This window comes from Gymnoscopelus microlampas (assembly GCF_963454915.1).
Source record: "Gymnoscopelus microlampas genome assembly, chromosome: 16".
In the NCBI taxonomy this organism is placed as follows: Eukaryota; Metazoa; Chordata; class Actinopteri; order Myctophiformes; family Myctophidae; genus Gymnoscopelus; species Gymnoscopelus microlampas.
Window position 1 is genome coordinate 24,897,136 of NC_139953.1, and position 71,359 is coordinate 24,968,494.

The 71,359-nt window shown below is 40.4% G+C and overlaps 5 protein-coding genes across 7 annotated transcripts; 3 read left to right on the plus strand and 2 right to left on the minus strand.

The window, feature by feature from the left end:
- The first annotated feature begins 9,076 nt into the window (after positions 1–9,076).
- On the plus strand, positions 9,077–28,834 carry mia3 (MIA SH3 domain ER export factor 3). 2 transcript variants are annotated; one of them, XM_084083122.1, is made up of 28 exons: positions 9,077–9,464; positions 10,899–11,032; positions 11,132–11,218; positions 11,366–13,727; positions 13,945–14,274; positions 14,962–15,095; positions 18,484–18,615; positions 18,910–18,931; positions 19,055–19,143; positions 19,224–19,301; positions 19,421–19,531; positions 20,221–20,292; positions 20,399–20,503; positions 21,358–21,480; positions 21,583–21,667; positions 21,764–21,816; positions 21,939–22,029; positions 22,159–22,297; positions 22,620–22,782; positions 22,989–23,024; positions 23,118–23,185; positions 23,480–23,565; positions 24,767–24,880; positions 25,624–25,686; positions 25,799–25,845; positions 25,974–26,030; positions 26,916–27,318; positions 27,501–28,834. In XM_084083122.1, exons 1-28 carry the CDS (start codon positions 9,341–9,343, stop codon positions 27,764–27,766), a joined length of 5,574 nt encoding a protein of 1,857 aa, XP_083939248.1. In that variant the 5' UTR covers positions 9,077–9,340; the 3' UTR covers positions 27,767–28,834. The 2 variants fall into 2 exon arrangements, with proteins under 2 accessions (XP_083939248.1, XP_083939249.1); XM_084083123.1 differs by lacking the exon at positions 25,974–26,030.
- Positions 28,835–29,369: 535 nt separating this feature from the next.
- Positions 29,370–35,222, minus strand: aida (axin interactor, dorsalization associated). Its single transcript, XM_084082896.1, has 10 exons — positions 34,895–35,222; positions 34,115–34,181; positions 33,963–34,016; positions 33,583–33,637; positions 33,410–33,473; positions 33,192–33,295; positions 32,216–32,338; positions 31,504–31,626; positions 31,197–31,314; positions 29,370–31,094 (listed from the first exon to the last, which is right to left on the minus strand). Exons 1-10 carry the CDS (start codon positions 34,999–35,001, stop codon positions 30,995–30,997), a joined length of 915 nt encoding a protein of 304 aa, XP_083939022.1. The 5' UTR covers positions 35,002–35,222; the 3' UTR covers positions 29,370–30,994.
- A 1,675-nt stretch (positions 35,223–36,897) lies between these two features.
- rnf8 (ring finger protein 8, E3 ubiquitin protein ligase) lies at positions 36,898–49,223 on the plus strand. 2 transcript variants are annotated; one of them, XM_084082483.1, is made up of 9 exons: positions 36,898–37,170; positions 37,315–37,443; positions 37,531–37,973; positions 38,604–38,811; positions 39,806–39,871; positions 41,232–41,342; positions 43,599–43,697; positions 46,926–47,130; positions 48,444–49,223. In XM_084082483.1, exons 1-9 carry the CDS (start codon positions 37,045–37,047, stop codon positions 48,647–48,649), a joined length of 1,593 nt encoding a protein of 530 aa, XP_083938609.1. In that variant the 5' UTR covers positions 36,898–37,044; the 3' UTR covers positions 48,650–49,223. The 2 variants fall into 2 exon arrangements, with proteins under 2 accessions (XP_083938609.1, XP_083938610.1); XM_084082484.1 differs by having other exon boundaries at positions 46,926–47,137; positions 48,444–48,575.
- A 3,536-nt stretch (positions 49,224–52,759) lies between these two features.
- drc5 (dynein regulatory complex subunit 5) lies at positions 52,760–56,817 on the plus strand. Its single transcript, XM_084082970.1, has 6 exons — positions 52,760–52,808; positions 53,058–53,082; positions 53,236–53,397; positions 53,502–54,070; positions 54,708–55,157; positions 56,611–56,817. Exons 3-6 carry the CDS (start codon positions 53,256–53,258, stop codon positions 56,779–56,781), a joined length of 1,332 nt encoding a protein of 443 aa, XP_083939096.1. The 5' UTR covers positions 52,760–52,808; positions 53,058–53,082; positions 53,236–53,255; the 3' UTR covers positions 56,782–56,817.
- A 5,515-nt stretch (positions 56,818–62,332) lies between these two features.
- tmem151ba (transmembrane protein 151Ba) lies at positions 62,333–69,415 on the minus strand (the record flags this gene model as incomplete). Its single annotated transcript, XM_084083098.1, has 2 exons — positions 62,333–63,775; positions 69,341–69,415. 2 exons carry the CDS (start codon positions 69,413–69,415, stop codon positions 62,333–62,335), a joined length of 1,518 nt encoding a protein of 505 aa, XP_083939224.1.
- Between the last annotated feature and the right edge of the window lie 1,944 nt (positions 69,416–71,359).

Here is a 71,359-nt window from a genome sequence, read left to right on the forward strand (position 1 = left end):
TATCTCATTCTGTTCATTAGAACAATGGTGTTACTGAAACCATTCTGTTCATTAGAACAGTGGTGTTATAATGAACTTAGGCTGCATCTTGTAAAATAAGGGGGAATATTATCATGACTTGTTGCTTTGGTAATCAGTACATCTTCATTGGACACTTTAAAGAAGATGCCTCAGGACTCCTTTCTGTTGGTAAAAAGACAAATTACTCGCTTCTTGCTTGTGATCCGTCTTGTTTGTACATGTACATGTAACCTACAGTAGAGTGTCATAATGCTGCACCTCAGGCAACCCAAGGGCAAAGAAATCATTGTCTCTGTACATTTCTACAGAAACATTTAACATCAATGTTTCTGGACCCCAAAAATGTTACATTTTAAGTCAATGTTTAGGTTTATGGCTAGGTTTATGGTTAAGATTAGTTTAAGGTTAGGTTAGGCATTGTTTTTGTGAGGTTAAGGTTAGGTTTAGGGTTCTTTAGTAGGCTAGGCTACTGTATACGTAAAATGAAGGATTGACTGGACCATGTCGTTGCAGGTTCACACGCAACGACTGTTGTCACGCAACGTGACAACGTGACTGCCTATGAATATATGTTGTTGTTGTTGTGAATAAATGGCTGACAAAATTGTGCAGTTAATAAGAGCAATTGTTACAATGTATTATTTATGTTTAGCATGGCATGTTTTTCACACATGATTTTTTTTTATGATCAACACTTTATTTGAGTTTTACCTTTAGCAGAACAAATAGTAAAACAAATGTACAAATAGACGTGTAATAAAAAGAAATATTCAAAGAAAATCAAAGTAAGAAAATTTACAAAAATTGTAAGTGGGTGCTGGGGGCGTGTTCTCTCCTCCGCGTCATCCGTGCCCATACCCTAGGTGGGGTTGGCGAAAGGGCCTGTGTGGAGTTTGCATGTTCTCCCTGTGTTCCCTAGGGTCGATACCCTCACAAAAACATGCAGTAATCCTGGTCACTATACTGCCTCCCCCTGGCCAGCCAGGGCGCCTGATGGAGGGGAAAGGAACTGGTTGGAATAACGTGTTCCTTCCACGCGCTACGTCCAACCAGGGAAACTCTCCCCTGTTAGGTGACAAGAAGGTCAGTAGGCTCTCATGCATTGAAGGAGGTATGAGCTCGGCCCTGGCCTCCCTAGGTTGGCAGAGGGAAGGTAGTGCCCAGGATTACATAGACAATTGGCACTGGGTGTAAAAAATAGGGTTACAAAAATCGTGGGATTAAAAAAAACAAAAAAAAACAACAACAACATACAAATATAATGCATATTATATGAGAGCACAAAAATATTTAAAAAAGAAAAAAGAAAATAAAAATTGACAAGATAAAAAAAGAAACTATACAGTTTTCACGACCAATAATGCAGCATCATCTACCATATCATAACAGCGAACAATCAAAAGGCATTATAGATAACATCAAGGGCCTACAATATGACTAAGGGTGCGTTAGGATATGCGCACCAAGAGCGGGAGCAGTGCCTTATATCCGAACACACTCTAAGATACACATTCCACTTCAAATCATATTTGTCCACCTGGTTATTCATCCTAAAAGATAACTTCTCTAAAGCAGCCACACTTTAAAGAACAATGTATCCCTCGTTTGCGATGAATTTATGCGTCATTTGGATTTGGCCTAATGACGCATAAGATTAAAGTGGCTACAACACTGGGATGCCAGGGTGTGCCTGTCAAAATATTTCACTTAGCAATGTGTGAGGTAGAAATGTTAAAAATAAAACAGAATCATGCTCTGGGCTCGTCTTTGGCGCGTGCCATACCTTGGCTCCAAAAAAGAAAAAAAGAAATCATATATAGTAACCTAATGCAGGTGTAAGACCATTGTGTTTGGGGTATAATGCATAGTTTTCGATTTCGGGGGTTTTGGGGGGTTTGACCCCCAAAAAAGCTTTCGGCTTCGCCGCGGCCCAGGATAGGTGTCCCTTATCCCTCTCTCTCTCTATCTCTCTCTCTCTCTCTCTCTCTTCTCTCTCTCTCTTCTCTCTCTCTCCTTCTCTCTCTCTCTCTCTCTCTCTCTCTCTCTCTCTCTCTCTCTCTCTCTCTCTCTCTATATATATATATATATGTATATAGTATCGATATCGAAATTATTTTGAACGATGTACTCAGCCCTACTGAGCTGAAGGAAGTCCAAGTAGGGATATCCCCTCATAGTTGAATAATCGATTAAATGGTCATTTTGGTCATAGTCTACCAAGATTTTGTTAGTTGATTGCTCGCTATTTTGTGTTTTTTCATGCTCAAGGATTATTTCTTGGGAAATGATGAGCACAATCTTGTAAACTCTATGTAGCTGTTCCAGAGTTTTTGAATTTTGTGGTATTTGATTTTATTATTTTTCTGAAAATATGAAAATTGAATATTGTTTATTTTGGGTAATATCATATATGCTATTCTGTATTGTATGTGTATGGTGATGTATTGATGGTGATGCATTGTGGCCTGCTGTAGCAGATATCACGTGACACCAATCAAGGCAGCATTGGGTTCACCTTTGAGAGCTTAGGTGCTGGTAATCAGAACAAACAGGGTTTCAGAGCTGTGAGGAGCTCTGTGTATGCCAAGAAGAAAATATATAAAATGATAAAAAGTACTAACACTCCTGAGCATATCTGGGCAGAAGGCGCACACGGTATGTCACTTGTTTATTTTGTTGGTCTGTACAATGATTGTTATTGTTATTTTGTTGTGTGTTTATGCAACTAAAGATGGACATTTCATTTGTTATGTGGACATTTCATGGACATTTAAAAAGAATACAGCATGGCTGTCAACAAGGACATAATTCATGTTTATAATTCATTGTGGTTAAAAAATATTATTTGTTATGTCATTTCATTTACAGTTTTTCACGTTGTCTCATCTTGGGAGAAATAAAAGCCATAGTGAACATCAGTTGGAGCGTGGTTTACTCTGCCTCAGAAAAAGACAGTTTAGGAGCAGTTATACTCTAATTCTACCAGTCTATCCACCTGTTTCCTAGGCTTGTGTTTTCCACTTCCTGTCGGATTTCATTGGATATCATTAGTCATCTGACCGGTTTCATTGGATTTCATTGGATCAAAAGACAGGAAGTGGAACACAGTGAAAAGCCTAGGAAACAGGTGGATAGGCCAATAGCCAGTATTGTAACCTCACCAATCTATAAAGGCTGGTCTCGGTACACATTAATACAATTTTACAGATTTGTCATGAAATCAACTATAGCAGTTAGTCAACAAATTCCTATAACTATTAGTCGACTAATTATTTATTTAGTCAAGGATAGCCCTATCCAAGGATTGTCCATTTGTCTGCTCATTTTTTTTGTTTTGTCACTTCCAATTTCACTTGTTTATCCTGTATCCTGAGGACAAGGATAGAGCTAATATTGAGGTACTATAACCCAAAGTCTGTTTAGTAAGTCATTTTGGGGGGGAAATACATTACAGTCCATTGAGCAGAGATACATCTAGGCTAGAGTTCGGGCCAATATACGTGGCCCTCACACCTACATCCCACCAACCATCCGACCAATATGTCTGAGTTATAGTATGTCTGAGTCATAGTGTCGGGAACTTAGTCAGAGTACCCGTTGTACCCGTCTGTCTGTGTCCCTTTGTGCCCATATATGGAGATCTTTGTATCTGCCTGTCCTTGTCCCTTTTATGCCCATATGGACATCCCTGATGTCATCAGTATACCGGTATTATGCCCATAATCCCATATCTCTGCTGTCCGTCAGCAACCAGCTAACTCCAAAATATGTGGAAGCCACATATTCAATACATCAAAGGTAAATTAGCCAAATCTGTTGGCATTCTGTACAAAACAAGGGAGCTGTTGAATCAAAAATGTTTGCATATATTGTATTTCTCACTTGTAGTGCCATATATGTCATACTGTGTTGAGGTCTGGGGGAATGTATACAAAACAAATATAGATTCTATTATTAAAATACAGAAAAGAGCTATTAGAACAATAAACAGAGCAAGTTACCTTGAACCAACAAATCCATTATTCATAAAGTCCAGCACATTAAAATTTGTAGATATGGTGTATATAAAAACCTTGGAAATTGTTTTTCGTGCTAAGTGTAAAAGTCTACCAGTTTGTATTCAATGTCTTTTTGAACCAAGAAAAGGAAAGTATAATTTAAGAGGTTTATGTATTTTTAAAACGCGTAAAAAAGCAAGAACTAATGTTAAAGCTAGATGTGTTTCAATGTTGGGAGTTAAACTATGGAATAGCCTTCGTGATGGGTTTAAGTTGTGTACATCTCAGGGGAAATTTAAAAAAGCCTTAAAAAGTCTAATTATTCAGGAGTACAGTTTTGAGTAAAACGTATTCATTATATATTTTTTTTGCAGTATATTTTAAGATTGTTTTAATATTAAAATATATTTTGTTTTTAAGTATTGTAAAGGATAGGCAATGAATAAGCATTTTGCTTCAGCCTATTCCTTTTTCGGTCATTGATTTTGGATTTTGTGTGCGAGCTGACTTTAATTTTTTCTTTTGTTTTGTTTTGTTTATGTTTTTTTTTGTAAAGTCCACACAATTGTTTTGATCTGTTGTGAAAGAAAAAGACCGAAATAAACCATTCATTCATTCATTCATTCAAAACCATTCATTCAAAATGTTCATTTTTCAGGAGTCAGAAATGGGTGTTCAATGGCCCTGATTTATGGAAATAAAATGCAAAAGCGGAAAAATGGAGTTAGCTGGTTCCTGCCGGACAGCAACGATTATGGGTATTCCCCTTTTGTGCAGTTGACTTTGTGGAGCTGACTGATTTGTTTTCACCTGATGCCATGACAACACATTGAGGTTAGACAACACACTCCATATTTGGGCGTAGCTGCATTAGAAACTCCTTATATGGTTATAGCTGAGTCATAGTGACATGAGTGAATGTGACGTCTGATAGTCGTCAGTGGACAATAGTGTTTTAATCCAGTTCAGTGAAACATGACATGAGGGAAACTGTTGGGGAGCTTTCAGTCAAAGTTGCCTCATGTAGGCCTGCTCACAGGAAATTTAGCAATATGAATTTAAATCAAACTAATAACCAAATAAGCAATAATTAACTCACTGTGGTAAATCTCTCCTGGATAATTAAATACTGAAGGCTAAAATATATATATACATGATATGGGTGGATTTGTGTGCACTCCTGCAACCTAGTGGCCAACCACATTGTCACTATTATCTTTGTGTAGTAAATTCCATGCTCAGAACCTCCTTATGTTTTCCTACATGAGATTCACTTGTTATGTCTTTCCTCCCAATTAGTCGATTGTGACCATTGTGTCTATATGGTACTGACCATTGTGTCATATTTGTGTCTATATGGTTCCATATATGGACCCGAAAATGGGCGTGTTGGAAGTTGGAACACCCGGCCAAGTTGGATGCACCGCAGAGGATTTGAACTATAGGCTCCACATTGGTGGGCAGAATGTTATCCCATGTGCCACCAGAGCAGTGTACCTTCTTGAACTGAATAATGTTTGGGTTCCTCCAAAACATTCCATAAATCTACTCCAGATTGAAATGCACATGCTCTTCATAGAGGCATGAACACAAAGTTTCTTTAAAACAAACTTTCCTCTCAATTCATAACCCCACAATTTTATTGCATATTATTGTAATATTGTTATATTCTACTTCAAGATCCATGAACTTCAAGGCATGTGACTTTAAAAACAGAGTTGATGTGCTTGCAATATCCTATGTTAACTATCCTTCTGGATCTTTTTTGTATATGCATAGGCTGTATGCTACTTTTGTAGCATACGGTGTCATATCTTTACATCTGTAAACCTGTGATGTGACAATAAAGTCGATTCTGATTCATTCATACCTCCACACATAATACATACACTGCAGTACAAGTTAACAGTACAATGCTTTATGATCCAGAATGTGTCTTGTTTATCCCAGGAATGCAATGCTCCTTGCCAGATTGGTTCGCACATGTGTTAAATGAGATTTCCAGCTGATTTTGTGGTCTAATATTGCACTAAAGAATTTATTTTCATAAATGATTTCCTATATTCATATTGTCTTTCATCACGGTTGCTGAGTGTTTATTTAACAATTTCCCCAAAAACATAATCTTTGTTGGATGTGATCACATCCAAAACCTGCAGTAAATGATCCCAGAACAGAAATAATGGTGTCCTCCACAAATAAAACAAATTTCAATATTTTTGACACTCTGCAAGTATGCATACTGTATATCATGTATGTACAGAATTAAACATTTTGGGCCTAATAACCCCCATGGGAAATAACTTTTTTTTTGCTCTAAAATTGCAGTACACGGTAGCAGACTACCTGTCCATTGTGTTCTAAACTGATAAGCTGAGGACTTGGTGAACACAGTGTGGTCAGTGTGGTCATAGAATCTGTCAAAGGCAGACCTAAGACCTGAGCTACTCAGAGAGGACAGGCTGTGGTTCAGAGCTGCACTTACTTCTGTTCTGTTAGAATGTCAGAAACGAGCCTTGGCGATTAGGTTGCAGAAATCCATACTTACCCAACGTCCCCAAAATATGTAAGTTTGACCAACATACAAATTGCTCAAATATGAAAAAGAACAACAAAAAAAACACATACTTGGACAAAAACTTTTGTGTGTTGAGTTATAACTGCAATTTGTTCTTGTTCACTGACGACTCAGCACTCCTGGTCTCGAGGACGAGGACAAAATGCAAGTTGAGGAAGCCCTCAGTTTTGAACTCAGCAAAACTGTCATTACACCTTGGTAAAACAGAATCCATTCTTTTGGGGTCCAAACATAAGTAATGTAAATGTAAATGATTTCAAGGTCAGAGTTGACGATAGTAATCTCAAGCAAAGAGAAGGTTACCTATTTGGGCTGTATTCTTGACAACAAACGGCCAACGGGTGACAAAATTGCATCAAAACCTCTTGATTCTCCAACATCTCAATGTCACTAAAAACTAAGCTTCAGACCTCCCAAACCAAACCGATTCAGCTAAAGCTCATGACCCAACTAATTCCAACACACTTTGCTAGTCTGGGTAGCAATGGAAACAAGTCAGGCCACCATAAATAACTTATATTTAACTAATCATTCTCGAGAGAGAGAGAGAGAGAGAGAGAGAGAGAGAGAGAGAGAGAGAGAGAGAGAGAGAGAGAGAGAGAGAGAGAGAGAGAGAGAGAGAGAGAGAGAGAGAGAGAGAGAGAGAGAGAGAGAGAGAGAGAGAGAGAGAGAGAGAGAGAGAGAGAGAGAGAGAGAGAGAGAGAGAGAGAGAGAGAGAGAGAGAGAGAGAGAGAGAGAGAGAGAGAGAGAGAGAGAGAGAGAGAGAGAGAGAGAGAGAGAGAGAGAGAGAGAGAGAGAGAGAGAGAGGTGGAGACATGTCCATGAGGTGGAGACAAAGTACATTTTTTATTACATGACCAATACAAAGAAACTGATAAAAAAAAAATTATTTGGGTTTACCTGTTTTCCTGTGGAAAACAGGTAAACCCTGTTTTCCACAAAATCGCAGAAGGTAAACAAAACAAACAAAGTGTGCAATGTTTGTACACAATGACTGAATGAATAACACATCATAGTGTTGATATATAATATATCAAACTTTATGAAACCTATTATTCCGAGGGCATGAGATTTTGTTCTCGCCACTGTCCGTTTGTCTGTTTGATTGTGAGCAGCTAATCCCGGACACCGCTGGCTTGATCGGGGTGACATTTTGTACGCACACTCCGAGTAGGCCAAGGAATAATCTCCACCCCAAATATTTCGAATCGGCTTCATGGCGGCACTATATAACAGGCCCGTCAGGCCACTTCACATTTTGGCCTATAACTCTTGAACCACAAGTTGTACAATCACCAAAGGTTTTCTTCAGACTAAATAAGACAGACAGAGTTAACATCTTAACCTTATATTTTATTTTATCCTGCCCTGGTGGGACATTGGATGGGGTATGGGTGTTGGGAGGGTTGTGGGTATAGTGGTATGGGGGTTGGTAGGGTTTATGTGTAGTAGACCTTACAAATCCTTTTGGGGAAATTCGGTTTCAGCTTCACCCAGCTGATGGCTGCTCAGATGGTTGTTTTGAGCCCTCGTGGAGCAGTGAGGGATTATTAGTGTTTTGCTCATGGACACATCGACACATAGCTGGGGCCAGGACCTGGCAGTAACTTTATTCTGCCTTTTGGCCAGTTCACTGTTCACACTTGAAAAAAAGAACTTTTGTGTCTTTTTACTTACTTTAGTGTATTTTTACTGGCTAAATAAAGGTTTAGCGGATTATTTGTATTTAGTCCATACTTATTTTCAATAAAGTGTTTTAATCCCGTCTGTGGTTGATTCTGTCGGAAGTTCCCAATGGGCGTCAGTGACGGAGCGCTTCCGGTGAAGGCCGGAATTACACTCAATGTAAATAGGAAGTAAACGAGGCGTTCGGCCACAGACGGGATTAAAACACTTCTTTATTTAAGAATATAGACTAATACATTGCACAAATACTCCGGACACCTAGCTAACATTTGGGGCAAGCGGTTAAGCACCTTGTATTTAGCACTCGTACATGTTTGAAGAAATACAAGCTTTAAAAAGTCAGACTCGATAAAATACATCTACGATAATAGTCTTGATCTAAGGCTATGGTAGACCTACCAGAGAAGCCTAGGCTAGAGCCGATGCATCAGCCTCAGATTTCCGGATTAAAAAATCCTGTGCCTCCTCCTCAATCCGGTTTTTTTTTTTTTTTTTTCTTGGGATCCGTATTGCTGTTTGGCATAAAACGCTCGCCCCAAAACACAGTCGCCCGGGGGCAAATCCGGCGGTATTCACCTGGTATTCCTAAACGTAACCTCATTGAACTATGCCTAAACAACCTAACTTTATTCCCAATCTTAACGTCAGTCAAACTATGCCTAACCCTAAACGTATTTCTAACCTTATCCTCCTCAGTAAAACAAATACAAGAATACCAGAACCGCTGGTCCGCGAAAGAAAATGGGGGCGAGCGTGTTTTGGGGTGAGTCTTTCGGTTACACTACACAGTACCACTGCCCTAAAAGTGCATTAATAAGTGCACGTCCTGAACGGGTTCTGCTATATGGAGAGAGAAAAAACAACAACTATATCTCAGATATTGCCTCGATCGTGTTTATCTAAGCTTTGCTTGAAACTGTTTACATTCTCAGGCTCAAACCAGAAGTGTATTCAGTAAAAGAACACCCTCAGGCCGGATCTGCTGACGTGTCGGCTTCATCTCAGTCAGTGCTCATGCTCAAGCAGCCGAACCTAGCCAGGCAACACAACTGCCAGCATGGCAGCAAAGAAGGACTTTTACCGAAAAGGCCTTATATTAATACTATTTAGTCTTATTTCAGCTGCAGCTTTGGAGAGACGGTTCTCTGAACTTAAAAGATGTGCCGATGAGGAGTGTAGCAGTAAGTATGTTTTATTGGCTCATCATCATCGTTCAGTGATGCTTTGCTCCTGCCAGCCTGTGTGTGACGAGATATTGGACTGTAATACAAGCTGTAAACTGCGTTATCTTTGACCTGTTGACCCGTTCGTTTGTAAACTAAAGTGGATAACAACCTCGCAGGGTTGTTGCACTGTTGTGTATATTATGTCACCTGAAAATCCCGTCGAGATAGCGTTAGCCACCATTAGCAGCTAATATTAGTTACGCCGGGGCCGGTTTGGCGAAATTCACAACAAACCCCTCTGACTGCACCTCAATGGATCAGTAGCATTTATTTACAGTGTTTGCATGTTACGCGTATTATATATATAATATCGTGTCGTTATATTTGAATGTTTCATACTGGATCAGCTGCAGTTTGCTTGGTTCGATGTTTGTAAATGGCTTTTATACTGTAGATAACTTTTCAACGGAAAGCAATCGTCCCCAGCTGTGACCCTGTGACCCCCCCGTCGGATGGGGGAGGTGGGTCACTGATGGGGCTAGTCGTCCCCTAGCTCCCTAGTCCTGATCTTAGTTTACATATTAGCAGTTTAATATATCATAGTGTTACATCACATGCATGTATTTTCTACCTACCAGAATAGGTCTAAAACTCTACATTATTACACACACCCAGCCGGGCCAGCCCACCATGATCACAATCACAATCTTGTGTTTCGACCAGTGTAATAGATAACACGTAAGGTAAACGATCTAGTCAGGCTTAGTGTCATGCATAGTTAGTCACCCCCCAAAGGCCCATTCTGAGAATTAGTTTTCAGGCAGATATAAATATTTAAAATGAACTAGAAATGAGCATATTAAGCTAATATTTCTAAATGTACTCCATAGGAAGTGTGCGGCAACAGATCCTGCCACAACTAGTAGGGGGATCTGTTTTTGATTGATTGAATTTGATTGAATATTTTATTAGGCAAAACATGTAAAACAGCACAGTTACATTTAAAATACTTTGTCTAAAAGGTCCGTTCATAAAAGTCCTTGCGGTCTTGTTTCCAATGTTAATCTGTTGTTGTTTTTCTATCCACACAATGTTCACGCCTTTAAAAAAAAAAAGTTGTTTACCCCTTAGGCCTACCTGTTTACATTCCTCAAAGGAGATTGTTTTGTAGCTGCAGGGAGCAAGGACGTTCATAATCAAATGGGTATATCGGGTACTGATGCTGTAGAGGGACAACAAAGCCTAAAATGTAGTACAGGGATGATTTTACAATTTATCGGTTTGTGATAAAGGTAAAATCATTTGCCCATCATTCACAATTTGACAAAATGTTGAGTGTAGAATGGTTGCTGCTAGATTCTTGAATTTCTTTTCATAAGCTGTATGAAAAAAATGAAAATTTAGTAAGGCTTGCCTCTTAACCAAAATGGTTATGTTTTGTATTCACAGTGCTCCTATGTAGAGGGAAAGCTGTGAGTGATTTCTCAGGACCAGACTGTCGGTTTCTGTCCTTCAAGAAATCAGAAACTATCTATGTATACTACAAACTATCAGGCAGAAGGACAGACATATGGGCGGGGAGTGTAAGTTGACTATCTTTACTTTTAACTTTATTGGAAGCAATATACTATAGCTACATGCTTATAATGTTTCATATAATGTCTCCTTATTTCTGTCAATAGGTTGGTAGTCATTTTGGCTATTTCCCTAAGGACTTTCTTGCAGTAAATCATATATATACCAAAAAAGAATTGGAGGCCCCAGCTCAGGTATGAGAACACATTCATTTTATTAACACAATGAATTAGCTTTAACACTATTTGAATTATATAGTCCTTAAATTCAACAAGCTCTGTGGTTGTTTTCTTATCTGTTGTGTTGCAATAAAGTGCAATATACTTGTGTTCTTTTTTCAGGAAACAGATTTTGTCTGTTTTGACACCGGATATGATAGGTTTGACAACTATGATATTGATTCATTGCTGGGGACCTCTATGCCGATGGGGCATATTAATGTAAATAATGGCACATCTGACCAAAGAAAACCATCACTGGTTACAGAAGAAGAAAAAGAGATATCTGGAGAAGAAGTAAAGGGTACTGAAAACATGGATGACAATAACGATGATGCTCAGGATCTTGATGTAGTTCCAAGTGATGAAAGTGCACCTTTGCCTAAGCAAGATATAATGACGGAATCACCCAATAAAGAGTTAGAGGAGTCTGGTGCGAGAACTGTGTCTGGGGTGACTGAGAGTGTCATAGAGGACATGGAGCAAGAGCAGTCTACCACAGAAGACGATGTTTTGAAAAAAGAAGCCAAAGATGAGCCAACAAACACTGAGCTCAAATCTTTGCCCGGAGATGATACTACTGCATTAGAAAAAAGACCTGTCCCCGTTTCTGAAGGGAAACCTATCCCTGAGTTAGAAACCACTCTTGGAACAACCTTTGATGCTGTGACAACTGACGACGAAGACACTTGGAAGGTCACGGCAAATGATATTGTTGATGATTTTGATTCAAAACTTGTATCTGACTCTGTTTCTGAAGGAAAGCCCATCCCTGAGTTAAAAACTACACTTGGAACAACATTCGATGCCGTCACAACTGACGATGAAGACACTTGGAAGGTCACACCATATGAAGAGGAAGAAAGTGAAGAATTGGCAGATGGTTATGAAGATTCCAGTGATACTGAAAAGGGAACTCCATTACTGGCAGCAGACGCTCCTGAATCTGAACATCCAGCGAAGGAGGAAAGTCCAACAGTACGTGATGATGATGATCAACAGACTTCAGAGAAGAAAAAAGCAGAGAAGAAGAATGTGTGGACATCACTAGGGGATAAAGTTTTTGCACTTGTCACTGGTGGAGAAACGACGGCACACATTTCAAGTTCAGAGGAAGATGAGGATGATGAAGATGAGGAAGAAAGTGCCCCCAAACCCCCTCCTAACTCTGAAAAGGCAAAGCAAGATGACATCCAACTGCTGTCAGCAGAACCACTGAAAGAGTCTGAAGATCTCCTCACCTCTAATCCTGAAAACACTGTGGAGATGGAAACCAACGATGATTCTGAGCAATCGTTATATGATGAGGAGGAGGGTGAAGTTGCGGAGGAGGAAGAGGAGGATGAAGTTGGGGAGGAAGAAGAAGTTGCAGAGCATGAAAATGAACAAGATGAAACCACGCTTCCCACTGATGAGCAGCAGGCCTCCCACAAAAACATGGAGGAGAGCACTACAGCAGAGAATCCTTTGTCAACAGGACACGACTCAGTGGAACCCCACCCTCACAAACCACAAAGTGAGACACTACTCAGACCCACTAAGGTGGAGGAGGAAGGGGAGGCAGAAGTGGGGCTGGAGATTGAGATGCCAGAGGTCCAAGCCGATGTAGATATACAGGACAATAACACTTCTAAGCATCACCGTGAGGATCTCAGCACTGAATTAGAAGACGAGAACACAGAAGAAGACATTGTAGTTGCAGAGGAGGACACAGAAGAAGACATTGTAGTTGCAGAGGAGGACACAGAAGAAGACATCGTAGTTGCAGAGGAGGAAACAAAGGAGCCAGAAGATGATCACAAAGAGGAGTATCTATCTGACCAATATCAAGAACATAATGCAATAGATTTAGAAAAGAATAAGCATGAGCGCATTCACCCAGAATTATCAGAGGAAGCAGGCATTCCTACTGAGGAAGTTGAGGTGGAGCAGGGGGGTGAGAAGGAAGGACTCCTTGAAGATGAAAATGCAATTTCCTCCACACAGTCACACCCATCACGGCCAGAAGATGCTGAACCACTGCTTGAATCAAGTCTGCCTGCTCCGACAACCTCAGAGCCAGAATACAGTGACGATGTTCTGAGACTGACTCTGCTACGAAACCACTTCAACGAGGAGTATATGGAGCGCTTCCAAAAGATATTGGGTCTCAAGAACCTCTTCAGGGTGGAGGCTATGTTCTCTGACCTGGACTTGGAGCTCCAGGCTACCCGTCAGTCACATACGGGCACCTTGGACGACAGTGAAAAGGCACTTGAGGCCATATTGGAAGCCTCTGAGAACCCGATCCTGGATGAGATTGAAAAGATGCTAGACGGCAGGGACTTGAAGAGTGACTCGCAGCAAAAGGAAACAAGCGCGTTTGATGAGGAATCTCAAATACTGGATGATTTCCAGGAGCTTGCATTCAGCCTACGACAGAAATATTCAGTGGCTAGTGACAGCACACCGCTGTCAACAGACACAGCATCACATCTCGATAAAGGTTGTTATTTTTCTATTGTTTAATATTTTAAATGTAGTTTGAAATATTTTCCTGGCTGGTAGGAAGACTTGGCAAGACATGATCCATTGAATGAACCAATGTTAATATTTATGAACTAAACATAAAGATCAATAACAATATATGATATAAGGATAAAGCAGAAATTGCGAGAAAGTCATGTCCCTTATTAACTTTTTAATCCTGTGTTTTTCAACAGATAAACGCATACCAAATATTGAGGAAAGTGAGACGCTCCCTCATACAGAAGAAACACACGACAACCACACAGAGGCCGAGAGGGATGACGGCCTCACTGCACCAGAGGTGGAGGAAAGGCTGCCAGAGAAGGAAGATGAGCAGGTCATTTTGACCGAAGCACACAGAGGGTCGGATATTGCTGTAAAGAAAGATGGAGGTCACTTTAATAAAAACAAAGACAATCAGCCAACCTTCGATCCAGCAGAGGAAATGCAGAAGGTTCCACAAACAATCCTGGAAAAGCCATTTGACATTGGCCTAGGTGTTGAGATGGAACACTCAACCTCAGGTTGGCAGTTTAGAGGCTTCGTAAAACATAGCCCTATTGTCGCTATTATATCGTCGCTGTCAGGCTGAAACCTTGTATGTCCAAAACGGTTACTTTTCAGGAAATGGGGAAAAAATTACCTGTGTTCCAATGGATCCAATGTTATTATTTGGTCACAATATTTTGTTAATACTTTGCATTGGTTCAATATTTATAAAAACCAGGGATACTTTTAAAATGTTTCTAAAATTAAAAATATAAAAAGAAAGCAGCAAATCTAAGCTCACAATGTGTTGTAGATTGGCCGTTTTAGTTACTTTTGTGTGACACTTGTACGACAAATTGGGGCATTAATGTTTGTATGGAGATATAAAAAGTTGAAATATAGAGATACAAGGTTTCAGCCCAACAACAGCATCGATATGTAGTTTTCACTTCTGTCAAAGCAGTCTTAAAAAGTTAATTCTTCCTTTTAGAAGGTTACAAGTTTTTGTTTCCTTTATTATTATTATTATTATTATTATTATTATTATTGTCATAATATAACACACAAAAAAGTGTATCAATCAAACCCCAAATTCAGCCTGGCCGGAATGAATTGTTCCCTTTCCATATTTATCAAATTGTTTCAATTCAAATAATGTGGGAAATGGCTGATATTGCTTCTAACTATATGTGGTGTGAAATGTGCTTGTTTTCTAACTTCAGGATCTGTGGACTCAATCGAACCTGTTTCTGACTTTTACGAGGAAGAGGAATTGGGGTTTATGTCAAAAGGATTTTTGTATGCGGGCTGTGTCCTTGATTTGATCAAGACAAAAATTGGAGAGTGGGTCATTCTGGTAAGTCTTAAGACCATGCTATTAATAGTCATGTAACCTTAATCCTTTTGGATGCCTGTTTAGTGCACGTTAAGAGTTGTGCTTAAAATGCAGCACATCTAAATGTCAGAATGGAAAATGCCAGCAGCATTTACGTTTTTCATTCTGCAATCTAGATCTGCTGTTCTAGATTGCACCTTAATTGTTGTGGTACAGCATTAGGAAAAATTGTATTGCCTGTTGCAGCCAGGAGCCTGCAACAAGAACTTTTACACTGAATATAACAATCAAATATCTTAATGATAAACAGCCTCTATCCAAAGTGACAAAAAACTTAGTAGAGGCTGCTTAAACTATATTCCTATGATTGACTTTAGAGTTGGAATCTTTACAGTTTTCATCTTATGTTCTTGAGGATATTTCAAGAAATAGTTACACAGGCAGGCAATCAATCATATCCTACAAATTATGCCTTTTCATCAAAATATTCAAACTAACAATGTTTTTGTGACTATCTTGTACATAGTTTCACGGCATTGTTTAGCTATATACTTGTAGGTCATTATGCAACAACCAAAAAAATCAACTAACAGGGTAACATTCATTCTTGAGATACCCAGCTCTTTGCAAATTAATGTTTGGCATCTTTAATCTTTTTTGATCGATTCGAGACTGATCTATTTATCTTGAATGCACTTGATACTTAACCTCGGTCCCAGCCTCACTTATCTGCGAAAAGAAGATGCTTGATACTCCCCAAAGATACTCCCCTTTCTGTTGCATATGGTACTTGTAAGTCATAATCACATGTAACAAGGCACATTGGCATGTGAACGATTAATGTCTAATTTAAAAGAATGTCACATCCAGCTTGAGGACGTGTACTCTGATATCAGAGCCCCGGTTGGTGTATTTTAACTGTTAAACTATAAGAATTAAGTTAAAACCTGGATTATTTATGACCGCTTCATGGGAGAAATTAGTGGACCTGCCTGCCTTACATAGAGGCGAAAAACTACTCTATGCATGTTCTGTTGACGTGTTTCTACCAGTGTTGCCATGTCGGCTTATTATAAGCGACTTTGGGCTTGTTTTCCTGTAAAGTTGCTTGTAAATATTGGTGGTTGCGTTTTTTTGGGCTTGTTTGTAAAGTGTAGTTGCTTATTTGGGCTTACTAATGTTGTTTAAACCAGCGTTTTTCAAACATGTTCATGTCAAGAACGAACCCCCAAATTAATATGTATTTGTCTGCGGACCCCCATCTGATAACATTGTATACCATATATACAAGATTTGTGTTGTTAAAACGTCAAATTGTTTTAAAGATTTTTTTGAAAATGGCTTGCGACGCGTTGTGAGCTTGTAGATCTGCTATTTTCAAATGGCCAACGTATTATGTTTAAAGGGTGAAGGGCTCGCTTCTTTTGGTCTTGTTTTCATATACCTGGTTGCTTGTTTCTCTCTCAAAACCTGACAACACTAGTTTCTACCCTGCGGTGTTGTAGATTGAAGTTCACCCATTGACTAACGGTAGCGGCGACGCCGGCGAGCTGTTAGTCTGCTGGATGGGCCTGAGCCAGGGAAATAACTACTATATCCACTACTAACGTCGTTAGTTAACCTGCGTACTGAACCTTTACTTGCTAATAGTAACAAAGCCGGCCAAGGCTCTACTCAAGCTCTATTGTTGATTGTGAACGGGGTCGACTTAAGTTAAGCCATACTACAACCTTAGTAATGATTGCTTAATCGTTTGCAATCTAACGTCTTTTTTGTATTTCCCTCTCGTTGACGGGGCTGTTGGACAGCTTCTATTTTGTTGAACGTCTCTCTGGATAACGTTAAGACTCGGTAGTTAAAGTGTTAGCCAACCATCTGTCAAACTAGCATCGCTATAGGTCCGTTCTTGTTTATTTTATGTGCTGCGATTTGTCATGGACAGCGATACGTTCCCTCGACCTGCTATGATGGACTCTGATCAGCTGTACATGTTTTTTCTAAGGGAGATGCAGTATGTAAGTAGAACATGAGTCTGTTGTCTTCTCTTGACAGCTTGAGCTGTTGAGTTGCTAAAGCTAATCTGGCCTCCTCATTAGCATAATGGAGGAAGCTGTGTTGTTGATGTGAGTTTCATTCACCAGGCTTTTTAAGGTTTGGGTTCAAGATGTATTGTATTTGTCCCCAATTGACAATTTAGTTTGCAACAGCAGTAATAGTACAAAGTGAATACATACAGTGAGTATATGCATACAATCTAGACATAAATACATACTTGCATAATCACTGGTACATAGTTAAAGCCAACTTCACTGTTGTCAATGTTACTTGTCACCAGAACAAATTATGTGGTGCACCATCTCACATCCACAGAAATGCACTGCCCCGTTGAGTTTAACAAGCCAATCGCTGATGGAATAAAAGACCCCCTGTATCATTGGTGTCAACTCAAGGGTGGTGAAATCTCCACATGAGGGGAGCAAAATAAACTCTCCTTGTTAAAGGGCAAGACCACTTTGGTAGAGGTTTGGGTTGTGTATTTACCTTGCCATGATGTAACTCCAAAGGTGGACAAGAAATCAAAAATAATTGCTCCATTGATTAGAAATCGATAATTCTAAATTTGCTCCTCATTGACTTACATTGTACGGTAAAACAGCTCTCAAAGTCACTCTATAAGCACATAAACGAACACGAACAAAGCTGATTCAGACAATATAGAACATCACCAAACCCAGTACTGTTTATTTTTTAAATAAAAATGTTAACTTCCTGCTGATTTTACTATTTGAAGATCCGGATCCGCGAATCCAGTCCAGGTTTTCTTCTTAATAAAAATAGCAAAATCAACAGGAAGTTAACATTTTTATAATAAAAAAAAAACAGTACTGGGTTTGGTGATGTTCTATATTGTCTGAATCAACTTTGTTTGCGTTTGTTTATGTGCTAAAAGAGTGACTTTGAGAGCTGTTTTACCGTACAATGTAAGTCAATGAGGAGCATATTTTGAATTATCAATTTCTAATCAATGGAGCAATTATTTTTGATTTCTTGTCCACCTTTGGAGTTACATCATGGCAAGGTAAATACACATCCCCATATCTTAACCTTAATTCTTATATTTGAGTGTACTAATTAGTACTAAAAAATAATAACATTAAACTCCAAGTTTTATTCTTCAAATTCTTATTTGTGATGATCAGTGTCCTTTAGTTGTAAATGTAATACTTTTTCTTCTATCGATATAAATATCTATACAAGTTCTTCAGTGTAATGCACCAAACCTCATGAGACAACTTCTTTGTATGTGCAAACATTGTTGGCTATAACACTTTTGTGTTTTTCCACTTTCCACGTTTGTTTTTGTAATCCTGACCACATCGCACAATAACGTCTGTATTTGTGTCCTCAGGTGATTTCCCGTCTACCAGAAGAATGGAAGCCGGGGGAAAGCTTGTATGGATGCCCATGGCAAGCAGTCGTCATCACAGCATTGGTTGGAGTGATCAGCTTCACGCTTTTCTTCTGGAAGACAGTGTTGGCTGTAAGCATTGTTTTATCATGGTCTAACACTATTGTAGAAACCGTTTATGTATGAAATTATAACTGATAGAACCAAACGTAATACATTTAGTACAGTATAGCATTCTTCGCCTGAAACTATATTGCACGCAGCAGTCTGTAAAATATGCCAAGGCTAACGTGGGAAAGCTAACAAGCTTTCTTTTCCTATTGTGACTTCTGCTGTGACTCTGGTTGAACTAGCCTTTTTTAAATCATGTTGATAAATAAAAACAGTTTGTGATTATTTAATGTGATTCATCTGTCTGCTCTTTAGGTGAAGAAGCGTGAATACCTTGGTAAGTTTTCACCTTCTTCCTAGTTCCTTTTTAATAATTACGTATGTGAAGAAAATCTATTTCTATCCATGAATAACTGTAGAAATGTCAACTAATTGTTGCCGGTGTTTGGTATGTTATAAGTGGATGAAAAGGGGCTCAATGACCGAATCAACTCCCTCAAAAAAGAAAAGGATGGTGCCTTCTCAAAGATTTCAGACCTCCAGAAGCAGGTAGGTTACAAATTTGATCAGTCTTACATCTATGCATCAGTTATGTCCTGCAATGAATGTAATGGTTTCTCTTTTCTTAGACTGAAGAACTGAAAGAAAAGCAAAAGATGTCGGCGGTAACGAACAGCAGTGCCCTGCAAAGGAACCAAGAGCTGGAGGTGAGCACAGAGAAAAATATATTGATCTATTTTTGTTCTGTGTTAATATTGGATGTGCACACTTGATTTCTTGGAGCGTTTAGCACGGCCTTTCATTATCTTCATACTTATCTATATAGGGCATGGTTCTGCAGGCCAAAACACGAAATGATCAGATCGCTGGAGAAAGGAACAAATATGCAAGGCTTCTTGAAGAAGAGAGGGCAAATTCTCTGAATAATGAGAGCCGGGTGAGTTTTAATTCCTTTGATGTATCTAAACGTTGCAGATGTGTGTGTGTGTGTGTGTGTGTGTGTGTGTGTGTGTATATATATATATATATATATATATATATATATATATATATAAAAAATAAATAGCTGCGTTTGTTTATTCTCTATAGGTGAATGAGTGAGCTCTTGATAGAAGGACTAACACTATAGACGTTAGATAATTAAGCACAAAGATACAAGAGAGGGAGTGCTTTATCATGGTTATTGGCACGGCTGTGCTGCGGCACAACGCAAAGCGATGTGCTTTCACCCTGAACAGCTGTTGCAATAACTACGATAAAGCACAACCTCAAATATATTATTGCTTTTATTCACGTTCACGTTATATGTTGTTCAATCTGGTGATCCACTTCTTTTTAGAAGTATATACTGTGTATATATATATGGGTTATTAGTGTTTAATTTCTATTAAAAAAAAAATCCCTCCGAAATAGTTACCCATCATTTACTGTTGCTATAGGCAACTTAGCGCCTGGCGATCTAGCCAACAACCGGTGATTTACCCGTTGGTGTATTATGGTTTTTGGCACGACTCCGTATATGCTATTGGAACCAGCTGTTGTATACATTATTTATGTTAAATGATCTGTGTATATATGTTATATTGTCCTCTTAGCCTCATGATGTTGTTTGCTGAATTATTTCAGATTGAAAAATTGGAGAAGTCAAATGGAAAGTTGCAGCTCAGTAGAAAGAAGACTCAGGAAGCACTCGCTAAGGTAGATGTTACGCCCAACTTGCACAATGTTTATAAATTCTCAATACACACATTTTGCATTATTGTTTCAGTATCTCTTAATGATATCCTGATTATTTATCCCATAGATCACTATTCTCCTGGATGAGGCCAAGATTCGTGAAGAAGCCCGGACCGTTCAACACAAATGCCTTGAGCGGGATCACACTGCAATAAAAGAAGAGAACAAAACGGTAAGGCGGACACAATATTGTTTGAGCATTTTGTTGGTAAGGTCCACTTCTTGACAGAAGTCTAATGTGGTGTTTTTTTTAGGAACTACGATTTGGCAAACTAAAGATTTTCGCTTAAAATCCATAAAGCAGAGTTCAATCTACAGTCCAAAGGGCAGCTTTTCTGCAGACAAATGACTTTGATTGCAACTGAAATGTAACGCAGCTACACTGCCAAATTTAGTTTGTAGTAGCTGAAATCAGAGAAACGGCATCTATGGACCACAATGGAAACGAGCTCCGCCTTTGTTGTTTAATCCATTTTGGTGCTTTTAATTGGTGATACTGTGCTTTTAATTGTTGCCAATAAAGTATTCTATTCTATCTACTAAAAGTTGAGAGAGTTATTCTCTCAGGGCTGGATTAAATGCAACATTGACACAATTCTTGTATCTCTGCAAGAGTAATTGCAAGATTGAAGGTTAATTGAAGTGGGATAACACTTTCATCAAACCTTAAAGCAGTGTTTCTCAAATGAGGGTACGTGTACCCCTATGGGTTTCTCCGGAACTACAGGGGGTACGTGAGAGAAAGTGGAAACATTTATTGTTCTGTTAAGTTTAATGATAAAACAGACAAACTATGTGTGAACCTGCTGATCTGTAAAGTGTTAAACCAAATTTAAAAATAATTAAAACTTGACTAGCTCAACTGTTCTTAAATAGAAAGCAATACATATTATTTGACATGTCTTGTTACAGATTTGTATGTTGATCTGAGTACTGGATTCAGAAATCAGGGAAAGGGTACTGAAGCGAAAAAGGTTTTAGAACAACTGCCTTAAAAGCACCCCCTGATTTCACTGTTTCTTACAGCTCAAGGCTACTATTAAAGGATGGGAGGTCAAGCACAAGGAGCTGAGTGAGCAGATCAAGGTTTACCAGAAGTCTCAGAAAGAACTGGAGGACTCTGTGGTTCTTAAAGATCACAATGTGGAGGTAAGAAGTGTTTTGGGTTTTCTTTTTAGTTCGCAGTGAGTGTATATATTTTTGCATGTAAGGGTTGCTTCATGTCACCATATCACACTTGTTCCATTGCAGGTGCTGTCTGATCTGTTGGCTGACCTAGATGCCTGTGATTTGCAAAAAAGTGACAAAGTTTTACCCAATGGTGAAGTAGCCATTGGTAAGTTGAGCCTATATTTAAAAGCCATAGGAAATTCACAGGAATGGGCCAAGTAGATGAGCAATTACTAAATTGAGTATCACTGTTATTTTACAGACAAGAAGACTTCCATAAAGAACAGGATTAAACAGATGATGGATGTGTCTCGAGTGAGTTGCAAATCAAATGTCTAAAGCTCCCCTTTGCATGTGAAAATACAAAGTATCATCTTTGTCCTTGAGTTGAGTTTTGGGCTCTAATAATGAGTCACTCACTACTGGTTTGTTCCCAGATCCAGACCACTCTAACAGTGGTAGAAGAGGAGCGAGACAGATTCATGACCAAGCTGCTAAATGAGGAAAAATCTAGAAACACAATGGAAGGTATGATCACATTGGTGCTCATGCAAATGAGCACAACATTACTTTGCTGTCAGGTGGAAACCTTGTATGTCCAAAACGGTTGTTGTTAAGAAGCCTCTCTTAATCACACAATTGTATTTTGTTATATAGAACAACACCAGGAGCTTGAGCATGCCATCGGAGCCCTTAAGAGTGAGAAGAGCCACATTGAAAATCAATACAAGATCCTCCAGCAGAAAAATGAAATCATGACTGAGATGTACCAACAGAAGGAGAATGCCTTGCAGCAGTAAGTGGCTTAAAAATGTTTTTTTTAAAGTCCCAACTCAAAGATACACAAAATGCACACAGTCCCTGCATGTCATTGTAAAGTGGTTGTCCTTTCCCACACATTGTGTTATTGTTGCTGTTAAGAATAATCCTCAGCTACAATGCAAACATTATCGAACCTAGTGAAGATTGGATCAACTGACAAAGCAAGATGTTTAACCACATAACCCTCTATACTTAGTAAACTAGACCTGAGTTGACTCTGTACTACTGTCATGATCATGACATTTAATTGTCATACAAACCCTCAAAGTGGTCAAACTGTTTCTGTGGCCTCATAGGAGACTGACCAAAGAGGAGCTGGACCGTCGTAGCAAGGAGTCTATGCTGTCTGAGGTGGGCGGTAAGGCTGTGGAGGCTGAGGAGCAGGTCCGAGTCTTAAGACAACGCATCGGTGAAATGGAGGAGCAGATGAAGAAGACAGAGGGGGTGTATAAGGAGCAGGTCGGAGCATTTTGAGTTATTTTGTTTTAATTGGTCGAAGTTGGCTTAATGCTGTTAACCTTGAGGCTCGCTCATACTTAAATTATCCGTAATGAAATGGTGTATTTTATACTTCAGTCACAAATACATCCTTTTTTTCGTATAAGCATACATTACGCTTCATATCCTGACTGATGTTAATATCTTTGTTTCCTTTTTTTTTGTAGATAAAAGAGCAGGAAAACAAAACTCATTCAAATTGGGTATGTTGTGCATACCGAAAAATAAGCTTAATGCTTGTACCACATTCGATTCCTAATTGAGGTCATATATAAATGATGATATGTCTCTTCCAGGTGAATGCGCGAAACGCAGAGCGAGCTCTGAATCAAGAGAAGCTTGAAACATCCAAGATGCGTGAAAAGTGAGTGCACTAGGTGCCTGTAGTGAAGGAACATAATGGTGTTTCGGCCATATGAACGAATATTTCATTGCTGTCAGGCAGAAACTTGTATCTCCATATTATGTTTTTTCGTAAGTTGATGCCCTACTTCATCATACTTGTAGATCGGCTATTTTCACCATTTTAAAATGTTTTTACACTAATAGTAAGAAGAACGGTTTTGGACATACAAGGTTTCCACCCGACAGCAAAAAAATCCTACAGCTACTGTTGGGTCTTAATAATAACGGGGATATGTTATGTACTCCTGTCCAGATTGGCTGTGCTCACCTCCCAGCTGAATGAGCGCCGTGCTCCTCTCTTCCGGCCCAACTCTGGACAGAACACAGGACCCCGTCAAGGTAACATCAGTCTCCACATTCTACATGATATTATGTGCCTATGGGGACAGCTACCCATCCTGTAGACTAGAGCATTTAGCTATGGATCGCACTGTGGTCCACTCAACACCTGGCCATAAACAACCATGGTGTTAAGATACCATTTAGCAGTGTTTAATTTAGGTACAACTGGCAAACTGGCATCAAAATGTATCCACAGTACATGATTTGATTTTGTGCTTCCTTCCATGTCAAATGCATATTGTAGTTCTCCACGTTAATAAAATGTTCTCTTTCTATGTGCCTAAGGAGAGACTAAATTCCCCATTTTAGCTTTTCCTCTGCTCATATTGGGTGCACTTGGGAACACCCAGTCACTTGAAGGGGTGGAGAACAGCAAAGGTTGCAGTAATGTTGCAGTAATCATGTGTCCAAGTCTGTGCAATGGCAAAACCTCTGCTTAGCTGTTTGTTTGGTCCTCCGCCATGACCTATTGTTTTTATTGAGAAGGCTAGTGATTCAGAGCCTTTATCACCAGGAACCCATTAGAGCTCGAGAGCAACCTCCACCCAGCTGGTCTGTCAGTGCCTGCCTGGGACCCCTTAAACAAGTTCACCCATCAACAGCCAACACAGAATGATGTTGGACTGTACTGCAACCCATAGAGGGCAGTGTTGCCTTTTATTGCAGTGAACACCAAATTGGGACCAACGTCAATTTCCAGCATTAACACATTAAGACCTGGAACTGTGCCATTTTTAGATTTGAGCTAAAAAGCATTATTTTACACTTTGGGCTATTCAAAAATAGCGGTGCCGCGCTACGAGCTTGTAGATCTGCTATTTTTGAAAAATCGTGAATGTGTGCAAATCTTTGAATATATATATTTTTAAAGCGAACATTTTTTACTCAAATTGTTGCTTCTGGGGGATCCCTGGAACAAAATATTTTGATGGGGGTCCGCGGCCAAATACATATAATTTTGGGGGTCCTTGACATGAAAAGATTGAGCACCACTGATATAGAAACATACGTTTTTCAGAAAACTGTTGGGATTTAGGAGACATGTAGAATCAGCTTCAGGTCTTAATGGGTTAATGAAGTGACCCTATACATAATTTACTAACAAAAAAAAGTGGTGTAAGTGTTAGGTTTCTCTTTAATTGTAGGCTGCTAATTTGCCAGCTGTTTCTTGATAAAATGGCTGGTTTGATCAAAACAGGTGATTCGTACGGGCCCTCGCCTGTGAGCGGGGGTGCCCCATCCCCCCCTCCAATGATTGAAGGACCTCGGCGTCCCCCTTCTGCTCCTGTAGGGAGGAAGATTGATCCGTATGGTGAGTCCCAGTGGACAACTTTCCTCCACTGATTTCGCAGAGCCATTTCACACCAGCCTTTTCTTCAACCTTCCCGCGCCCAAATCTCGCTCCTCTTGCATGTGTCATTTTATCATGATCCCTTTTAGCTTCTTTCACAGCCTTCATTTACTTCCCTATGCTTTTTTCCCCCTCATCCTGACTCTCCCTTGTGTTTTCCTTCCTCAATTCTGCATTTCCTGCTGCTATTGGTGTCTTCCTCTTCAGTAAAATCCTGATCCTGAGTCTGTTTCTTTTTGTTGGAACATCAGACTGGTTCACCTGTTGCTTTTCCAGAATGTTTCCCTCTTTTGATTGTTCTCCCCTTGGAATAGATCTAACCAGCTTTTCCTTCCATAGCCTTTCCTCTCTGTTCTTTGTTTTGCATGATGATGATGTGTTCATTAGCAACAGCATCAAAACAGTGTCATAGGAACTGGCCTGTGCATTATGTAAATAGTTCTGATGAAGAAAATAAGCAGAACAATGTGTAATGTGTTTTTATTTATTTTTTCTTCCAAAGAAACGTTTGCTGTCTTTGTTCTGGACCTTGATGCTTTTACATTATTAGTTATAGTTCTGAAACCCAGAAGCAAGTTAGCAGTTAGTTCCCTTATCATGTTTCCAATGCTCCGTACCACTGAGTTTTGGATTTATGCAGAAAATAATGTACATATTTCAACTTGTGTTTTAAAAAAAAGAACTTTTTTCGTCTGCCCCTGTAGGTCCACGACCTCCATCAGACCCTCACGGTCGTTACCTTGACAACAAACTCACCTCTGGGATTGGTATGACTATTTATCTACAGTATCTATCCATCCATCTATCCACCCATCCATGGCTTGGAACCTTTGCTTTTCTCACCAGGTCTTAACTGTGTGCTGTTTTCTTCTCTTCTAGACATGATGGCCCCACGTACCTCATCGCCTGCCAACATGGACACCTCTGTAAGTCTCTCGTTAATCAGACTCTTAAATGGTTAAAAACCCGTAGCCTCTCTCGTTCCACGTGTAAGCCTAGAACTCCTGTCTTCATGTTACTTGTCTTCATGATCCATGTGTGTGTCCTTGCTCAGACTCCACCGATAGATTCAGAGACACAGGCTGAGGCCTCCACTGAGAGTCCAGAGCCAGTGAGTATAGAGTGGCCAGAGGGTTACGGTGCCCGGCCTAGGTGTGAGGGCCTTCTTCCCTAAAGCCGCATGTAGACTTTGGGAGTGATCCATGACTGTTTGCTTTACTGTGTTGAGTAAACGTGATGATAGGGCTGGGCGATGACTTCAAATCAATATCACGATTATTTCAATATTTTGCCTCCATTATGATAAATGAACGATACATTTAAAAAATAAAAGTGCAAATAGCAGATCTACAAGCTCTGCTATTTTAGTACGCCACAATAAAGTATAATGTGTTACGACCCTTTGTCTAGGGTAAAGGAGTAACACTGTGTTAAGTGGTCAATCAATTAATCGATTATAAAATATCTATTAGAATTATTTTTTTTCATGGCGATTCTTTGATGCAGTATATAAGAGGAAAAACATGATAAAAAAAAACTAAACGTTGCTTCTCAATCAATTGGTTCTAAATATCTGTTTCAATATATTTCCAGTTAGTTGCCCAGCCCTGATGTACAGTTTTGACCTGCTCTCACAGCACTGAATGAAGGGGTGACTGTGTGTGTAATGTCTGGACTCCAGCATCACATTGTGGATGGAAATACTCACCTCTTTGAAATTGTGATGTCAGTGGTATTTGTGACGGTTGTCCTGTTTTCTGGTCCGTAAAATCACAGTGTTTGGTTAATGGTCACATGATTGATTGTTGGCTCGCTGTACGTTTGGTTTGGGTGAAAATACAGTGTTTTTCTTTGATCACTACTTGGCTTAATGCATCTGAAGTTGCTTGAAGAGGAATATTAAATTAAATTTCACTAGTAACTAACAGCATATGAGCTATGTCAGAAACGTTGCTCTCCCTGACTGTTACCTTTTGTCTTCTTCTCTGTTGCTCAGGGCCCTGGATCCTTCATAGCCTCTCCAATCCGGGACTCGCCTGCATCTGGACCCCAGGGCCCCCCAGTAGCCCTTGGACCCCATGACCCTATGCTGCCTCCTGGACCCCATGGTCGATTCCCACCTCCTGGGCCCCACAGATCTGTACGACCCCTCGGCCCCCACTACCACCCTGGGCCTGGGCCCGGGCACCACATCCCTCCTCACGGGCCTCCACTACCAGCCAACGGACACCCAGGTATGCCTATGCCACCACTTGGATCCATGGGGGGAGAATTTGCACCTCGCCCGTCCAACGGGCACGCATTCCGACCCAGACCTGGCCCTGACCCTCGAGGTCCACCACCTCCACTCTTCCGTCCACCTCCGCCTCATCATTTCCCCCCGATGCTCCCACCACCGGGTATGTGAACTGGTTAAAACGCACTGTTTTTTCCTCACTGTGATGATAAGCTGTGTAGATGTACCGATTTTACCCCCACACTGTGATGATATTGATAAGCTGTGTAGATGTACCGATTTTACCCCCACACACTTGACCCTATGTCACGTCTCATCATTTGCTTTTTCAACCATTCTGTCCAGGTGTCCGAGGCCCAATGTTACCACGTCCACCCTTTCCTCCTGACATGCGCTTCCCAGGACCACGTGACCACGGATACCCGCCTGCACACCTCCCACCAGGAGGTATGCCAGTCCATCATCACAGTGACGCTTTTGCTCGGGGTCCTCCTGAGGGACCCCAAAATGCCGTTGGGCCCCATACTGTCACTGGACAGGGGCAGGACTTGGCCATGAAGCCCAACGCAACCCCTCAGGACTCAGACAGGTCAGCCATGGCAGAGCCTTAAAAACAACACCCCAAACCATGGCCGAGAACAAACCCTGACCAAAACTCGCCACATTAACAACCCAGCTGTGACCTAACCATTTTCATGATTTTATTTTTGTGTTTTTTTACTTCATATTTCAACTAAGGAAGAACTGTCCAATAAAGGTTTATGAAAACATACTCTCATTATAAAAAATATACACTTCCATTAAAGCTTCAGAAAATCAACTGTGTCCAAAATTGATAACTTGAAGAGTAGTAAGGATGGTCACTTTGTGACACAGCTTATTGTGCAATAACATTTCTATTGTATGCCTGAGTATTTTCAATTATTTTAAGTTTAAGTTTTGACAAATGGCATTGACTTGTAGGGGGGATTTTTTTATGTCATTTCCTGTGGAAATTATTTTAAAACGGAGGAAACTTTGGATTCTATCATTTCAGGAATACTACCATCACCGTTCTCCCAAAGCTATTGCTTTAGAATGAACTGTAAAGGAAATGTGTAATTTGATGGCCAGATGTATAACTTATTTTACTATGTTCTTAGAAATTTTATTAATAAAGATTGTAAAAGCTATTGCTGTTGGCCATTGCTTCCAGATAAACTTGCATAGTTTGAGGTTCAGATCCATATCTGTTGTAAATATTCATACTTATTTTTATATAAAATTATGATGTGGCTCTGCAGGAGGCTAGCCATCTATAAGAGGGTTAGTCTGTGTGTCCTGGGCTAATATTGAAAACCACTGGACTGATCAGAGACAAAGTTCTTGTGCACACTGCCAGTAACGGCATGGTACCACCTCCACAAATCTTTTCCACATTTTATACTTTTTGAAATATTACAATTTTATAATGGAAGTCAAAGGGGCTTAGATCAAGCTGAAACCTTGGGCATACATCATAGATATGTCAATAGATGACTGACGACATGAAGTCGCAGTTCCCAACCCACGTGGATCCACATGATGTATTCTCTGATGTGTGTATATTCTCCTATTGTGTGTGCAATGGCTATTTCAGAAATCTATGTGAAAGCATACAAAATGGCAATGTAAAAAAAATAATAAAGGTAATGTCTTTAGTCAGGCACATGAAAAATGTAAAAAGACGGACACTCTGGGCTCACATTCTGTCTCGGTACGAGTTCCCAATAGTTGCTGAACTGGCATGAGTTACGACTTTGAACGTTAGCACGGTGTGTAAAACTGTCACATATACTGTAGTCTATTTCAATAAATGGCCTCGGAGCGAACTCCATCAGGCCTATCCAGTAGTTAATTATCATGCTTGCAGTGTTGCGCAAGTTCACAAGCTTGTAGATTGGCTAGTTTCAGTACTACGCAACAAAATCCGCCTTACATTTCACTATCTCACAGACTTATTTAAGGTACCTGATATTTCAGTACAGTGATGCTCCAAATCCTTGAATAAGATTCATAAAGACTTGCCTCCTGGGTTGAGTTGCCCTTGTCCCATCTTGCTGTAGAGTGCCACCCAGTGTTTGCTGGTTTGTCCTGTTGTTACAAAAGGTATTCTAACCATTCCAAAATGTATGTGAAATGGGCTATTGTATCAGAATGGGTCTAGCTATAGATCAAGTGACGAGCCTTGTCAGCAACCATTTGTAGTTTATTAGAAATGAAAGCAGTGTAAATATCTGAAACATTTTTTTTTCCTCAATGTGACACAAATCAAAATACTGTTCCCATAGCCAATTCTCAGTCCATATCCTGTCACGCACATACAGTACATACATAGTTATAGACATCAGTTAGTGTTTCTTCAGAATTAATTTACACACTTTGATATCCTGACATTACAAAAATAAAATATAAAACAAAAGAAATCAAATATTACAATGCAGAGAATAGTTTAGGAAATAAAAAGAAATCTGCAGGGTATGACTGTAAACATGTTTAAAATGCAACCTAATTTTCTTTTTTAAAAGCCCTTATAACAGGATGACATTTCAAAACAAAATATCACATTTCTCAGAGAGAACGGCAAACCGTTAAGACATTCATTCCATTAATACACTTCTGGCTGTGTTTGACTGCAAATTCTCAACATGCTATCCACATAACCATTGATCTAGTGTTATTGGAAACACTGCTGTTCCAAAATGTCTTATTTTGATGCAGACAGAAATTAAGTTTAAAAACATCTGTAGCAATCCTTTATGGCCATTTTGTTGTGTAACCAAATGCGCACACTGCAAACAATACGAGTATCTACAGTGTGCTGACCACCATGTTGCAATTGTTGCATACATGTTAGTACCCACACATTCATAGGCAAACTAATTTCATACCAAAGTCAATACATAGTGATCGTTCCAATCGTATAAATATGGGCAATTTATTGTTCCTGTATCATGTAATATTTGCTGAAACAAATATTAACTAGGACACAAACTGACATTTAAAGGATTCTCAGTCGATAGTATTGAACCAGAATCTTTTATAAACATGAAAAAGCGTGCTCATCGGGTAGTATGTAGAAACATTTGATCATGTCAGGGCACTGTGTGTTGTAAATTTGGCACAAAGACAGAATGATACCACTTACACTTACGAACCCATTGCTAAATCCAATGCTGCGACTACTACAGTTGTCATTGGGTCTCTCTGACCAAAGATTGGATCTTGGATCCAAGGAAATGCTTGGCTGAGCATGCATGCTTTCTCTCAGCCCCACTTTGTATCCCATTCTTATAATTATGTACATTCACGCCTGGGAGTTAGCTAGTAGAGTGACTGAACAGCTCCACTCAAATCAACCGGGGCTTAAGAGTCAGTTCCCCAATGTCTATAACCCAGACTCGACTGAAATGATACAGCTGCAGTAACTTCAAAAAACACTTTGCTAGTTGCTTTCCCTTCGTTTCCAAAACCACAGCTAAGGAAGACTAGAGATCAAGTGGTTTGCCAGTGGTTTAATCATATTTCATGAAGACCAATATAAAACTTCATGTAAAAAAAAAAGGTTAAAAGAGATTTTCTGCAACAGCACCAACGTGTTGTACTTAAAAAATGGCCAACCCAATTGCAAAATAGTGTGCTAGTCTGAGATGATGTGCTGATGATAGGCTTAAATCCTCTCTTCTTTTAATTCTTGTAGTTTACTATTGCAGACTGAGTCGAGGTGGGATGACTTTGCTGGATGATAAAGCGGGCAACAGTTACAGCTATTGAAGGAGGCGCTTTAATGGTCATGACCTGCTCCATCCATGTGACTATCTTTAGCAGTCCCTGTGCAAAGTCTGGTGAAGATGGAGAAAAAGTGGTTTCTTGGTCAGCAGCTGCAGTTTCTTCCTCTTAAAGTCAGTGGGCTTCTTGTACCTGATGTTCAAGAATGAAGATTCACAAAGTTTCACAATTGCAATGGCCCAACTGAACCCAATGAAATATTCAGACTGAGATGCATTTTAATGACTGACTTACAGCTCAATTACAATGGGACCAGGTTTGATCTCATCCATTTCCATGAAGGCAAAACATTTTGTGCTGGTAAACCTCTTCTTGGGTTTGTAGTGCTTGAATTCAAAGAAGATAGCTGCCCCTGGAAGTTGATTTCATTGAATAAATAGCTTTTTGTACTGCTGACTGAAAACTTTAACATGACATGGCTATGAAAATTCTCTTGAATTATGTCATTTGTAATGTTGGCACTTACCCTATATGTGTCTGTTAAGAGTATTTATGTGTAAATGTTATGATACACTACTGTATGTTACAGGGCTTATAGTACCTTTAGGTAGTCTCTCCACATGTCTTTGGATCTCCACATCCATGCTGAAGTGAATGTAGGTGTCTTCCTTTCTGCTGGCCACGGGAGTGTCCTGCACTGGGTCCACATCTACACCATTCAAGTCTGAGAGGACAGAAAATAGACACACAGTTTCTGTACAAAAGATATTTTTGGTAAGAACAACTCTGTAATGCACAATACTGTAAAACCTGTGTGTGTGTGTGTGTGTGTGTGTGTGGGGGGGGGGGGGCATAGCTGAGTGGGTAGAGACTCAGGCCATCTGTGGACCGGAAGGTTGACAGTTTGCCCCCGGCCTGCGTCGAAGTGTCTCTGAGCAAGATACTGTACTTACTGCTCCCCGGGCACTGCATCAATAGTGCCCACTGCTCCTCCTACATTCGCCAGAAATAGCCGATCCACAAGCTCACAACGTGTTGCGAAATAGCTTGAATATCAGCTATTTATGTCAAAAGGATTTGATGAAGGAAACAAGCCGAAGTACAGAGCCAACTCAGGTATGTTTTACTAAGGGTTTAAGTGGTTAACCATTACACCATTTCAGGGATCATCAAACATTAACTAAGATATTCTTGTACAATCCTTTTGACAAGTGTCATTCATTAGCATCAACAGCAACCGTTTTTCGATGAAGTACACATTAACCTAAACATTACATACTGTATGTGCAAAGTGCAGAGAGTGAAAACAGTACCTTTCACACTAATGGTTATGTAAGGATCGATGCATTGCCCAGCATCCTTCAACCCAATTTTCTCAATCTTTATTGTGAGTAGTGTCATCCCAGGCTCTGAAGGTAGTCGAGGCAATAATGTACCTGTAGAGGACAGAGATTAAAGACAACCCATAAACATCCTTGAAAATGACAACCTAATAATGTGTGCATAGCAGAACACATTCCTTAGACATTGTAAATTACAGTTATTTGGATTATCAACAAATATCAGACACTTAAAAATATATATATTCATAACTGCTATTAAACTTTTTTTAAACTTTGTCTGTTCTGCAAGCTAGAGTTCATACTGTATATTTCTATTGTGATTGTGATTCTAAAGCTACAAAACCCAAATCATATCATGAAACGGCAGACTAATGGTAGACGTTGCTCAGAGAAAAGCCATACCTTGCAAAGCTGTAAATGAAGCAGGCGGAGGTAAGTGATGAAGCCATGCACAGCACCGACACCGACAAAGAGAACAAAGGAGACACAGACACGCATAACAATCAAACACAAACAGCCCTCCAAAACAACAACGTGGAGAAAAAAAACATCCAATAAAGAGTTGGTTCTCTCTTGGCTCTTTTCAGCTACAAAGTGTAACCCTGAACCTTCCATAATACGAACTTTCCAGAACCCGTGAAGTTCTGTGATGGTTCCTTGTTTATGTTTCCATAATAACCAGAACCACCAACCAGCAAAAATATCAGATCTACAAGTTCACAGCGTGTTGCACTGTGACGCGTTGCAAGCTACTATTTTCGCTATTTTAGAACTAGTATAAATTCTGACTTCCTGGATCTCAGGGTTAATACCACCCCCTGAGCCGTTTCTGAGAACCTCATCTGAAACCGAGCCGTAGTGTATGGAAATACTCAGTTTGCTCAGTTCTTTGTAGTGGAAAAGAGCCATCTGATGGTCTGTGTTGGGCAGAAATGCAGCGCAGTACCCGGCACTCTGGAGGGGAATGCTTCCGGAGACCCTGCTCCTCCTGCAGCATCCTCCTCCTCTTCCAGCTCAAGGTTCTCCTCCTCCCCTGGAGCGAGGATTTTCCTGACAAAAGGGGATGACAGGCTTTATTCACATCACACCTAAAAGTAGCTTTGTGCTCAACAGAGACAGACAAGATTATGCAGTCAGCTATAATGGAAATGAGTTGCCCGTTACCTCAATGGCACTGGTTGGACATCAAAAGGAAAGTCTTTGTTGTAGGTCTGTATATTTTGAATAACTATTGGCAAAAGGAGACAACCCTTAGCAAATAAAATGGATGGACATAAAGTACAATGGTGATGGAGGTATTAATATTGTGAGAGTTTAGTCTTATCCAGTATACTTACTGGGTTCCAGTTTCTTCAGGTCTTCTAGCTTGAACTCCTCATTTGACTGTGTGCACTGTGAAGGAGGAGACAAAGGACACAATAAATAGCCTACATCTTTGGACAAAAACAAGTCAATTCAAAGACCTCAAACCTGTGCATTTGGACAAGAGCTATCCAATGTAATCAAAGTCACCAAAAACAAACTTGCTGAATATTCAAAGTGAGGCATATGATAAACAACCGTTTATAATGTCTATTTTCTATCGTTTACTTTAGTTTATACAGATCTAATGAGACAGTAAAGGGCTATTTATTTTCACTATACTGTAACAATCCACCACAGCAGTGTGCCATTGGTTGACTGGTTGGGTTAAAAGGGAATACTGTGACATACAAACCTGCAAACTTGCACTTCTTAACTCCAAGCATGTTGCAAACTTCCCTAATGTTTTCTAAAAGAGGCAAATAAACCAGTGCTTAGAATATGAAAAATACACAAGTATCTACGTGTTCTGTTTTAATGACATGTCACTTAAGGTAATGTAGTTACCTTTTGATCCTCAGTGAAGTCAGATGAATTTGTTGACTGGACCTCTTTCTGTAAATGTCGAGCTAGTCTAGGTGAAGCAGAGTTAAAGGTACATGGTTAGAAAGTACAACGCAAGTCCTATTATTAAAAGCTTGGGAATCTGACGTGGGGTGACAATGTACTTTGACGCCCTCTCCCGTTCACAGTGAGCAGGCACAGGGCTCAACATTGTAGACATTGTTTTGGCATTTGTGTTAACAGAGGAGCTAGTTAGTTAGACAGTTAGTTGGCACACTAGATCACTGCTTGGTTGTGTATGTATAGTTACTACTTTATCTGACTGCAAGACATTCTTCACTAGAGAGATGTAGACCCCACCCATAACAATGAGAGGGTGTGGCTCGCTATTTCTCAATATTCAGAAAATGTGGCCTATTCGTGTACTGCATGACTCCTGATGGCACTAGACTAGACATATTTTCCAAAACAGGCCATGTTGTCCATTGAGAACTCCACTGGAAGTACACGACTGTGAATGAAGTTGACCGGTACACAGGGTACTTGCATTGTGTGGGTATCATCACCCCCCTGCCACATAAGCCATGGGTGGGTAAGGTTCATTATTTATTAACTGACTAGAAGACAACTTGGTGAAAATGATCATCATGCATTATCTGTTTCCTTACTGGCCATTTGCCTGCACAATTCAACGGGTATCCATAGATAAACAGAAGCACCATCATGCCTATAATACCAGTTGCAGAGAGTGTTATGATACACATCATGTTGATTGCAACTTACATTTGGTACTCATCTATAGCCTCCACTAACTGTCCCCAGGAGTCAAAGTCAGTGCCTTTTCTAAAACTCGCATGCCATTTCTGGATGGTCTTGTTGACATCGGACATTTTCACACACAGGGCGGTGACAGCAACAGGCGGCTCCCTCTCTCTCTCTCTATCTCTCTCACTGTCTCTCTCTCTCAGGTAAGCATCGCCGGTGGATCTCTGGTTCTACAGCCACCGCTGCATCGTCGGTACTCAGGTAGTAGCTACTGTCTGTCTGATCAACCGGTGAATGTGACGATGATGTGATCACCCCCCCCCCCTACCAAGCCCTTCTATTCTGCCTGCTTGCTCACCAGTGTTGCCAGGTTTTGCGAGAGAAACAAGCCCAAAAGAAGCCACATGAGCAATTTAGTTCTGCTGTTTTGTTTGTTTGTTTGTTTGTTTTGTTTTGTTATTTGTGCCCTGTCATCTGTCTTGTTTGTTTACTTGTTTTGTCATATTTGATATTATTTGGTTGATTTGGTTGCTATTTTGTTGAAAATGTGTGTATACATTGTATCATGTGTCAGCATGCAAGGACCCCCTCGAAAACGAGATGCTACATCTCAAGGGGTTATTCCTGATAAGGAATGTATTTTAATTTAAAAAAAATACATTTTAGCAACACAAATCTCCCAAATCAAATCAAGCCCCTGGTATAAAATATGTTCAGATGGGGGTCTGCAGACAAACACATACACATATTAATTTGGGGGTCCTTGACAACCACTGGTTTAAACAACATTATAGGAAGCAAGCCCCAAATAAGCAACTACACTTTTTAGAAACAAGTCCAACAAACCGCAACCCGCGCGGCGCAACTACCAATATTTACAAGCAACTTTACAGAAAAACAACCCCAAATTCGCTTATAATAAGTGGACATGGCACCCCTGTTGCTCACCCGAATGACGTATCCGGCAGAAGAAAGGAAGTCCCGCCTACTATCTACAGGTTGCGAACGTTTTCCATAAAGGCGTCGTCCGGATGGACGGGGCACGGACATTTTTGGGTCACGGACTCAAAAACATTTATTTCCCCCAAAAGATTTTTAAAAATGTATCTCTCAGATATGACAATAATAATGTCCATAAATAAAGTGACAAGCTTGTAGACTGGCTATTTTCACTATTTGTAGATTTCCAGGGGAGGATACTACTGGGATCAATTCACTTTGCAGGTTGGAGATCCGGCCCAGAACGGATAGGGAAACGGTCTATGTGGCTGCCTGCGTTGTGTACTAATGAGCAGATATAGTAGGCGGGCTCTTGACCGGATCTGAGCACTGATGCGAGGTTATGGCGCGATTACTTTGTAAGTAAATTAGTTTACCCCCACCCTGTCTTACTGTCTATGTCGAATGTTGTGTGTATAAGTAATATTTAATGTCAAATACATTTATATAATACAACCCTTTGCATTTATGTTGGTCATTTGAATGTAAAATGTTAATTCTCCATTTGTAAAGAACCATACTTCTAGCGCCTCAACTGAGAAACTCAATCAATAGCGCCCAAACGACATTCTCGCGAGACAAACAGCATAACTAACAACCAGTGTTGCCATGTCAGCTTATTATAAGCGACTTTGGGCTTCTTCTGTAAAGTTGCTTGTAAACAATGGTAGTTGCGGGTTGCGGTGTTTGGGGCTTTTTTTCTAAAGTGTACTTGCTTATTTAGGTTTGCTTCAAATGTTTTAATTATTTTTTCAAATACTCAAATATGAAAATGAAAATGTTTAGTGCCCTATGGAGAATTTGTGTCGTTAGAATGTTTCAAATATATTCCACATTTTATTTAAAGAGTTTTTAAAAACAGTAGATCTACAAGCTGCTATTTGTGTTGATAGGCTATTTTCAAATCCGTTTATAAGCCACGTTTAAACTGCTCATGTTGCCTAAATTGCTTCTTTTGGGCTTGTTTTCCTAGACCTGGTTGCTTATTTCTCTCACAACATGTGGCAATACACTGCAAACAACATGGCAGTCGTTCTACCAAACATCAACCAGAGCGTATCATCACAACTTAGCTGAGCGTGTTTACTGTTAGCGTTAGCAGTATTAGCTGAAAACACTCTTTAACAATAAACAATTTCTCTAATAGTTAGTTATAGAATGAGGTAAAAATGGACGTCGTGGCGTCTAATTCCTCTGTGGCCGATGAGGATGAGAACTGTGAACGTGAAGAAGTGTGGTGTCTGAAACGAGTCGGAGGAGATTTTGATTGGCTTTGCTTGTTCGACAACACAGAGGTATCAATACCACAGCTTGCTTTCGTTAAATTAATGTTTATATTACTTTGCCGCGTATTTTGTTTTATAGTTCTTATAACTGTAAGGCATGGTTTAAGTGGTTAAGTGGCACCATTTATTTATTTGCTTTTTGTTATTGGACAGATAACTGTTGGACGTGGTCTGAATGTCACCTACCAACTTCTATCTCCAACCAACCCCCTGATGATCTCCAGACTGCACTGCGTTTTCAAACAGAGGGAAGATGGGCAATGGACAGTGACTGACCGGAAGGTATCTCATTTAGTGTTTGCTCAACTTAATAGCAGACCCTATCAAGTGCACCCATTAAATTAATGCAATGTTGCTTACTTTCCCCAGAGTCTTAATGGTGTTTGGGTGAATGGAAAGCGCATACCTGCTGAGAAACCACATCACCTACAGATTGGGGACACACTACAACTTGGTGTTCCAATAAATGACACCATCGACTATGAGTACATTCTTAGTTGTCTCCCAAAGAAAGACGTTACACCATACCTTGCAAAGGTATCCAGTGAGAATGCACCCTCCATACTCAAGAGGACTAAGAGAAAATTCAATAACATTATAGATGAAACTGAGCCTTCCACCTCATCTAAGCCCAAGCACTATCGACGCTCTACCCCAGACAATTCACCTGACCAGTCTTGCGTAGTAGTGGAAGACCAAGCGAGGGCCAGAACAAAACAACCAGAGGTCTCTTGCTCAAGCACACATGTTCACAGAGTAGATGTACGCTCGGAAGGCACGAGCGATCCTTGTGGTTTGGACAGTTTGCAGAGGTATATCAAACTTTCTAATTCTCTCATAAATATTGGACCTGGCAGTAGGGTTGCTTAACCCATTTAAACCTGAGGCCGATTCTAAAAACGCCTTCTAAATCCTGACCTAAGTTTTCTGAAAAACTTCAAATATTTATTCAAAAATTAACATTAACAACATTTGTAACTCAAATCTTTGCTTCTGGGGGTCCCTGGGGAAAAAAAAATCAGATGGGGGTCCGCGGCCAAATACATAATTTTGGGAGTCCTTGACATGCAAAAGTTTTAGAACCACTGATATATATATTTTGTTTCAGGGACCCTTCAGAAGCAAAGATTTGAGTAAAAATGTTTGCTTTTAAAAACATATATTGAAAGAATTGCATACATTTTCACGATTCAAAAAATAAATAGCAGATCTACAAGCTCATAGCACACAAGCTTGTAGATCTGCTATTTTTCAATAGCCAAATAAATCTTAAATGACAGATGCGTTCACGGTCTTAAAGAGTTAATTCATTGTAACCGCTGAAAGGCGGAGCCAAGCTTGCAAAATGTCACACGTATACATTTTATTGACCCTTTATTAATTTCCTCACACCTTATATCTTATATGGGCGTGTTAGTGGAACTCATAATGTCTGATTGTAGGTTCAGCAAGAACATCCTGATGCTGCGGGAGCAGGTCGGTGACACCCAGAAGCAGGTAGCATCACTGAAGGGAGAGCCACAGCAAGGTGACCCAGTCAGAGAGGAGCAGTTCAGGGTGCTGCAGAAGAAGTTACAGACACTCACAACCAAGATGCGCAAGATGGAGACGTTGGAGAGGTCGTTCAGTGAGACAACAAAACAGATGGAGGTGAGGCTTTATCTCCGTTCCTGTTGTTGTTTGTGTTACAAACATGCCACATTCAACTGGCCAAAACTATGCAACAGATTACCACGACCGGACATTCTACGACCGATTCTACGAGGCCCCCGTGTGTGTAATGAGGCTACGGCGATCACAGAAAATATTCCATGATTTGTTTTTTGTAAAATCACTCGAAAATCGCTGGCAGTGGCGTGGCAAACGATGTGTTATTTGTGGCAGTCAAAAAGTTAACTCTTTAACTGCCAGAGTTAAAACATTGTCTATAGCTACCCTTGCCAGCGATTTAGAGCGTTTTTACTAACCGTCTGATTTGAATCTCTTTACTTTTTTGCAGAATGTATGTCACACGCTTTGTACGCTATGTATGCTTAGAGTGATATCTGTTTAAAAAAAATCCTTTTGAATCCAGAACTGTCATCCAAGTAAATGGGGGAACGTTCTTTACAGAGTCTGAATGTGTGAATGGTCTTAAAGGAGGAGTTTACCCCAAAAATTACTTATTTTCTATCAATTACACACCCCATGAAGCCTTGATTTCATGGATTTATTTTTGTTTTTGTGGCATTCCTAAGACAATAATTTGATGACTGTGTGTATTTCCGGTAGGAGACACAAATAATCTACTTTGTGTCGATACATTAGCCGGTAGGAAACGGGAATCAAATTATTAGCTTAGGAATGCGACAAAAACAAAAATAATCCATGGATTCAAGGCTTCATAGGGTGTTCAATTGATAGAAAATAAGTCATTTTTTGGGTGAACTCCTTCTTTAATGGCTGTTGTTTATTCATCTGGATCCTTGTGGATTTGTGTCTTATATTTTGCCTTAAACATAAGAAAACAATGCACACGTAGCATTTCATTTCCACAGTGAAACCATTATAACCCATATCAGTGTGGCATGTTTTATATCCAGTAGACATTACATTTATATCCAGTAGACATTAAATGTACTTTAATTTGTATTTTTGTTCACAGGCAAAGGAGAAAACACAACAGGAAGAGGACGTTATGAAAAAAAAGCTAGAAGATGCCTTGCGGGAGGTAAACTGAAAATAGCATACATGTTGTACTGTGTTGATTTTCATCTTATTAGATAACTTAAACGTACAGAGTTGGTTGGTTCACCATGTCATTGCTGTGCATCCTAGCATATCTGCTTCAGTTGATGTAGATGACTGAAGTATTATCTTATACAGAGGCAAGATGTGCATAGTTGAGCTGTGGTTCATTGACAGATGACTTTGTCCTCAGTGTCCTTGAGACAAGATTTCAAATGCAATAGTCTCATATTTATACAATAAATAGTTAAGAAGGTATTTTTGGCAATGCGCTAATCAATAATTCACCTTGTTTTCTGTGACAATTGCAATGTTGTCAGATATTGAGTTAGTGATCTAATATATGACACTACACTAGAGCTCTTCACGAGTCACCCGATTCCGAAAATACCCGACAGGACCCAAGACCCGTACAGGTCGGATCCATATTTGATCAAAATCACTCGGTATCGGTTCTATTACCTCGGAACTCGGGTCTGTGTATCATTATGTGTCATACCCGAGTGGGTACGAGAAGACCCGTACTACTGTGTGACTGTGGGTGCGGCACGCTGCACTGACCAGGAGAGAAACGCAATGAAGTGCTGTTCAACTTGTGCGATGTTTTAGGCTGGTTTAGGATCAGATTACTGCAGCGCAACAAAAAAAAGTTGAGCTACGCAATGCATGCGTACCATACTGCAAGCCAGCCGCCAGGCTGATTTGAAAACACCAGCGTACAATCCTCTGACACTGTTGTCCTCAACGAGCTGAAAGCAAAGCTTTAATCATAAAATGGTCATTGGTCAATAGGTCTGCTATTATTTCATAAAGTCCACATTTATATACAAAGAAAACTTTTTGTCACACATTTGAAATGAATAGCCTACCATTCTGTGCATAGCCTATTTATGTATTTATGTTTGTATTTGTTTCATATGCGCCTTTTTTGAAGGGGTGACTGTGTCGGGGGGAAAAAACGAATCGGAACTAATTGGATCTCGGGAAAAAAATCACGGGTCCAATTAGGGGTCGGTTCCATAAGAAAAGAAAGAAAGTCGGAATCTGACCAAATGGTCACAGGTCCACTAGGGCTCGGTGCCGTTTATTTGAGAAAAATCCTGTAACTGCTAGAAATCTTACCAAATTTCAGGAGTCCATTTCGGTTAGGGTCAGTTTTTTTGGACCCGTGAAGAGCTCTAATCTACACCCAATAGTTTGTAATGTTTTAAATGCTATTTGAATTGTGCCAAATGTTGTATGTAACCTTTATGTAGAATCTGTGTACTGTACATACATACTGTGTGTCCATGTTTGGTTTGATCGTATTTGAAATCTTTTCCATCTGTTCGCAATGTCGATAGCAAAAGAAAGTGATGGAAGAGTTGGCCCTCTCTCGACAAGGCTTTGAGAAAGTTCTGCTGGCCAAAGACAAGGACCTCCTGGCCAAAGATAAGGAGCTACAAATGACAAAGGTATGCATCTGTAGTCTATATATTTATGGGGCCAGGCTTCCAGCATGGACCCATATTGTTATTGGCATTATTCCGTTTCTTCTTCTTCTGCCACTTTTGGCAGTTCTGGCTGAACCGTGCAGTCGCTTTTTATGAAACTCGGCCATATGATAGATGGTCATGAAAAACGATCAAGAAATAATTCTCACAATCTTTCGTCAAAAGGTGGCGCTATAGCACTCAATTGAAAAATGCCAACTTTGATCAGGTACAACTCATGCCCTGTTTCACCTACAGCCATGAAACTTCGATGCACACATGCGTCTCCTCATGCTGAACAACTTTCACACTCTGACTTTTGACCTCTGACCTTTAGATCTCCCGCCATTTTGAATTATATGAAAAACAGTTAAAACCTATCTCCTCCTGGGATTTTTGAGTAATCTGCACGAAACTTTTTACACATGAACTTTGGACCTATACCAAAAAACGTTTGCAAAATATCTTCCATAAGTGAAAAAATGAAGCTTTAATGAGCCAATGAATATTGCAGTTTTATGACAATTATTCATCTGCCCCTAACTCATACATGCAGACTTACCATTCTTTGAAACTTTGCAGAAATGTAAAGGGCCATTCCAAATATCACTGAAACCAATCTTACTCCAATTGGTCAAACGGGGGCGCTATAGCAATTTTTTGAAAATTGAAACTTTAAACAGGCAAAAGTCATGCCTCGTTTGGCCGACAGCCATTAGACCTGCTTACACATGTGCCTTGACTAATGAGGAACACATCTATCACGTTGACCAGTAAGCACCGCCCTTAGGTTGTCCGCAATCTTGAGCAGTTTGAAAAACACTTAAACCCAGGATTTTTCAGCTATTTGCGTGAAACTGTATGATCAGTGTGATCTCTTTTTTCAGAGGTTTGTCTCTTGGTCCAATAGCGTCCCGCTTAAGTGTATGTCTCACAACCTCAAGGTCACAGGTTCAAGCCTCACTTGGTGCAGACTTCATCTAAGTTGCATTTCACACAACATGACTATCAATGAATACATTTGCAATTGTTAAAGATAACATGAAATACTTAATTGAGTGTTTTTTACATACTTCATTGTGAAAATAGCTGATCTACAATCTCACAACTTTTCAGATAGCAATGAGAGTATGTTTTTTCAATGTATAACATACTTCATTGTGAAAATAGCCGATGTACAATCTGACAACTTTTAATGGTTTGTGAGCTTGTAGATCGGCTACTTTCACAGGGGCTTGGGTCATGACAGAAGGCAAGAGTTTGTGATCCTCAACAGACGATATCAGCCTGGACAAAGCTATAGCACTATAGGTAGTGTTGCAGCTACCTAAGAGTGCCTCATGATCGCAAGGTTGCCGGTTCAAGCCTCACTTGATGCAGACTCATTTAAGTTGAATTGCAAAAAACATGACTCAATCTATTCCGTTTCCATGGCTCTCTCTCTCTCTTCAATCTATTCCGTTTCTATCTTCAATCTATTCCGTTTCCATGGCTCTCTCTCTCTCTTCAATCTATTCCGTTTCTATCTTCAAATGTATTCCGTTTCAATGTCTCTGTCTCTTCAATCTATTCCGTTTCTATCTTCAATCGATTCCGTTTCCATGTTTCTGTCTCTTCAATCTATTCTCTCTCTCTCTCTCTCTCTCTCTCTCTCTCTCTCTCTCTCTCTCTCTCTCTCTCTCTCTCTCTCTCTCTCTCTCTCTCTCTCTCTCTCTCTCTCTGAGGGTCGGCCATAGCTGAGTGGTTAGTGAGCCCGCCTAGGGAGCCAGAGGCTCTGGTTGACCCAGGTACGATTCCAGGCCAGGTCAGCAAATGTGTCGATGAAACGAAATTTGTCCCTGAGCAAGACTCTTAACCCCTAATTGCTCACAGGCCCTCATTGGAAACAAGACCGCAAGGACTTTCATGAACTGACCTGTTAAAGGAATTATCATTTCTCTTTCTCTCTCCTGGCCCCATATTATCGCTGCTTGCAGCTATATTTTGTTTTTGTTCTCCAAATTGTGTAGTTTACCCTCAGCGGCCTATTTTTGAAATACTAAAATAAGGAAAGTCCCGAGATAAGCGTTCTCTGACAGTAGTTTAAGGAATCAAGGACGGGTGAAGACTCGGAGCTAACAGTCTTAAGAAACCACCCACACCCGCAGGAGAAGTATTTGCCGCTGCAGCAGTCCGACAAACGGCCACGTTTCGGCTCCTCAGGCCTTCATCAGCGTTATATTTGATCTTTTCCCACAGGAGAGAGCACAAGCTCAGAAAGAGGAAGTAGCAACCCAAGTGACGGAGGTCCTGGAGAATGAACTTCAATGCATCATTTGCTCAGAGCTCTTCGTGGAGGTAAAACAGTATTTTTTGTTTTGTTTTTGCAGTTTCACACAGATAATCATAATTCCGTAACATCCATTCCATCAAAAACAAACAAAAAGGACCTTGAAATACAGTAAGTAAGAAATGATGACTTGATAAAAGAAGCAAAGGAACCAGCACTGAAATCAAATTCCAAGATACAGTATTACAAGTGTCCATTTCTGTACAAAAACGTCCATTTATGTAAAACAGTAATTTGTCACATTTATTCATCCTTTCCAAGCACAGATCTTTTGACCATAGAAATACAACGTTGTACCTCGTCAACCTTAATCGGCAGATATGCAAAAAATATGTTCAGATAAACATAATTATAATGTATTATCTTAATATTATACAACAGGTTCCGACCAAGCAATTGAAATAGGCTCTCTACCCATGCTCAAAAGAGCATGACAGCTAGCAGTTCTGAAATGAAACTAAGGAAGCGGGCCTTAACTCATTTCAGTTCGTCCCTATTGGTGGTCTGAGTCCACTTACCAAATTTGTACTTGGTAGCATGCTGCTAACTGGAATGATGGCTGTTTAAAGCCCAGCCAATGGGCAGACAGAGGGGGCGGGGCTTAAGTAATGACAGTTAGTCCCTATTGCTGGCTTTAGTCCATGTACAAAATTTGTACTCCATAGCATGCTGCGAACTTGAGTTATGGCTGTTTGAAGGCCAGCCAATGGGAAGACAGAGGGGGCGGGGCTTCAGCAATTCATGCTCGTCCCTATTGGTGGTCTAAGTCCACATACCAAATGTGGACTTGGTGGCATGCTGCAAACTGGAGTTATAGCTGTTTAAAATCCCGTGCTCATCCCATGCTCATACGGGCGCTGGGGGTCCCTGGACCCCTCTTTGATAACTTCATCAATTCATGCTCGTGCCTATTGGTGGTCTAAGTCCACATACCAAATGTGGACTTGGTGGCATGCTGCAAACTGTAGTTATAGCTGTTTAAAATCCTGTGCTCATCCCGTGCTCATACGGGCGCTGGGGGTCCCTGGACCCCTCTTTGATAACTTCATCAATTCATGCTCGTGCCTATTGGTGGTCTAAGTCCACATACCAAATGTGGACTTGGTGGCATGCTGCAAACTGGAGTTATAGCTGTTTAAAATCCCGTGCTCATCCCGTGCTCATACGGGCGCTGGGGGTCCCTGGACCCCTCTTTGATAACGTCATCAATTCATGCTCGTCCCTATTGGTGGTCTAAGTCCACATACCAAATTTGGACTTGGTGGCATGCTGCAAACTGAAGTTATAGCTGTTTGCTTCTTTGCCGTGCTCATCCCGTGCTCACACGGACGGACCCACGGACACGCAGACAGAGTCAAACGTAGAGCGGTTGGCACCGCTAAAAATCAGCTGTGCTGATCAGATAGGAGTCTCGGCAGAGCAGAGCCGGCTAAGTGGCTAGGCTAGCAGTTTGCATGGGAAGTTTGCAGACATAGTAGCTAAGTCTGGCATTAATCTGAGTTCCCAGAAGTTTTCGCCAGCTCTGGCGAGGAACTTCTGGGCCAAAACCCCTGTATTTGTGGGCGGGATGTAAGTTACACTCAGAATCTGAGCGGACACGCCTCTTACCGGTCTAGAGTCTGTGCAACTCGTCTAAAAAGTCCGACGAGAGGCAAACAGCAGTACACAACAATGGCCGGGGCAATTTCTCAAGGGGAAATTGCTTCCCGTCGATCCTACTTAGATGCAACACCCACTGCATGTGGATCCCGCCCCCTTTTCTTCATTGGCTGTTGATTTGAATCACAACGCAGTGGCCGCGCCCCTGCTGACCAAGCTCCGACGCAATAGATACACACGGAGATAGACGGGAACGCTCAGGAACGCCCATTCGATTTTGTCCCGGGGGAAAACAGAACGATCTGCCTCATAGAGTTACATCATACACGATCGTTTGGATCACTTTCAGAGCTATTTTATGGACGATAGAGACATTGTCAGCCAAGAAAAATCCATCAGAAGGACAGCTGGAACACAATCGTCCACTCGCCCTCGGAAAAGTTGACTTATTATTAAGATATATGTGACTAAAAAGACCAAACATTGACGATCTATGAGCTCACAGCGCATCGAGGCAACAAGGTTCTGTGCCTGTGATCTGGCAAGCCATGACGCCTGCTTTTAGATCAGTATACTTTTACAGCATATGAGTTTGAAAACCCCACATCCCTCCGTCTATACCAGCTGGGGGAAATCTGTGTTTTCCCCCGAGTGCAACTCCGCCCCCTAGGTACTGATGACACTACGCCGTGTGGATGTATGCCTCCCAGACTAGTCTGGCATTAATAAAAACTTAGTTACAACAATGAGATTGAGCTAACAGTTTAGTTTTGTTTCTCTGTGTGTTCAGTTTGGGAAAAGTTGTCTAGTACACGGCCATCTCAATGTTGGGTCTGCACTGGCTGAGTAAACACTAACAGAGTCTCTTGTCGACCCCATGTATTTCCAGGATAACAGAGATAACACTCGCAGAAAGGTTGTTTTGAGAGCGAAATGCCCCACTATGAATATATTTTTGTATGTTTTATTTTGATGGCAACTGTTGTACAGTATAATCGCAATATTACACTTCATGGTGGCTTTAATGTGATTATTGGCACATAAGTGTCAAGTGATGCTTGTGGAACTCGGCTTCACCTCGTTCCTGACTGCATCACTGTGTCGTGGAATTCTGGATCAATAAGCAATCGATAAGGCACATTGGAGTCGAGACAATATAGTCTAGGTGGTGGTTATGCTTTATGTACATGATGTCATGGTCAGAGGTACATTAACACTCATGTCAGTGGTACGGTAGTTCTGCCTCGAGCACAGGGCAGAGATCATAGTTATACTGTAGCTGCTTCAAGGACAACTGAACCATAACAAGACAGGCTGTACCAAAACAATAGCTATTCGGCTTAGTGGAGACATTTAGGCTCTTACAAGCTGTCAAATATCATAATGTATTGTAGAAGTATTATATGTGATGGTAACATATATAAAGGTTAGATATAAGCAGCCATATACTTTCTTCCTCAACTGTCTTGCCAATAATCACGGCAAATCACACCCTCTTATGTAATATTGCTTAATTATGCTCCTACAGAAACTGTCCTTGCTTTTTGGCACTCCTGAAGACTGTCACCCCTATTATCACAAACACTTCCTTTGTACTGGCAATGATGTGTTTTTGTCTTGACTTCCCTGCCTTGTAGGCTGTCAACCTGAACTGCGCTCATAGCTTTTGCATGCACTGCATCAGGGAGTGGCGTAAAAAGAAAAATGAGTGCCCCATCTGCCGACGAGAAATCCAGTCTCAGACCCGCTGCCTGGCGCTTGACAACTGCATCGAACGCATGGTGGAAAACCTCAGCCCTGAAATGAAAGAGAGGCGCCAGACCTTGGTCGCAGAGAGGAAAGGTAAGAGGTGCGTCAATTTTAGATTAATTTGTACCCTAGAAAATGGCTTCCAATTTGAGGATCGTTGGTTCAAATCCCCAAATTGGCCTACAGTATATGATGTGGATAAATGGAAACGTAATCTTCAAAGTGTTTTATTGTCATTGTTATATATGTCACTGTCATACGATATATCATTGTCATGCAATACAGCAGGTCCCAGCCATGCTGGAAGTGAAGCCGAAGACGTGGCCGAGACTCAGTCTGAGCTCACCTTAACAGTGCTGAATACATGCTGAGCAAAACTGAATTCCATCACTGGATAGATACATTTAAAAAAAAAACACATACAAATTTAAAATAAAAAGGACAGGGAAATGGGAGTTGCACACTGCAGGGAGAATGCACAGTATGGTACATTTGTTGTGTCCTGAGTAACTTGATTTCTCACCTGAATAGTCAGTATCCAGAGCTATGGCTTGCCAGGCATATTACTGGGTTGTGTGTCATACAACTCTGGATATGTCTCTATTTCTCCTCGTCTTGATTCGACAACAGGTTGGGAATCTGCTACGGGGTAGAAGAAGAGTTGCCATCACCACGGATAGTCGGATACCCAGATGCATATAAATAATCTTTGTTGACACCTGGAAATAGAACAGTGGGGCGGCATATCGACGGGCGGGCGCAGCAGGTGTCTAGCGCCGTTGGTGTGGGGGTTGTACATAAAAAAATAATGGGGTGGCTGGTTTGTGTTTCAAAAATGAAATAATAATGACATTAATAAGAATGTTTTTTTTATTTGGAGGACAAGGGAATATTTTCATTTCTCGATGGTCTATTATACCTACGTGTCAGTGTTTTTTATTGTGTGGCGTTGTTGGAGGCAAAGATGTCTAGACTCGAGGGTCTGTCTGTGAGTCTTGAGTATCTTTGTCTGGGTGTAATTCGTGAACTGGTCTGATCAGTGACACATTTCTTGTGCACATTAGGTAGGTCAGTAGGCCAATTACTTTTTCTTACATATGTTTTATATATTTCTTTTAATATTTAACATGAATTTGTAATGGTTGACCGTGGTCGAATCACACTGAAACCGTGCCCAAATATGGAATCACATATCATATAGATGACTGATGTCATAATAGATTGGCCACATGAAAGCCGAGATCCACATGAAGCCATGCCGTTATTAGACCCCATTTGTTTTTTGTTTTTAATTCATGCGAGGGACTTTTCACTTCACATTTGAGAGGAAATGATGGTGTCTTGGGGCGCAGGATGTTACACTTATATAATGAAATATATACATTCTCCTTTTCTTTGTTTGCCAGCCGCTGAACCATTGGTGATCCCTGATGAGGACAGTACCCACAGCAATAGCATGAGCATCAGCAGTTTGAACGACAGTGATAACGAGAGTGTGTTGTCTTTGAACAGTAGCAGCAACTCTGTCATCTCCGTGGACTCTGAAAGCCGCGGATTCCTGGACTCGTTCAGCAGTAGTTTTACTGACGAAGATGATGTCATTGAAGATTAGCCCCCTTTTGTCACCCTTGGGATGGCTCTCAATGACTGGACTGTCTGTAAAGTTGGAAGTCTTTGCCTCTTTGTTGAGGTCCAATGGCCAAATTTAGTATGAGGTCCATTATTGAAATTATTTTGTTTTCTTTATTTTTCTTTCTTCTCAATTGCCTGTCTTGTTCACGTTTAGTCTCGCGAGCCAGACTGTTGCCTCCCACAATTTTCAAACGCTTCCGTCATACAGTCTGGAGCACGGAAGCTCTGGAAATTATGCAGCGATATCGTTTGGTCTTTACAGTCTTGCAAATTTAAATATAAATCTAAATAATCAAAGGATATGTAACTTGCTGCTTAGCAGAAATTGAAATAAGAAATTGAAATTTAAAGATATTTTACAATATATTTTCGTGAACGGGATTGACGAGCAGATGACGGCTTCCTTTCTCGGCTTTCGGGATGTGTGTTTCCAGACGATACAGTATAGCATTAGGAGATTGTGGAATAGTTCTCTGGCTACGCGAGACTAGTTCACGTTCAACAAATGAATAACAATAAAGTCTAGTCTGTCACTTTCTGAGGTCAGTCCTTGCCATTGCATGTATGTTTTTTGGAACCGACAACCTGCCTCTTTTGTCATAGGGAAAACAACAGTGCATGAAACATTATGAAATCATTACAAACTTAGAAAAATGTGCTCCTCGGAGCACATTTTCTCCACCAGGGCAGGTAGCTTATTGTGGGCCAGCACACGTTTACTCTGGCAGTCCTGAGAATCATTCTGGCAACCTACCATAATTAACCTAAGATGACACATTGGACCTCTTAAATTGGCTGTGTGACAAATTAACTAGGTGATGGCATTACAGCTATGTACAATGTTTCTGGATTACAATGTTGTAGTATATAATCCAAACACAAGATGGCGCCAATCAAACAACAGCACATAATGTGCATGAGGTAATAATTGCTCTGTTTTTTCATGGATATTTTTGTTGTGTTGGGTTTTGTTTCATATATAGTACTGGTTCTGTTTAGTCAACATCGTACATATATTAATATGAGATGTAATCTGCAAGGGAATATCCACTTGTCAAAGGCTTTTCTTGTCACTTTTAGATTATATCACTACTGTACTTTTTGGTGATTTCTAATCCTAGATTTGTGACAGTTTATCTAGGATAGTGGTATTCAGAGCTGAACTGCATGTTTAAAGTGGGCAAAATGCTAAATATCCATTCTGGGGAGCTAAAGTCACAAATTATGTTTCACATTTCTCATGTAGAAAAGCAGAAGCTCAGCCTATGACCACCACATCTTGCTGCTTTGTGGGTAAAGTGTCAACAGCTTCACACATTTTCAACAGTGCATAAGGCAAGCAATCTCTTTGGAGTAGGTGTCACTCATCTCTCAGTTGACATCTTAGAATGGAACTCATCAGTTACTACCTCTGTCTTTCCTTTGGTAATTTCATACGGTCGGTGTTGTTGCCTAGCAACTAATGCAACAGCCCCTTGTGCTATGAAAACAAATAGAAGTGTGATAGCACCTTTCCCAACCATGAGGCAAAAAGTAATGCCAGTAATGCTCTCTGTTGGCACTTGATTTCCCTGTACATTGTTCTGCAGGGCCTCTTCCAAGCTTCTGAGGATTTTAACTCTTGTCATAAATCAGGGTGGCATGTATTCAATTTCCCAATACCAAATCTCTTATCGGTATGAAACAGCCGAGCGCTTTGTGAGATATATGAGCCAATATCCCACTGTGCTGTATGGCATAAATAGAGGGAGAAGTTAGCAGTCAGAATGACATCAGCAGGTCTGGTAATTTGGTGGCATTGCATTACTGCTCTGAATTGTCTTTCACATGCCTTCTGGTCATTTGAACCTTTTTTTTTCTTTTACAGTTTTGTATTTATGTAAATGAAGCATTGTATTGGTTCTAGAATTTGCAGTGGTATTCAAACCCAATTATGCTGGTCTTCAGAGTAATGGCTATTATTCAACTGCAGCTATAGAGAACTGTTTGTCATTCAACAAATTGAACAGACAGGATTTATCAGGCTGACCATTACATTTCCAAGATGTAGGCTGGAGTGTGGAGCAGAATGCAAGGCACACATAGTGCGCTTGATGCCTGTGCTCTGGGTGGCTGATGTTATCAGCCACCCAGAGCTTGAGCTCAAAGGAGACGTGTCTCTATCACAGTGGTTCTCAAAGTGGGGTCTGGGCACCCACTGAAGTCCTTGAGGGGGTTCCCCTGCAAAACTAGTTAACATGGCATCAAAATCCAATTATATTTTTACTGTTCAAAAATAGCTGATCTACAACCTCACGTGTTGCACTGCGATGTGTTCTGAGCGTTCTGAAAATCGTTAACAACACATCTCTTTTGGAGGTCCCTAACTCCCTGGCACAAACTCTTAAGATGGGGGTCCGCTACCATATATGTATCAATGTGGGGGTCCTTGACATGAAAATGTTTGAGAACTGCTGGTCTATCAGGCTGCGTTACATGAGGATGATGGTGACGGACTGTGTCCGGCCTACAGTAGAGCCTCCTTCCCTCATCCATTCCTCTGACTTTGGGCATGTCCTCCTTGATGTGCCATAATGTCAGTAGTATTGTACTTGAGTAAATGTACTTAGTTACTTTCCACCACTGCCCAGTCCCTCTCCCTCTGTTTCTCTTGTTCTTCCCTGACTCCCTAATACATAAGCTATCATGTGACCATACATGTCCAACTAAGTTCATATGAAGTGCTGCACGATTTGTTACATAATTAATGAAAGATCCAGTACAAACCCAATTGTATTACTGTCTTACGCCACGACTTCAGAGCCAAAATAACTGGTAATTCTATCTTTTCAGATTAACGCATTTTATCCTTCCAAGTGAGAGATGCACCTCTGCTCCTGTTAAGGGTCAGTGTAGAGTTTGAGCAAAACGCGAAGGAAAATAAAAGCCTGGAGATCGAGGCTAGTGTAGAGTGACTGACCAAGCTGACATGTCACCTACTGTATGCATGAACTATAGCGTTGCAGAAACAAGCTCACTCAGTGACGCATACCTGCAATACCAACTGCAGAATGCAGTGGTAGGTGCAGTGTCATCATTAGGATTGCCAAAAATGCCCCCCACCCAAACACCGGCCTATAGCACACACACCACATCCATATAAAACAATAGCTGTCCTGCTGTAGCTGATAACAGAGTTCAGACACAGTGCCATTAGTTGCAGGATTTAGAGCATCTTTTTGTGTTTTTTATTTCTTTCATTGCTAGAAACCAAGGATGTCGGTGCATGATAAATCAATAGATTCTTTATCGATATTTGCTATTTTGAATGGCAACTTCTGAATGTAGTATTACGTTTCATTTGCATATTCCATATTTGCATATTATTTCCATATAAAACCATGGCTGTAGCCTTGCATGGAGCTACTGCTTATTCTTTCAGATGGATGGTTTCCAAGAAAATGTTAGCCTGTAGGCCTGGCCCATCTGCCAGCTTGTTGACCGCAAATGTTCTTCACAGCACGATCAAGCTTGACCACACTGCACCATACCCAACTCACAATACATTTACTAGTATATTGATAATAAATCAAATGTAATGGCATGAAATAATGGTTCTCTATGACGTACGTCGGTTGAGGACACAGCCACGGTCAAGAGTGGAAGGGAAATCCCTTAAAATATAGGCTAGAAAAATATGAAACACAACAATGACACATTCATATGTCTGATAATTAAATGTAAGTGTGAAATCAATTAATATGCTCACCAAATTGATAGGCAGATCATACGCACAGTATTGCTTCCCTCAACAAATATAAAAATGTTGGCTGCAAATGTGTTACATTGTCACTGGAAATATTCCAACATCAAAAAACACATTCAGACTTTAAGCAGTGGTGGAAGAAGCACTCAGTTTGCTTAAGTAAAAGTGGCAATACGACAATATAGAAATAATCTATTAAAAGGCCTGTATTCAAAATGTTACTCAAGTACGGAACTTGAGTAAATGTACTTTGTGTCTTTAACCATGTGCTGCTAGGTGTTGAGGGGGTGGGACTACATGGCTGCCACTGAAACATTGTGGAGTGTCTGTTACCAAGGAGATGGACTCGTGGCCTACAGTTACAATACAAGCACAAAGCAGGAGATCACTGAAGGTAAAGCACGGCACTCCTCGACATTTAACAATGACATAGCTTTGTGTAAACTGACTAGAGATGATTTTAATAGTTCACTTTATGAAAATTGTTGCATTTGTAATTTGTTCAAGGCGAGCAGCATAGATGTTGGATGCACTGAATATTTCGGCTAAACATGTTAATGTGAGTGTCTGGAACACCCAGGGCTGTTGCATGCCCTAAATGTTGATTGCTCAAATTTCTGTTACTTGTACTATACGTTTTCAGAAGGAAAACACACATAGCACCAGAAGTAAGCGTGTGAATGTTGTTATATTCAATTTATTATACTCAAGTTCATTTATTATGTCTGTGTAAATTCAGCTCAGAAATTCAACATTTTATTTCATGAAGACGGGAAATTAGGTGGCAGAAAATCCTCATTTGCTCTAGTTTTTGTCTTCAGAAGAATCCATGAACTGAACAATGTCGAAGTCTCCTTCTCTGGCAGACCTCAATCTCCACAGGAGGATGAGGAGGATCATTGCTGAAGATCCACAGTGGTCCCTCGTTGTAGTGCCTCTTTTAACAAATCTCTGCCTGCAGCAAATTGTGAGAAATTTTGAAGGTATGCTTTTAATTCCAGTAGCATCATTATACACCCACCAATTATGTTACAAAACAAAGATTTTGTTGGATTTCAATGTGTTTTAATGCAAACTTTTATTACAGAAACGCCAATAGTTGAAGAACTTCTGCCTGGCCATAAAGACTATGTGCTGGAGAACTTATCTCCTGCTCTGCCCCTGAATGTGACAGCCAACCTCATAAGTGATGAAGGCTACTGGCAGCGATGCTGCAAGGAGCGCTGGGACGTGTGTGATATCTCTCGATATGACCACAGCTGGAAACAAATGTTCTTTGAGAGACACCTAGAGAAGATTATTGAGCTCTTTATCCCAGGCGTGACAGACCCAAAGACGGTCCTTGACATGGTCCCTCTTTGCATGAACTATGTAAAAAGGCTGGACATTTCCCAGCTGCTTCCACCTATTAAAGAGCCCCAGAAGACAGAAGAAGAGGAGGCCTCAGACTCTGCCAGTGACGGCGGCTCAGATGGGCCATCTGTCGACCACTTTGACTTTGGCATCTTGCTGGACAAGCTGACCAACCTGGAGGAGCTGCATTTGGTGTACAAGGTCAAAAATTGTGGCATGAACTTTGAGTGGAATATGTTTGAGATCACCATGCAAGACTGTGAGTCTCTGGCCAAGGCCCTGAAGTCCTGTAAGACTTTGAAGGTGAATAGCATATCCTCCTCAATGTTTGATGCCACTCTGTCCTGAGATTGGTTGTCCAAATCCTGTTTTCAGTTTTATTTGAATGTTATCCTATGGATAGGCACAATTTACAATTATTGTTACCGTTGCCAAGGTTTTCGCCCCATCTGTCTGTCTGTCTGTCTGTCTGTCTGTCTGTCTGCCTGCCTGCCTGCCTGCCTGCCTGCCTGCCTGCCTGCCTGCTGATTGTCCAAAAGGAGGCATGGCCTGTCACAAAAATGCACATAACTTCTTAACAGATTAACATTTCAACAGTACTTTTTGAAAAAAGGTTTATCATGGGCCCATGAAGAACTGATCAACTGGTCATACTGTTTTGTTGTTACCCCATATGAATGATTAATGCATCATGCAGTTATATTGGGGACGTGGCACCAGAAGCACTATACCATCTGCCTCCTTCAACAACAAAATAATCCATAGAGTGTTGTCTTTGTTAGTCGTCTTATAATTATTTGTCGTCTTATATTATTAAATAGGCATGTGTTTAACTCAAGGAGATAAACTTAGCATCGAATTCAAAGAGATGCTTTGTACTCTACAACATTTTGCTAATAGCTATCTGGTACAAAGCATAAATACTATACTATTCCCATAGGTTCTGAGGCTCCACCAAAGCAAGGTGGGGGATAAAAAATGCAGACTGCTAGTGAGCTACCTCCTGGACCACCCCTCCCTGAGGGAGCTTGACTTCTCCCACAACCTGATAGGGGACAAGGGAGCCAGAGCCATCGGCAAGCTACTAAACAGGAGTCAACTGGAGACACTGAACATGTGTAACAACAATATCGGGAGCCCTGGAGCCCAAGCTATCGGCTACACCCTGTCCAAGAACTGTACCCTGCACTCCCTCAACCTGTGCCTGAACCGCCTGGGAGACGAGGGGGGCCAGGCTATCGGTCAGGCCCTGCTGAAGAACAGCACTCTGCTCCACTTGCATCTGAGAGGCAACGAGATGACGGAGCCCACCGCCTCTGTCTTCTCTCAAGTCCTGTTTCAGAACAACAGCCTCAAGAGCATCGACCTCTCCTGCAACAGACTGGGCATTGTAAGTTCATGCATGCACAATTTCTGGTCTCCAAACTGTGGAAAGGGAAATATGGCAAAGACTAGTGGTTTTCCTTTAGAAATGATTGTGTACAGTAACTATAATAATAGCATGGCTATTGAATGCAGCTTAATGTGAAATGTTGCTGAATAACAATTTTGCCCATAAATATTCCACTACAATATCATGCAAATCTCAGCTTCAACTCCCACAAACAAGTGGAACTTCTTCCCAGTTTAACTGATTATGTTTAGACTTAGAGGTTCCATTTCAACTAGATTTGAAACACAGTACCATGGGTCTTGATCAATCTCTCTCAAAGTACTATTAAAAAACACACTTCAGGATATGTTGTTGCACTAATGATGATCCCTACACACACTCCGGAAAGAGCCTCTGTCATATATATGTGTGTGTGTGTGTGTGTGTGTGTGTGTGTGTGTGTGTGTGTGTGTGTGTGTGTGTGTGTGTGTGTGTGTGTGTGTGTGTGTATATATATATATATATATATATATATATATATACACACACACACATACACACACACACCGTTTTGGTATTGAATACCAAAGCGCTCACCCCAAAACACAGTCGCCCGGGTATTCCTAAACGTAACCTCAGTAAAACGGTACCAAAACCTAACCTTATTCCTAAACTTAACCACACTAAAGCTATGCCTAACCCTAAAGTTATTTCTAACCTTATCCTCAGTAAAACAAATACAAGAATACAAGAACCGCTGGTCCGTGGAAAAAATGGGGGCGTGTGTGTTTTGGGGCGAGTCTTCCGGTTACCGTTAAATTAACACTCCTAGTGCAGGCCAGAAAAAGAGACAGTGCATTTCTCTAGCATCTGTTCAGTATAGTAGAGCAAAGTGAGCAAATAAGCTGAGAAGCACAAGGATGTCTCAATAATTCATAGATGTGTTGAAAACATGCAGTAATGGAAAGTTGAGTAGGTGTTTTGTTTTTCCCATGGGAGACAAATATGAATGTCCCCCATCTAACGGTCACTGCGCATCAAGATTGTTCAGGTTGTACACAGGACTGTGAGTGAGTAGATGGTCACTGCAGAGGATCGAAAATCAGCCACGTTGCAGAAACGCCACATGCGGTAGCATCAATATCCTCGACCTTGGTGTACTCTTCACTGAAATAGAAATGCGTGTCTCACTACAATAAAACACTGTCCACGGTCTAGAAAGTGGACAGAACATAGGTTAGTACTTTGTTGTGCAGCAATAGCATCTGATGGGGAGTGTGGATGGTGGGGTATCAAGACCCTGAGACCCCTTTGGCACTTACTTTCACTGTATCAAATGTGAACATGAGTCATCTCCAAACAACTTAGTGTGTTTTTCTCTCTCTCTCTCTCTCTCTCTCTCTCTCTCTCTCTCTCTCTCTCTCTCTCTCTCTCTCTCTCTCTCTCTCTCTCCCTCTCTCTGTGTGTGTAGGATGGAGGTAAAGCTCTTGAAGAAGGAATATCTCACAACACCGGCATCATAGAATGTGACATCCGTCTCACAGAGGTGTGTCAGGAAAGTGAACACAGCATCCGCCAGGTGGTTCGGAACAACCAGGATAGAGTGCGCATGAGACGGGCACAGGACGACCACACAAAGTAGATTTAGACTAATCAGACTAATGAACATGGTATGCAATGCAAGACCCGTCATTGCACCTATAGTAGCATCACTGATCCCTGTCGCACTGGTGGAAAAAGTACTCAAATTCTTTACTTAAGTAAAAGTACCAATACTGCAATATAAAAATACTCCGTTACAAGTAAAAGTCCAGAATTAAAAATGTACTTGAGTAAAAGTACAAAAGTATTGGCATCAAAATGTACTTAAAGTACCAAAAGTAAAAGTACTAAATATTTGAAAATAGCCGATCTACAAGCTCACAACGCGTCGCATCATTTCCACCACACTATGTGAAAATAGAGAACACATTCATGATATGTTTCCTATAGCCTTATCTATTACAGTCGTTCTTCAAGTGGGGTCCCCCAGGGACCCCCAGAGTTCCTTGAGGAGGTTCCCAGCCAAATTGGTTTACAATGTAGTCAGTGCAATTAATTGTATCTGGTAACAATTGTCATGACACAGTTTATGACTGATTTCACAGTTTATTGAGTTTATTGAATCTTTTTTCAACTTACAATACACAAATTTGGTTTGCTGTCATTTCCAGTTGTACTGTATTATGCGACATCAAGGCAACATTGTGGTAGTGTCGGTATACATAAGACGTATTACTTGTATCTATTGTTAATAGTTTCAAACTGTTCCTAGTCAGCAACAAAACTTACATGTTTCCTGACTGTTGATCTTGCAAGAATTAATAGTTTTATGACGGAGTGATTTCGTTTGAAGTACATAGAGTACTGTATACATGATAGAATATTGATTAACAGCTGTGCCTCACAGCAATACCTCACATTAAGCTGTGTAAGTGATTATATAAGGGTTACATAGTTATTGCAATAAAACCATTTATAATTAAATTATAACTAAATTGCTGTGTTGACGGCTGAATTGGCCAAATCCCAAGAGGCAATCATTTCTTTGCGATCAGAGGGAAAGGCTTCTTGTAAAATGTACTCTGGTGCTGTGTAACTTCTCTTGCCTTAACTGTACTTCAAGTTGCATGTCATAAAAATATCTTTCACTCTATCCAAATTGAGCAAATCCTACACTGTGTTATTCTGGTGACAAATTTCGTAGAAAAAGGTGTTTGCATGTACTGAAATTCACAGGATTGTTGGAATATAAATGATACAAAAAAAGAATTAAGTCATAAAAAAGCCACTATTGTGCAGCCCTAGCATGTGTGCATTCAAAACAGATCGACAGCTCTAACATTTAACATGTTTAGTGAAATAAAGGCGTATAAAAAATAACCCGACAACAAAACAAAAATATTAAAATAGGGTTATACAAACCAAATAAAGTTCAACATGGTACATGTAAAGCAGTGCACAGCACAAAGATGCTATTGGCTGTAATGAAATTATTTGTCTTGCAAGGTACAGTATTGTTCTTAAACCAGTACACCATTAGCTACATAACAAATCAACCATTTCAGATATGGAAATCCAAAAAGTCGCTGTGTCACATTTTATATTCATCGATGACACATTCAACTAAGCACGAGATACACATTTACAGTAATTGTAACCTCACACCTTGTCTTCTAATTCCACAAAATATTTTATACAATACAATACAAATGAACCTCAAAGCATTCTTGAGTGAAAGTACGTTATTACAACCTAGTCTACTTTGTACATGTTAAGAAGGATTTGATGATTTGTGTGACAAACTTGATGTGGGGGCTTTCCATTGGTCTGGAGTCTGAGGTTTGTGTTAGGATTAGTGTTAAGCGTAATTATAATGTGCACCGTCGGACCAATGATACTTTAGAATAATGGGCCATTGGACTAATGGCATGGCACCATTGATGTTAACAGTCATCTATGGAGGAAAAAGGGTATGTTATGAATATGTCACTTGTATAACCATATGGAATATCCCAGTTTTATTTGTTGTTGTTGCTGCTGCAGTTGTTTGGTAAACATTGCACTGGTAAACACTAGATCTTTTCCTATTTCCCACTTGTGCATCTGAAGCCTTGCAATTGAGAGTCTTTAAGAAAACAGACTTTTGCTATCTGAAGAGTAGAAAGGGGTTGATAATTAATCTGAAGATGTGAGGATGATAGTATTTAACAATTACATTGCCAAAAAATACATGTTCATTCAATACCTCCTTTTCATAGCTGAGGTAGCGATACACAGGACTGCATTTTGTTCAATGTTGCCCATTAGCATCGGTGGATTGATTACACTCGAGTTTCATGTTGCCAGGAAGTATTTATACAGATTTTAGCTCCCGGTCTTGTTTGATTTCTTGTTGCTGTGAAAATTGCTGATATGAATTGCAAAAAAGGTTGCCTGGTGCATCACCTCTTTTAGACCATAATCACTCAAAGAACACTGTAAAGAAAATACATTTGTTCTTTATCCCTAATGTCGAGACTGGAGAGGATTTGAGGACGTTCTATCAAGCCCATCTTTCATTTGTCTCAGAACCTTTACTCTGCTAACCATCCCTCTAATATCTATAACAGTGTGATTATGAGTTTTACTTAATGTATGCCATGATCGCAAACCATTCATTGAAAATGTCCCAATCAGTGTACAGTTGATCTGTGTTCTCAAGAACCTTTTCTATAGAGAATGTGTGCATCCTTGTCTCCTAAACATTGACTGTAGAACTGGTGAGAGGAGTTGTTGGAATGGTGACTAGTTAAGTGGGAATGATATAAAGCAGAACATAGTGACGAGCCTAACCCTGACTGCTATCCTGAGTTGTTATGGGGTTTGCATAGATGTGCTGTGAGATGTGAAAACAGACAGAGACAGATATAGTCTGTCTTGTCGGTTTTTGGTTTGTTGGATGTGTGAGGTTTGATGTCACATCTATCTCCTTATGAGAGTGAAAAATGTTCAGCATGTTCTTTGTTATTGCTCTCAAGAGATTCACCATCTCTATACAATACCCCACACATGGAATGTAATGAGTATAACCAAATTGGCCACCATTTACAAGCCTGTGATTTGGTAAGACCAGTATTAATCTGATCTGACCGCAATCAAGATTACTGAGCTTAAATAAAAATTGTTCTGAGTAGAAACAGAAGGTGATGTGAGGAGGCTCCATGTCATTCAATCATCCATACTGTACATCCATCATCTTATCCTGGGTGTGGTTAACACATTTAAGATTCATATTATGGAATAATTCAGAACGTTTCAAACACAAGGAATCAAGAATGATTTGACTGAATGTTTGCGTTGGACGTTAAAATATGCTGATCTGTAGAAGGTTAAATGTGTATTCTCTTTAAATAATTTCAACATCTACTAATGCTTTTGTGTGCTCCCCAGTTTTTAAATAGCTTGATTAAATATTTTGATATTTGATATTAAATTGATCAGACACGCCCCTCAACTAAGCCCATTCAACTTAAAACTCCATCTGTATGTTTTATGTCTCTCCCAACGGAGAGAGGTAATTGCAACAGTGTTGGCGCATCTAGTGACCAATTTGGTGTATGGTCTGCTTTAAACCTTTGTTGACATTGTCAGCTAGTAGGTGTCCAAACTTACACCAGACCAGGGTTGACATTTCTCAATGGAAAAGTATACAGGACCACCTCCGACCGCTAGGTACTGTATGTGGTAGTTACAGTATATTGTATTAACTTAGCCTACTCTACCATGTTAAAATAATTCCCGGATTGCAGCTTTAAAACAAAACTGTGACTGGAATGACAATGACAAGATCTGTGACTGGAAGGACAAGGTTCAGCGTATGTCATCCCATGACATGAGGTTTATTTTTAGTTATTTCAAGACATCCTGATGTAATCATCAGATCTGACATGATCAGTGGCTGAGTGCAGGCCTCTGTCTATTTGGAGTCTGTTTGATGGCTTGGTGTCTCTGGCTGGCTGTGTGATATGCATCAACAGAACCTGTGGCAGCACATGGCTGGCTGTATGAGAGCAGTTTCATGTAAGGAGGAAAACATAGATTGACATTTGTCAAGGTCTATGTATTGCTACAGTCCTATTATGTCCTGGATGAGCTCATCTTAACATTTATCATCACTGTCATCACCCTATATTGTCTGCTACCATCTAGACTGGTACATGTATTGACTCTAGTCTAGAGGTATTTCTAGAGCTATTCTCTGCATCATTTGTTTGAATGGCTATGTGTTGACATGACACTGGGCTTGTACTGTAAGCTAAACTATTTTAGGTAAAGGTTGGGTCATTAGGCACTTAAATAAAGAGGTAGACTTAAGTAAAATATTGCCTTTAAATCAGCTGTGTTGACATTGCTGATGCTATTATTATTATTATTATTATGGTGAGTTTGTTTTAATAATTGTTCCAATGTCGACTGTACAGAAGATACAGTTTATAATGAAAACAAAAGCAGAATTGTGACAGTAATCTGACCAGATGTGTCTCATGGATTTAGTTTGATGTTCTTGTGTCCTTTAGGCCTCCTGCACTAAATTATTCAGTGACCATCATGTTACTATATTTAGACAGCCAGGGAGGATAGTGTCATCGAAAACATCTGATTACCAGGTGATTTTGAACTAACTGGATGCTATAATAGTGCAACAACTGATTTCCTCATACACTTTCAAATAATTTGTTCAGTGGATTTCTCAGAGCACTTTTAGTCTTTAAAGGAGCAAATCCAGGTACTCTAGCATCGAAATCTTGCACGTGCAAATGTTTATATTTCATATTTTGGCTAAAGTGATTTTTGCTATTTTATTCTAGTAAAAGTCTAGGCATATTAATTTGCCCTGAAAACAAACCAAATATTTGGTGTGTTTTTCCTTGTGTACAGGTTTTGTAAGATATCTCGCTGTATGCAAATACTGTCCCATTTGGGGATCAATTACTTCACCATATTCCATGAGTCAACCCCCATTTGAGGTTTTAATTACAATGCTGTGCAGAGAATTGTTGGTCGTATCTTTGCGAGGAATTTCACTAGTGATCTAGTTTAGTCAAATATGAAAAGCAGATGCTCCTACTGTGGCTTCCAACTAAGTTCTACAACAAGCAGATACAGTTATGGCATTCGTGGTGGGATGTTTGTCCCCTTTGTATTCCGTATATGTCCTCCAATGGTAGATATTGCAGGACAGTAACATGACACTTTAGTTACCAAATGAAACTGGTGTGAAGCCAGAACTGTAATTTCTCCAAAATATTAAGTAGAATGCCACATGCTCCTTCAAAGCTGCACACTTCAAACCTCACTCTTAGGAGTCCATTTTCCCTGACTTTTCGAAAGTACTATTATGTTTTCCCTTTTCAGACACACATTTCTAGATTCTTCCATTGTCGACCATTCTGGATCATTTCATACCTTTGTGTGCCACATCTTGTGAAAAGGTTGAGGGTGAGGGAATCATTGCTTCATGGGTCACTGAGTCACCTCAATAGTGAAACGACAGGAAAAGGTCCATCCTAGCCTGCCTCTGGAGTAAAGAAAAACGTTCTCAACCAGTAAACCTCTTCGGGGAAGAGGGATTATTATATTCCTTTTCAAATGTCAGCGGTGGCAGCTGTGGGTCATAGCGAGGTCTCCACACAGGAGCCGTTCCTGTGCAGAGAGCGATGGTCATGGTTGAGGCAGCCTTCGTTGCGATGTACAATGAGCACGGGGAAGTAGAGCGCGTCCTGGTAAGCCGGAGGGCCTTCCTCGCTGGCCTGCTGGCCTGACAGGCAGCGCGTGCTCTCGGTGGGACACGATTGTTCGTTCAGGCTCCCACTGCTCCTCCATAGGCAGCTACGCCTGGAGCCATACAGGCGGCCCAGGGAGAAGCGACTCGCACTGAAGGGGATCCGCGGGCTGCCCGCATTGCAAATACTAAGGGCGCTACGGGAGAAGATGGAGGAGCTGCTGATGGTGCGGTGGCAGCGGTCACAGTTCTGCCTGTAGCTGCCGTAGCCACCGCACGCAGAGTAGCTATTGCAGCTCCCTGAGAGCTGGGTCAGGTCCATGAGAACTGCCTCAGAGTAGCTGGGCACCAGCTGCTGGTTGGAGCGAATGTGCCACTCCAGCTCTGTGCTGTCGATAGTGTTGACTCGTGGAATGCGGCGGCAGTATGGCTGCTCCTCAGATGGGGTTGTCGGTACGTAGTCGAAGCCGAACAGCTTCTCCACATGGTAGTGTACGCAAGCGGTGCGGTACTCCGTCAGCACCCGCAGAGGCCAAGAGAGGGTGCAGGCGGCCACCGTCCAGAACACGGACTTGGTCACGTACCATGGGAGGTTATTGGGGTCAGAGAAGGCAATCATGTACTCCTTAAAGTCTACATTCTTCAGGTGCATTCCCTCACGGGCCTCCATGTAGTCATCCAGGCCCTCATTCTCTGTGAAGAACCTGGCCCGCTGTGTCAGGTATGAGTTCTCAGACTCCACGTTGGCGAAGCTAAAGCACTTGGTGAACCTCAGCCTGGTGACGGGGAAGCACTCCAGGCCCAGCAGGCGCTTCGATATGTCTTTAGCTCCGCAGTTCCCATAGTCAAACTCCGCCTCGGCCACGTGGGTGTTGACACGCTCGTGGTAAACCTGTGTGGTGGTGTAGGCATCTCCGTTGCGGTAGCGTGTCACCTGCCGTGTCCTCCTGACATAGTGGTAGCTGATGGCCTTCCACCAGATGCAGGGTGTGGCCTGCTGCATGTGCAGGATGCGCTCGGTCACGCTCTCCACGTCCACTTTGTGCTGCAGCTCGTTCCTGCTGTGGCAGTGCCAGCACTCAACCAAGTAGACCACATAGAGCATGACCAGGAAGGCCAAAGGGATGTAGATGTAGCCGTTGGAGCAGGGACTGTCGTGGTACATCATAGACTTTCCCTTGTAGGCGCTGTCGAAGGAAAGGCGCGTGACCTTGGCCACCTGGCACCAGGCCATGGCCCCGACACAGCCGTACATCAGCAGGGACAGCAGCAGGCACTTCCAGTGGATTTCCCGGCATAGAGACTTACGTAGGGACTGTTTCACTGGCTGCTGCTGCACACAAGAGGATAGAGAAAACAAACAGTAAAATCCTCAGTGTTCATCTGAACTAATCTATCTATTCAAATATGTCTCTTCAAAATTAAATATGTAGCTTTATTGGCAGCAATTATTGCCACCATAACTTTTCAAAAGAGTACTCATCGAAAGCTTTTAGCTTGATCGATAACCTGAAGGCACTTACTGAACAATGTGAATTAATCATACTCCCATTGACAATTGATGTGGGTAGGTTTAACTCTGTTATTTATTTATGAATGACTGGCTGACTTTTTTTTATATGCTTTAGCTTTCAGATAGGTCAGTGTAGAGACAGGACACCAAGAGCAGAGAGAGAGGAGAAACATGCTAGGGGTCGGGATTCAAGGCCGGGTCCTTATAGGGCATCGCAGTTGCGGCCACTTCCTGGTGCCACTGCAAAATACTCAATGCATTTTTCCCATTGACTTTTCCAAAAATATTTATATCAATTAATTTAAGCCTAGAATCAAGGCGTTTTATGGTCATGATTCACCAGTATCCTGGATAGCTTGATTCTAGGCTTAAATGAATTGATATAAATATTTTTGGAAAAGTCAATGGGAAAAATGCATTGAGTATTTTGCAGTGGCACCAGGAAGTGGGCGGGAACTGCGATGCCCTATAGCCTGGGACCAGACGAATCTGCGAGTGATATAGTCTGGCTACGCCAGGCTAGGGTCCTTAGGCTCACAAGGAGCATAATATGATCTGTGCACTACTGGCTAAACCATCAGGCACCCCCAGGTTTACTCTTTTATTGAGAAGTAAGAACCCAGAGTTATCTTGGTTACGGGATGAAGACACGGCAGAATGGCTGTTTAGAGAGGAAGCTTTTACATTAACAAACTTTGTACGGTATTATTAGGATAAAGCATGGAAAGTGAGACAGGATAAGACATATGTTTGAATGCTTAAGTCTATTATGTTTATGATTGTGTAGAGGTGTATTTGTACAATATGAGCTGATGGCTGGTTTGTTTGTGTTGGTCCAGTTTTGATCATTTGTATGCACTTTGACTTACCACTGAGTACTGTTAATGGAAGAACGTGTTTGCTGAACATACTGTAAATAGCTTAGTGTCTTGTAGCCCATGTGCACTTGTAGCCCATGTGCCCATGTGTCAGACACTTCAATAAAATACAATATAATAACTGCTAACGTGAGAATTATAAAATGGAATAACTGGTGACATAAATATATATTAAGATTAGGCAAAAAGCCTCTATTCCTTGCAGCACATGAAATATTTAGGGACATATTCACTGTTCTAAGTGCTTTTACATAGTTTATGCATGAGCTGTAAGCTGATTTATCATGGTCTTTGCGTGTTATGATCAAAAGATTCACCGGCTCCCTCTTAGTGCCTCCTATGATCAACTTCAAGACTCAAGAGAATGCTTTGAAGAAACGTAAAATTGAAGAAATACTAAATATATACTTTACCACCAACCAGGAACACTAGACAGTGTGCGTGCATTTGTATGTACATGCATGTGCATATAGTTTGCTGAATTTGAATTAGAGTAAGGTTTATTTGCAAACATTTGATAATGGAAAGTTGTTTTTTGGAAATGCTTACCTAATATTAATCTGGAGCTATGTAGTGTGAGCTCATGTTACTGCCTTTTGTGCCCTAATCTAGTAGAACTCCATCTATGGTAATCAAACTCCATCTATGGTTGGAGGGAAATCAAATTTCCCCTGAAAATAAAAAAGACAAAAATGTGAATGCGTGTTTGGAGATATTTTGGAAATCAAGGCACAGTCACAAAAGCATCATTGCTGTTGCTGCATTTTTTGTATTATGACAGATGGGTCTTTGGTCTTGGAGCTGTCTAAGAAACTAAATATCACAGCTTTAATGCCATTAAAGCATTTAATAAAGCAGGCAGGTGGACAAGCGAGTGAATTAATTGCCATTGCATTTATAGGTACAGGCATGTGCATATAGTAATGCTAAATTTGAATAAGAGTAAGGTTTATTTGCAACATTTGGTAATGGAAAACAGTAAAAGTTCAAATGAGTCTGATACAGTATGTCTGGTATGAGAACCCACACTCCTTTAACCCATTAAGACCAGGAACGCATTTGTGTTATTTTAGATTTCTTTGGCTATTCAAGTCCGGCACTGAGTTTTTGAAAAATTGTGAAAATTTGAATCTTTGAACGTATATTTTTTAAGCGAACATTTGTAACTCAAATCTTTGCTTCTGGGGGTCCCTGGAATAGAATATTTTGAGATATATATATATATATATATATACATATATTTTATTATTATTATTATTTATTTTTTTTCCCAAAAACTGTTAGTTTTTTAGAAAACATTTTTAGAATCGGCCTCAGGTCTTAATGGGTTAATGCCAAACCATCCAGAATAAATGCTGTACTTTCTCCCAGGCAGCCAGTATAAAGCTGGAGCCATCTTTCTCCACCTCAGGACACTGCCAGCCGTAATGCCCTTATCAAGAGCTAGTCACACCATTATGGGAATACCGCCACAAACACTTGGCAATTGGCACAGATTCAAAAGCCCCAGGAAGAAGAGATTATAGCTGATTTCATTCAAACATTTGCATATCGTCACTGTCAGACAGCAACCTTGTATCTCCATATTTCATTCCAGAAATGAATGCCCTATTTTATACATATGACAGCGTCACACAAAAGCTGCGGAATTAGCCGGTCTACAGGCTCACAACGCGATGCGACATGACGCATTGTGAGCTTGTAGATCTGCTATTTTTGCTCATCTGTAGACATTTTGTTTTATATCTTTGAAACATTTTGAAAATGTTCACCTATAATGACATGCCCCAAATAGGGACAACTGGTTGAAAGTGGTTATTTATAAATATTTGACTAAGGAAGATATTAACAAGAGCTTGTGACTGAATAATAACTGCATTGAAACGCAGGTTCTTTTTTCCATTTCCTGAAAAGTAACGGTACAGGTTTCCCCCTGACAGCCTGCATATCAGAAAGAAAACAGCCCAGGGACTATCATGTAAAGACACAGGGCAGGAGGGACAATTAACACGTTGTATAGACTAATGCTGATTCTGCTTGTATAGGACAGTTCAAAGCTTAAATGGTGCATATGGTCTCATGTAATGACAGAGAAAGGAGGAACTTGAATGCAGTGGTCAAAGGTGTGGAATAAAGTGCACGTTACTGTAGCTGAGTGTACAAATATAACCAAATGCACAGGACCATTTGGTTACACTTGTTACACTGAGGATTTTACAATAAATTGCATTTATGCATTGAAGCCAACATACTCTTTGAGTAAAAAACAAAGGTGTATATAATAGATGTTCTTGCTCCATAATTATCTTCCATCCCCTTTGTCACACAGTCCCCAAGCCCCTTACTAAGCCAACCTCAGCACCCCACAGGGCAGAGAAGATCAACATTGGAATTCCCCACTGGGCTATTCTACTGCCGAAATGTTTATTCACTGTTAGCCTGTATACTCTCTACTACTATAATCAATAGATCACGACACACTTTCTGGATCACATAGCATTAGCACACATTGGCCCCTGTTTGAGAAACACATAATGATGTGCTGTTGTGCACAAAACATTAGCACTCCAAACATTTATTTTTGGAAATGCTTACCTAATATTTATCTGGAGCTATACAGCATGAGCTCATGTAACTGCCTTGTGTGCCCTTATCTAGTAGAACTGCATGATCTAAAAAGAAAATCAAACTCCATTTATGTTTGGAGGGAATTCAAATTTCACCTGAAAATAAAAAAGACAAAAATGTGAATGCATGTTTGGAGATCTTATGGAAATTAAGCATCATGGCTGTGAATGCATTTTGTGTATTATGACAGATGGTTCTTTGGTCTTGGAGCTGTCTAAGAAACGGGTAGATTTGGACTACATTTCACAACTTTAATGCCATTTAAAAAGGAGTGCATAAGCATTTAATAAAGCAGGAGGGGTGGAAAAGCGAGTGAATTAATTGGCTATGGAAAGTGAGCTAATTGTAGCAACAACAAGAAACTGTTTTTTTCACACGGCTGGCAATTTCACTGCTGTCTTGGTGGATGTAATTAAGCTTCCTAAAAGAAAGCTTGATCGAAACTTGGGCCAATGCACTTTTGTAATGAATTCAGCAATGGTGCCAGACAAAAGCAGTTGCAGTCTGCAGGAGTCTCCCAGTCTCTGACACTGCTAATGATTTTCTGTTGGAGTAGTGAGAGACAGAATGTTGAGTCTATTTTTGGGATGTACAATATGAAGGTGTAGTTACACTAAGATCAAATTTGGTGCAAAATCATTATTAGTCTATGATAATAAAATAAAAAATGTACAACCTCATAATGGTATAGCAGAAACAACTCTAGAAATTAAATAGTTAATCACATAAAGCGCTAAATACTTGTTTGCTAAAGCTAAAGTCATGACACCTTTAAGAAAAGTCTCTTCTTTCTTAATGTTGCTTTAGACAAAGACAATAGACCTACTAAATTTGATGGAAGAGGAATCCAATTTGAAAGAGGATGTGTAGTCTATTTGAGGGTCCATGAAATAATTGTGAGAAAAACGACAAATGTTTCAAAACAACTAACATTTAATTCATAAAACAACATGATCTTCTAGACATAATGGTGTCATTAGCTGAGTCTCTAACACTTTCATTGATAGGATAGGCCGGTATAAGACTGGCTATAGGTTATATGAATACAACTCTTGTGTAATGAATGTAACTTATGATTTTAAATTCTTGAGGTATAGCCTATAGAAGTTGAATTGGTGAAATGGGGAGGCTAAAGAAATGCCAACAAATTCATTTGTTCTAAAAGTCAATGAGGAATTAAATTCAAATGTATAATTTGAAACCTAACTCTTTTGTTTCAAGGATTTATTAAGCAATTTGACATAGTCTTTCACTGCTCAACAAAATGAATAGTGTTGCAGGATTGGACCAAACATGGGCAGCATATGGATTTAGTCTACTAGTGGTTCTGCATATAGACTAGCCTAGGCAAGAATCATTGATATCCTTCACTAGATATGCCTATGTGCAATAGAGGGAAGACAAAAATACTCTCACGCACGGTTACATCGCGTGCGCGCCCAGTATAGTAGTAGGCTAGCCTACACATGTCATTGCATCTATTATGAATAGCCTATGATTATATGGCCATTGACACATTATTGTATAGGAAATCCCATGTAGGCTACTTGCCCCTCGCAGCGCACTGTGCGTTTTTCCAGTGAACAACATTAATTAACCACTTAAACCCCAGCAGGTATTGTGGGGGGAAAGCTTACGCTGAAAATAGCATATCGACAAGCTCACAATGCCATGAGTTGCATCATGGCATTGTGAGCTTGTTGATCGGCTATTTTCAGCGAAAGCTTTCCCCACAATAACAGAAAACAGAAAAGACACTATGATGGACTCCGGTTACCCATATGGGATGTAAGTGGCTAATTAAAATATTGTAACACCGAGCAAAAACAAACAAAACAGCATTCTCATAAATGAACCTATTATATAAAATGGTCCTTACGTCCTCACGGGGACCCTCTGGTACGGTAGTGGTGGTACTGCTCTCAATCTCGGTTGCAGCCGATGCTGGGGACATGTTGACAATGGTGCAAAATGATGGAGGAGCAGCATTGATGATGATCTTTTTGGAATAGCGAGTTCCAAATCACGGCGAAACGCTAACTGCAGCAATAAGCCCCCACCACCAAAGCATCATCCAAAAGAAATCAGGTGTGGGTGTATAACCCCGAAATGGTTGTGTTAGAATTAAAAGATTTGCGAGGATGCATCCCCACATCTTTCACACTAGCAGCCGTTGCGTGGCTACGACAATGTGGAGCTGATGCGTTGGAGTCATGTCTGGTGCCTTGGACCACTGTTTCCCCAAACAGTGGATCGGGACCCACGTTTGGGTCGCGGACCCATTTTTATGGGACGCGAGTAAATATCCCCTTTTTGTCTTCCATAAAAAAAAAGAGAATCATAAAGATTTAAAAGGTTGCAGTACAGTGGCAGTACAGTGTGCACGTGGAAGCTCACTGGGTTTAAAAGCATAAACTAAAATGTGATATAATAGCCTCTATAGCCTGCATTTTAAGTGTAGCCTATATTTGTTTTAGTGTCTGGATTATTCTGAGACAGACACATTCTAAAAAATACAGAGGCTATAGTTATTTCTTCATCCAGCAGTTGCCAGCTTGTAGCCTATAGTACATCCATTATAAACATTATACTGTTATTATATTTTCAGTGCATGAAGTAGTTTTTTGTTGTGTATATTTCTGTCACGTTTTTGGCCTATTTTGAGACTGCAAACCATTGAGACTGGTCAACCAGATGAACTGGCCTTAGAAGTAGGATTCAATGTGGGCAAATTCGTCTAGATTAATGTGACATTGGTGTAATTTGTCCCAGAAAATATGAGTAGACTACTTTTTGGGGCGACAGACTCATTTGTCTTTCTCTTGATAAAACGTATATGTTTCTTTTTATGAGAGACGTAGTAGCCTAGGCTACTTCCTTATTCTTCAAACCCAAACCCCAAAACAAGAAGGCCTGACTAGAAAGAGATATTTTGACGGTAATTTAAGATTATGGTGTCACTAGCAGGTCTGAACTGCCCACAGCCCTCTGAGACACAGACCGAATAGAAATGAGCATTAGTGAGGACCATGCAGTTTATGAGGTTGAAATGGGTGAAGTGGTCCTTTAAGTATAAATTGAATGTAAAGGTAGGCTACTACAGGCTTTCACAGGGCCCACGTTAGTAAAGTACCCAGTTCATCAGGGCCCAGCTCGTAAAACTGCCCAGGCTGTGTGCCCACTTCGCAAAAGTGGACAGTTTTCTTGTATTATTAGAGAGGACTCTCTCTAGCAGTAAGCTGATATTCTACTGCCCTCTAATGGCCATATCAATACAAAAGGCAAACAAGGGTAGCATGGATGATAGCCTTTAGCCTTTTTTTACAGGCAAATGACTGCATTTAACGAGCATTTTGTATTAGCCTATCAGCCTAATGCATCCCATTCCCATTATTTATAACTCTATGATCCCTTCATTCCACATAGCAATGGATCCAGTGGTGGAAAAAGTACTCAAATGTTTTACTTAAGAAAAAGTATCAATTCTGCATGTAGAAATACTCTGTTACAAGTAAAAGTCCGGAATTCAATTTACTTGAGTAAAAGTACAGAAGTATTGGTATCAAAATGTACTAAAAGTACCAAAAGTAAAAGTAGGCCTACTCATTATGCAGAAAGTCCCATTTCACAAGTTTTCAAATGTATCCTTTAGAAATAGCAGATCTTCAAGCTCACTTAATGCGTACCAAGGCGGGCTGAAGATGGGTTGAAGTGGGTAATGTATGTTTTGTGATAATAATCAAAATCTACAAAGTAGCCTAACTAGTAGCCTTAGCCTAACTAAGTGTTTCAAATAATTGTAGTGGAGTAAAAGTACAATATTTCCCTCTGAGGTGTAGTGGAGTAGAAGTAAAAGTACAGACAATTGGAAATACTCCAGTAAAGTAAAAAAATAAAA

Bases quoted from the DNA above. Each gene is read 5' to 3' on its own strand.
- mia3 (XM_084083122.1), top strand. From the start codon at position 9,341: ATGGCAGCAAAGAAGGACTTTTACCGAAAAGGCCTTATATTAATACTA. The intron at 23,566-24,766 runs GTAACATCAGTC...TGATCAAAACAG, and splicing joins GAACACAGGACCCCGTCAAG to GTGATTCGTACGGGCCCTCG. The intron at 25,846-25,973 runs GTAAGTCTCTCG...GTCCTTGCTCAG, and splicing joins CTGCCAACATGGACACCTCT to ACTCCACCGATAGATTCAGA.
- aida (XM_084082896.1), bottom strand. From the start codon at position 35,001: ATGTCCGATGTCAACAAGACCATCCAGAAATGGCATGCGAGTTTTAGA. The intron at 33,638-33,962 runs GTTTGTATGTCA...CCTCCTTCACAG, and splicing joins TAAGAAGTGCAAGTTTGCAG to TGCACACAGTCAAATGAGGA. The intron at 33,474-33,582 runs GTAAGTATACTG...TTTTGCCAATAG, and splicing joins CCTGAAGAAACTGGAACCCA to TTATTCAAAATATACAGACC.
- rnf8 (XM_084082483.1), top strand. From the start codon at position 37,045: ATGGACGTCGTGGCGTCTAATTCCTCTGTGGCCGATGAGGATGAGAAC. The intron at 38,812-39,805 runs GTGAGGCTTTAT...TTTTGTTCACAG, and splicing joins AGACAACAAAACAGATGGAG to GCAAAGGAGAAAACACAACA. The intron at 43,698-46,925 runs GTAAAACAGTAT...CCTGCCTTGTAG, and splicing joins GCTCAGAGCTCTTCGTGGAG to GCTGTCAACCTGAACTGCGC.
- drc5 (XM_084082970.1), top strand. From the start codon at position 53,256: ATGTCGAAGTCTCCTTCTCTGGCAGACCTCAATCTCCACAGGAGGATG. The intron at 53,398-53,501 runs GTATGCTTTTAA...CTTTTATTACAG, and splicing joins AATTGTGAGAAATTTTGAAG to AAACGCCAATAGTTGAAGAA. The intron at 55,158-56,610 runs GTAAGTTCATGC...CTGTGTGTGTAG, and splicing joins CCTGCAACAGACTGGGCATT to GATGGAGGTAAAGCTCTTGA.